Source organism: Triturus cristatus, chromosome 11 (assembly GCF_964204655.1).
Source record: "Triturus cristatus chromosome 11, aTriCri1.1, whole genome shotgun sequence".
NCBI classification, from domain to species: Eukaryota; Metazoa; Chordata; class Amphibia; order Caudata; family Salamandridae; genus Triturus; species Triturus cristatus.
Genome location: NC_140594.1, coordinates 475057633 through 475129721, shown reverse-complemented (window position 1 = coordinate 475129721; position 72089 = coordinate 475057633).

Below are 72089 nucleotides of genomic sequence, written 5' to 3'. Positions count from 1 at the left end.
TAGACAAAAGTCAGTAAGTGGGAGAGGAGGGGTGCAAACACATGGACAATGGAGGGTGGGGGTGAGGTGCTGGGGGCAACAAGATGGACAACGGAGGAGAATTACACCTGGTAAATATATGGAAATCACACACCCTCATGAAGTGCTTAAACAGAAAGAAAAAATCAACACCTAAAAATGGGCAGTGAATGGATACAAGTAATGCATGCTGCAGGACAGGCACAAACACAGGAAGAAGAAGAACGCCTACATCAGCTGATCAATAACAAGCAAGCAAATGAGAGTGACAATTAAGTCAACCAATGGTAGGCAATGGACAGTCTCTAAGCTCACTGTTAGAAAACAAAAGGCCTCATAAGAAACGGCTCATGTGCTGTCTTAAGCGAGACTTAAAAAGAATACAAGGAAGTGTATTCTCTGTCTGTGTCACCATCCTTTGGAGTGCCCAAACTCTGACAATTAGAGCAACCTCTTCTCACTTAGGGTAAGCATCTCAAAGGTGTTTGCTTACTTTAGTGTGACTCATGTAAAAGAAAATCTACTTCCTGGTTTACCGAATCAGGAATTCTGTACCTTTATGATGTTATATTAATAACAAAAGTGAACATTTTTGGCTTTAAAGTTAGGACCTTTCTGTCACTCTACAAGGCCCCTGACATCTTTGGACAAAAATGTGCAGTGTGTGAAAAAGTGAAACATTTGATCTTTCGATTTGATGTTGATGGTTCTCTTAAACCACAAGTGCACTCAATAACGAAAAGCTCTTCTTTAACATCTTGCGGCCCTAACCTCTACCGTCTCTCCTTTCTCTAAGGAAGTGTGCATTGCTCTTTAGTGCTGCTGTTAATGCTTGTCTGGATTACTGTGATGCACTTTATGCTAGACTTTACAGCAATCTATCAAAGGACATAGACTACAGCAGTTCAGATTGTCTCTGGTGTGGGACAGCTTCCAGACAGGTTACACATTGCACTTAAAAACCTGAGTTTGGTTTATAACTCTACATCAGCTGCACCCAGTTATTTGACCTTCAAAATCAATCTCTTAGTGCCTGCTCGAGATCTTCATTCCAAGAAAGTCTGCTGGGCCCCACAAATAGGTTCAGTTCACAAGGAAGCCTTCCATGCTCAGTACAGGATCCACTAATATGGGACTTCCTGTCTGTAAACACCAGGCTTGCATCCACATTCTGGAAGAAACACCAAAGACGTAATTGTTTGGCTGGACTGTTTTTAAGATCACAACCAAGAGACCCTTTGGGTTCCAGTAGCGGCCTGTGTTTGGGACAAGTGGAGGGCCGTGCTGGTAGGTGGGATTGTGAGGGGAAAATAGGGGTCGCGATAGGAGGGGGGATGAAATAAAAAATGTTTTTTTTTTTTAAACTTGCTTTCAGCTGGCCACGTCGCCCCTCTCTGCTTCAGGCACCGGCTCCCAGAATGCCCTGTGGCCAATCCTGAAGCTGCTCTCACATGAGAGCTGCTTCAGGATTGGCCTGAGCACCCTCGATCAGTGCTCCAGGACAGACTGGGAGTCTGTGCCAACCCCAGTAATGCAGCTGGGGTTGGAGAGATGTTCACTGCGCATGATGTTTTGGCCAGCCAGAGTCCACTGGCCAAACCATCATGCGCAGCAAAGGGAGTGCCCTACCACTCCCCTCAGTGCCGTCACCCCAGGCCCCGCCCCCACTGTTGGGTCAGAGACGGTTAATTATTGCTGTCACTCTTTCTCACTCACTTTTAAATCACATTTAGGTCGATTGAAAATTGAAACTTTATGATGAGGGTCTGGAAATGTGGTGGCGTCCTTGTCAAATTAAGAGAACACACAAAAAGGTAATTTCGACATTTTACATAAATATTCCCACGCATGAAGGTGCATGAATCCATGCCTCTTGAAGGCCAGTTTAAATGCTTTCTCTAGGTAGGAGCTGAAAGAACACACCCATAGTTCATGGGGTTGGAGGAACCTCTTTCTAGCAGAAAGGATTTTCCCTGTGGAGAAAAAAATAAGTTAATTATGCAAAGGCACGATTCTCACCCGCAGACCCAAATTGCCACTGAGTACAAATGTTTCTCTTTAGTAGTACTGCTGGAAATTTATGACTGCCCTAGGAGTGCTCCAGAGTTGTTATATTAGTCTCATGAAAGTCTGAAATCTACTTCATATATGGGAGAAAACCAATTTGATAAAGGGAAGTTTACACTGAAATCTGTAGTGTTAAAAAATATTTAAAATAACTTCGGACTGACTCTACTAGTGAATTACAGGATTTTTCTCTATTTGAACAATAATAATTTCAATGTCAAACTCACTAGTCACTATAATGTAGTCTATCAGGTATATCATTAATGCATTGTAAAAAAACGCCATGTACCTTAATGCACGTAGTTCACATTCAAAAACTCAGATTAACTGAATTCTCTACTGAGAAATAGATATATGACAAATTGTAATACAAATCATCATTTCAGGTAGGTTTTTGGCGACATGGAAAGAAAGACTTCTTACCGGGAACTATCAGCTAACCAGTGGCATCTCCTCCGCTAAGGCAGAGGAGCGTCGTCCCACTGCTTTGCAGCAGTGAAATAAAGGAAAATGAAAATGAAAATAACTCAAGGTTATTATCATTTTATTTTTTCCTGCTGCAGCAGCTTTGCCAGCGGGGCTGCTCTAATGACAGAGGAGCAGGGTGAGGAGTGGTGGCACACTGTAAGTGCGCATGACTGTTTGGCCGGCCGTCTGTGGCTATCCAAACAATACACAGTTTGCATGTTCTCCATTCAAGCTGTATTACTGCCTGGCAGGAGAACATGCCCAGACTCCCACTGCCTGTACCAATCACAACACTGCATTGCAGTGTTGTGATTGGCTTAGGGGAGCCTGGGTGCTTCCTATTCTGGCACGACATGGAGGAGAGACTGAGGAGAGACGCAGCGATAAGGTAAGATTTGTTTTCCTTTTTTTCAACCTCTTGCGCCCCACCCTGCCACCCCGATCCATGCCGGTCACCCCTGAAGCTGTCATTAAAAAAGCCTGTAATAATACAAGCAGAAGAGAATACCTTCTCAAAATAAAAAAGAACAAAATTGGGCACTACAACAAAATCTCCATGATTACATCGGCATTGGTACCTAACAAATATTAAATCAACATTGGAAAATACTATTAGCTGAAAAGAGCTTGAAAGATTTGATCACCCCTAATACATAATTAATAATTAAACGTTGCACTATCATTAGGAATATTCTGTGGTCTATCTACCTGCTACTCATATTCCAAGTAAATCCTTTGTTACCATCTGCACCAAAAGGGTTCTACTTTTGTGGCAATTGGAATGTTTGCTAATTTGGCCATAACATATGTCAAGATTTTAAATTCAATAATAAACACAAACCTATCATTCATGACTTCATAAACTGCAACAACAAATCCTATCGGGGATGTCCCTCTCTTGGGGGAATCCAACTTGAGAGAGTTAGTGATTTTGATTATCTAGGCTTAAAGCTGTTGATAACGTGTCATGAAAACCTCATATATCAAAGATGGTTTTGAAACACAAGCAGTTGATTGGGGTCTTTTGGAAAAGAGCATTGCTTATCTCATACCAAGCCACTTGTGCCGGCCTTGCAAGTGTATGATGCTAAAGTGGCGAGTTCTATGATGTATGGGGCAGAACTATGGGGTTTGGAGCAATTGGATGAGCTTGGTAGCTCATACCATAAATTCGTTAGGGGTCTAGGAATGTTGTGCCAGAGTACCCCCTGCATCTCCTCATGTTAGACATGGGTAGACATTCCATCATCTCCAGAGCAAAACTGCGTCCCTCGCCGTTCTGGTTAAGGGTTAAGTCGACCCGTGATCTATTGCCTTATGCCCGAGCTTTGGAGGATGTTAAATGCAGGGATACTGCTAATAAAATCAGCTGGCTAAGAGGCATTAAGAATTTGCTTACCGCTATTGGGTTGGGGGATATCTGGGAAGTCACTGACCCCTCTTTGCTCCCCCGGAAGTGCAAAGTAAAGGAATCCTAATGGGATTGGGTAACCCAGGGAGAACGTAGTAGCAGGGCATGGGGCAAGCTCCCCTTAGACATTATGGACCATAAACTTTATCAATCCCTGGAAGGCTATTTAGATCTCATAGAACATCCAAGGGACAGGAAATTATATATCCAGTTCAGGTTTGGCACCCGACCCTTGCATGACTTCACTGGAAAATGGCACAGAGGCACTGAGCCCACACGTAGTTGCCCTGGTTGTAAAATCCATCAAGAAACTTTAGCCCATGTGATGTTCGCTTGTCCGCTGTACGCGATGCCAAGGAAAAACTGGCTGACCCTAATCTGTTAGCAGTTGGGAACTGATAATTATAGGACTGCGGTGAGAAATCTGAACTCTGATGCCAGGCTACTGTTTGCATGTGCGGTGGCCAAGTTTCTGGGCCAAATGTAGGGTATTAGGAGTAGGGCCTAGAGGGTGAATGACAGTTGATTTTATACAATGTTCTTAACATGTTATTTGACCCTGAGTTTTTGAGGAATGGTGGTTTATACAGTTAAACTCAATGTACTATGCTGTAGCATTTTACTGTTCCACTTTACACTTTATCCATGGCCATCAACATGCAACGTTGCTGGGCGGATTTGAGGAGTGGAGGTTTACATGGATATAATTTCATGTATTTACTGCAAATATTTTACTGTTCAAATGTGCATTTTATACATGGCCCTTTTTTATGTAATACTTTTGGCCACTTTTTATTGGTCTTAATAGGGTCGTGATTAACTTATATATTTTATTGTGTTATATAAGGCTGTTTTTTTCACGTTTGTAGTGGAACTTTTATGACAAGATGTCGAAATAAAGTAAATACAATACAATACAAGTTTTCAGCAAACATTAATAATTGTCAATGTAAATTGACATAGACAGGCAGTCCAATCCGATCTTTAATAGAAAGAATTCAAGAACATATTCCAGCAATCAAACAGCATGATTCGAAATACCATTTAGCTATAGAAAACTCACATTACAAAACATGAAGTAAAATGGATTGATAGATTACGTAAATTGACATGGATATTAACCTGCTTCGGTAATAACACAATTTTGTTCATTGGTTAGGTTTATTTGTTCATCTGCTTTTCCTTTACCTAATTTATATTCCTTAGCCATGGATTTACCCTCATGAAAAGTACAGATTAAAGTGTCAAATGCAATCATCTGTTTTCTCCGCAGTTTTTGTCTATTTAGCTGATTTGTAGTTAGGATTTTGTAGTACACTTTTAAGGATGTGAACACAATCATCCAATTTTCATGTGTTGGCTACATATTCCCTTTTGTGATCTGATATTGATAAATATGTGTGAGTGTGTGGTGTGTGTGTGTCTGTGCCTTAATGCATGTGTGTATCCAACCACAATGCCGCTTTCAGTCGTTCCCCTCCTTGTGACACCGGTGCCTGCGGGGCAGCGAAAGCAGCTATTCATGAATCCAAGTAGCTTTTTGAGTAATTCCAAAATCAGCAAAGCGGCACACCAAAGGACAACACAATTCCTTTATTGTGTATATAAACAACGCGTTTCGGCGAAACCTTTTTCAAGTTGGTGACCTGCGACCAACTCCCCTTAGAAATACAGGTCGCGGTAAACAAACAAAGAAGAAATACTATGTTCTAATGCGATTGAGTGCAAAACAATTCATGGATTCATGAAAATTCATTTGCCCTACATTTCATCTATCACATATGTTTGTATCAACGTCGGACATGTAGATAAATACAATTTACATTTTTAAACATTTCATGTAGAAAAAATCATGGTCATAATGCAATTAAATCATAAGCGGTAATATCGCCACGCTATTGCTCCGTCATATGCTATATACATAAACATTTTCACCAATCAATACTTCGTGTTCAGGGCATCGAAGGCAAATATCTCCACATTAACATATACATAGTATAGATCTGTAATGTACCGTCTATATTACTAGTGATAGCATATGTGATTATGGCAGGTCTTATCGTTTGTAAATAACAAGCACCGTAAAACCATTTAACAATGGAGGCATATTGACCATGAATTGCATATCCTAGTAATGTACCTTAATGTCCAACAGGGATATGCATAATTCAACCATGATGCTATATGTTACCGCAGTTTAATCAATTCAAAAAAAGGGAGGGGGGTTTTGGGGGGCTAACAGTGTTATAGTGACACATGGTGAGGAAAAATAAAAAAGTGCATGAATAATTAATATATATATGTGCGTTAGAAGCAATAGAAGGCTTTTAGATCCATCATCCCCCCGACAGCCGTCATGAGTGAAGTCACATAATCCTATGTGATATCGGAACCTCTACTATCACGGATTCCTGTCAGTAAGTAGAGAATCATACCCGCATTGTAAAACAAAGCTAAGTAGGACTCTACACTGTGTGATCCAAGTCTTCTTGTTTCTAAAAAACTAAAATAGTGTGAGTGATTAAAATAATTTAGCTGATCATCTCATACTTGGGGAAAATACCAAAGGAAAGAAATTACTATCCTATGGTACTTCATTTGTATCGAATATGTGTGGATAACTCCTCCCCACTGTTGAGCCCATTAGGAATTTTAGTGTTAAGCTCAATGATGAACCTGGATTCTGTTATTCGCAACAATTTCTCTCTATCTCCACCACAGGGATGAGGTACAATCCTATCAATCCCATAGAATATTAAAAGATTGGGATTGCTCTGATGTTTCACCTGAAAGTGTCTTGTCACAGGATAATTCAAGTCTGCGTGTGTTATGGCTCTCATATGCTGTAAGATCCTGGTCTTCAGCTGCAATTTTGTGCTGCCTGTATATCTGAGGCCGCATGGGCATTCAAGAATGTTAACAAAATAATCACTGGTACACGTAATGAACTTAGTGTTTCTTCTTTTTTTGTTTACCGCGACCTGCATCTCTAAGGGGAGTTTGGCGCAGGTCACCAACTTGAAAAAGGCTTCGCCGAAACCTGTCATTTATATACACAATAAAGGAATTGTGTTGTCCTTTGGTGTGCCGCTTTGCTGATTTTGGGATTTCTCAAAAAAGCTACTTGGAAACATTGAAATCTGTATACATCGGAACTAAAGGAATTGGACATTGGTCTGGGAATAATAAAATTGCAGTCCTCTATCTGTTTCCAACAATTCCCTCATCCAATGAGGTGGAGTTTTATAGTTTAAAAGTGCAATGTTGGTGATGTTTCAAACGCAATGCGAGCTGGAAGAAGGCTAAATGCCGAAACGCGTCCTCGCTGAATAAAGTTATCAAGATACCCAGAGAGTGCACGGAATTTCCTTTGGGAGATATGAGCGTAATTTATTAACATGGACTCACCACCGTGTACCAGTGCGCCTGCCCTTGAAGGGTGCAGCTGTGGCCTTATGGTGAAACAAGGAGCAGAATGTATAACAGGCTGTTTGCACCGCCATGGCAGATGGAGAGCACTATCGTCGATAAGGATCGCAATTATGCAAATTGCTGGAGCAGTGCCATACGACTGACTCTTACGGTATGTGCTTAGAAACTGCCATGGTTTGGCGAGGGGTGTTGATTTGAGACATTTAAGGAGCAACAGCGCACTTTTTCCATACAAGGGAGAACTGCTTTAAACTTACCCATCTTGGAAACATTGAAATCCGTATACATCGGAACTAAAGGAACTGGACATTGGTCTGGGAATAGTAAAACTGCAGTCCTCTCTCTGTTTCCAACAATTCCCTCATCCAATGAGGTGGAGTTTTATAGTTTAAAAGTGCAATGTTGGTGATGTTTCAAACGCAATGCGAGCTGGAAGAAGGCTAAACGCCGAAATGCGTCCTCGCTGAATAACTTATCAAGATACCCTGAGATTGCACAGAATTTCCTTTGGGAGATATGAGCGTAATATATATATATATATATATATATATTTCCCAGGAAAATAAACATTGAAGAACGCTCTGCTGCATGGATCAGGGCTCGTGAGCGGATGCCGCCATTAAATGTTATTTAATCAGTAACTACCAAACGTATCCGCCGAAGAAATGAGCCACTCCAGGCAGCGTATTACAGCCAATATTTAATTCGGCAGTGAATCAACATAGCACATTTCGACCTCAAACGATCCTGGTCACATGACCTGTAGTGTCATTCAACCATATTAAATTGTGTCATCACATTTAATTAACAGTGAAAAACGACTTGAAAAGGATGCCCGTGTTCAATATATAATCAGCAGCGTTCCGTGCAGGTAAGTGTGGTGGGGCAGGGCGGGGTGGGGGATGTCGACAGGAGATGGAATAGGAATTATTTCTTTATTTAATTGTCCCTATTCATCGTCTGTCGACTTCCCCCCACCTCCCGTCTCACCTGCCGCCCCACCCCCACCCCACTACGCTTACCTGCATGGACCGCCGCTGTACATAATTAACCTCTTCAGTGCCCATGACGAGATAGTCTCGTCATGGAGCACGGTCGCGCTGTGCCCATGACGAGACTATCTCGTCATGAACCCCACTCACTAATAAAACGCCCGGCACAGGAGGGGGAAAGGGCGTGGCACAGAAGGGGTTAAATGGCTTAATTCACATTTCGCATGACATATTAATTGATCACATTATAGATGTATTTGTTTAACCAATAATCATCACCAATGTCCACTTTGTAACCATTGTGTGGACAATACATTTCTTACCCCTTTCAATGGCCTCGCCAACCATTAACCCCTTCGCTGCTGCGGACATTCCGCTGCAGCGCTGGGGGGGGCAGGGGGGCAGCGCGGTGGGCCTGTGCTCATGACGGAGCCGCTCCGTCATGAGCCACAGTTGAGCTGTGCTCATGACGGAACGGTTCCGTCATGACTCCGCCCATTTGCGTTGTCCCCCCGCACAGGCGGGGAAACAGCGCCGCGTAGGCGGAGCGGCCGCCAACGGGCGTGTCATGACGGAACCGTTCCGTCATGAGCACACGGCAACCGTGGCTCATGACGGAACGGTTCCGTCATGAGCGGGGAAGGGGTTAAACAAACAGTGAATACCGACTTACTGCCCATTATATATACTCTTAATTTCATCAAATTGCAAGTGCGCTTGTTATGAGCAATCAATTTGCCATTATAAACATTATAGACTATACCTGAAAGTTTTGCAGACTCTAAGTAGTCTTTATTACATTTGATATTTCTGAACTATTTTATAGCTGAAGTAGGCCAACATGTTAATTGCAACTAAGTATCGCACAATACTTTCCAGACTTTTGCTCAATTTCTTATACTCAGAATACATAAATACCCTTAAACATTGGCCATTGTTTATCCAGAGTTTGTTTATATACTTCTCTTTGTAATTTAATTCATTGCAGTAGGAAGCCCACTCCCTAAATACACTCCAGTGAATCTGTAAAAGAAATACATATAACACACTCACAAATTAAGAGCACTGCTTACCCTCCTTTCGAGTCATCTTTACTACATTCGGTCACATAATTACAATGACACAATTACAAATCATACTACTATATATGAGTACAGGAAGTCTCACAATATTGCACTTCCTCATCAATGTTCATTCCTTCTGGGTACCTGGATTCCAACCTACGGAGGGATGCTACCCTATTCCCTCCTCTGGGGTGTTGGGGGACAATATCAGTACCCAAAAAATGTTAAGTTAATGCTCACCAGTGCTCCAAAATGTTTCTTTTTACTGGGAAAGTGGTTGAAAAAATACACCACTTGTCACACGGACAGACAATGAAGAATACAATGAAATCTGTCTTGCATGTGATATGCTTCGTTGCCCGTAATTTTTTATGTGTGCGTGATAATGTTGTCTCCTGTCTATTAATGCTAAATTTACATGCTTTACACTGACCACAACGTTTGAACCTCTTTCCTAATTTTAACCAATTAGTCTGTTTAGGTGACAGAAAACTGTGCACTAATACGTCTTTCAAAGACGTGTTCCTTTGGAAGGTCATAGAGGAATGTGTACCGATCTTGTTTTTCAAAATAGGACCATGTGTCAAAATATCCCATCCATTCTGCAGTATCTGTTTCAGCTTATGTGATTTCTGTGTGAACTTAGTAATTAAGCAAATGGGTGCACTAACATTAGTGTTTTTTACAGAGGAGGGCCTGAATAAAGCCTCTTCCTTATTCATCTTTTCTGCACATATACTTGGTAGTGTCAACACCTTGTTTGAGTACCCCCTCAGTTTCAATCTTTTGATCATCACATTTTTTGTCCTACAGTACAGTAGCCCACCTCTGAGGTACAATTCCGCTTAGCATGGAGGAACTCCCTGAACGTGATACTCCACATGAAGTTAGGTGGGTAATTACATAATGCATGCAGAATAGAGTTCCCTGCTGTGTCCGCCCTAAAACGTTCTATCACAAGGGTTTCGTTTTTGACAGTTATTTTGGGATCTAAAAATTCAACAGTAACTCTGCTGTAGTTCATGGTGAAACGTAGGTTCAAATTGTTCTGATTTAGAACCCCAATAAACTGTTTAGCTCATTCTCTTGGCTGATTCAAATACAAAGTAAATCAATGATGTATCAAAGACAAATAACTACCTTGTCTGTCCAGTGTTCCAGGTTCATGCCCCAGAGCACCTGCTCCTCCTACCAGCCAACCACCAAATTGGCGTAGCTCGGGGTGAAGCTGGTGCCCATAGCCAAGCCTTGCATTTGTTTAACAAATATATATTTTGAAACATGAAAACATTCTCTGAAAAGGAAGATGTTAATCGTCTTCTGTAGCATGTGTGTGTGTTCCAAAAGACTGCTCCCTCAGTCTTGCAAGAAGCACTTGCATGCTTCGAACCCGTTGTTGTGCCTAATGCTTGTATAGAGACTTTCAACATCAATACAGACCGCGATATATGTCTCCTCCCAATGGAGGTTCTGTATCTTAGATATAAAATCTTTAGCATCCTTTATATGTGATGTTAAGTTAAATACAAAAGTGAAAAGAAAATGGTCAACATAAATTGAGATGTTCTCTAAAAAGACTGTTTTTGACGACACTATAGGTCGGTCATCGAGGGGGGTCAATCCGTCTCTTATCAATTTTGGACAATAAGTCCAACCTTTATCAGAAGGATTTATAATAATAATTATACTGTTGTCTTTTTGTAATGTTAATACAGTCTCCCATTTACTTTTACTCAGATTGTGTGTTTCCAATTCCCTGCTAAACAATTGTAACCTATCAGTGGAGACTAAATCACAAAAAACATCGATGTTGTCTTTTAGTGTCTGGTATATATTTCAAATGTTGCTGGAAATGAGTCTCTATAGATAAGCCTGTAAGTATCCCAAAGTTCTTAGTTAAGTCCATCACTACTGTGGGATCAAAGGGATCACAAACATCACTAATCACATTAGTATCAGTTAGATTACTCAGATCATAGAGAGCATGTAACATTTCAATGTCATCAATCAGTAAATTAGTTGTTCAACATATTTTGTGCCCCTTGTCTGGACCCAAATATTTTTTAATGTGTATACCTTACACAATTTTAATTTGCAGGTAACTTAAACAAATAAACCAGCATTTGGGCAGACGTATTGTAAAAATCAGGGCAAAAGGAAAGTCCCAATTTCAAAACCTCCCACTCAAGTATCAGTTAGTTCTCGAGATGAGAGGTTTATTACCATCAGTTGATTCGCTGTTTCTGTGTCTTCCATCAATGTTTCTTGCATCTTCATCCACTTGTTCACATGGGGGTTCCGTTGTCATTTCCTCTGTTATCGTCGTTTTTTGTTTTTATTCTTCTGCCTCTGCCCTTTTGTTGTCCATTTCTGTAGGACTGTCTGTTGTTTTGTTTGAGGAGCCAATAATCCTCTTACTCATCAGTTGTGAAGTCACCTACTAACCTATCCATCAATTGCAGGGTATTTTCTTTAGCCTACTGATTCCTGGCTTTATTGAATTTTCTTGCAAAAGTTAGGATACGTTCTGATTCATAATTATTTTCATTGTGTTGAAATTTGCTTTGTTTTCATTCAATGATCTCGCTCTCTCATAGGTTTGTATCCATTCATCGACTAATTTCATTATAATCCACACCCACACCCACTCCTGGTCTGGTTCCGATTTGATCTCAGCTATCAATTTGTTTATTTGGTCTACTAGTTTTTTATGCTCCTCCCATGCATGTTTAATAAGTATCTTAGGCATTCCTTGGGAACATGTGTTTGAGTTGCCTGCCCACTCATTAAGTAATTGTGGATTGGTCTTGGATAGAGTGGGTGTAATAAAAATGCCCAGACCACGAGGGATGCATCCGATCTCTGAGTGTATTTGCAGCGAATTCGCCTCCCACCAGCAGCTTCTCTTACATTTTCAGTTTATTATTCCTTTAAATCTATTTTGACAGCTGGTCCACATATGTACTTTACATGTTGTTGGCTCTGGAGTACTTAGCCAGTCACCTAGCACATACCTTTGATCTCATTATTGCATTTATTACACCAGATCAACAAATGTTATTAGTAAGACTCCCTGATTTCCGTTAGTACTGATTTTTTTTTACAGAGAAATTTAGACAGAAAACCATCTATTTTCTTGTCTGTATTTATTTTCTAAATGTGTATTAAAATGGAAATTAGGTTGTTTTTTGAGTGATTCTAAATACTCTCTGCCATAACTGCCGGGCCAATAGCTGTGTGGATCGAGAGGTAAGGGTGTTGAAAATGAAAGGTACTTTAGTAAAGAGGCTTAAACAACAGTAGATATGCTCAAGTTTGATACTGAAATGTTTATGTTTTCATATAAGTGCATTGATTCATCTTCTGCAGGTGTTCATAACATTGAAACCTGGTAAGCTTTCAAGCATGAGTCAATATCTATCACTTAAATAAATGTGGAAATATATGCTTGTTTTTATCAAATGGGGGTGCGCAGCTCATAAAGTCTAATAGACAGATATTGATTTAAAATTAACTTCTTTATTCCAAATTTGTAAAAGTCATCAGACATAGACACTCAAGCCAACGCGTTTCATTCCCATACTGGGAACTTCATCAGGGCAATGAAAAGTAACGGCAAGATAGTGCCTTCACACTATGGTAAATGTTCGCGTTCCGTGGATCCAAGAAGATCGAACTCCTCACAAGATGAGTGTGTAATCATATGTATGCCTCTTGGACCGTAATATGTTTGTGGGAATTCTGTAGACATCGGTTTCTCGTGTTGCAATACAGCTTGCCTTAGGCACACCTTCAATGTGCGAGCGGGCATGCGCAGCTGACGCGCCGCTGGCACATTGAAGGTGCGCCTAAGGCAAGCTCGTCTGCGCCCGTCGGCGCCCGACCGGGTCCAGGGGCCAGGAATCCTGGTCTGTCTTTGACTTGCGCCATGGAAGCTCTCTATGATTTAAAAGTTCACCCCACACAATGGCTCTCTCTGATTCTTTAATTGAGAAACTCTTGTCGGATAATCTGCAGGTGGTTAATAGGGAACCACAGACGGGTGGCACGCAGGTCCGAAGGATCAAAGATGTGGGATTTAATGAGCCCCCCCAGCCTAAGGGTCACTCTGCTAAACAACTGGTCCTTCCAAAAACATGATTTAGAAATCTTCACGTTGCTCCAAGAGGAGAAACCTGATATCCTCGTATTAACGGAAACATGGCTAGATGATGCTTCAGGCCCTGATATAGTGTCTGCCCTCCCCTAGGAGTACGATGTTCTGACTTATAATCGGCAGGGGAATAAGAGAGGAGGTGGGGTCGCAGTATTCTGCGGAAGGGCTCTGACCACTGAGAAGGTAGTGGAGGAGAGCCTTGATAGGGTGGAGGTCCTAGGGATTAAGTTTAGGCTTAATTCATCCTGCCTGATAGTGGTGGTGATATACCGTCCTCCGTGGCCTACCCCACTGTTTAATGATCTGTTTCATGAAGTAGTTAGTGACCTGTGTACGAAATACCAACAGATTCTTGTATTAGGGGACTTCAATTATCACTGAGATTCGATACCAAGAGATCACGTGGCTAGTGGGTTTGGGCATGATATGACCATGATGGGGCTGAAACAAATTGTGGGGACCCCCTCTCACGAGAAGGGCCATACCTTAGACCTTATTTGGACTACTTCCTCAGCTAAGCTATTAACAGACCTTGCAGACCTTGTAGTTGGTCAGATCACTATCTGATCAGCCTTGAAATTCCGGCATGCAGCCGACCAGATTAACCTCCTCCAGTGTGGCGGTTGGAACGGAACTGGTGTAAGATAGAGGACGGTAGTCTGAGGGTAGCACTAAATGTGACAGCTTACTGAGAGACACTGGTGTATGAGAAACGTACTCATTGGCTGAGGACAGCCATTGATGTTGTGGCCCCTGCACTAAGGGAAAGGATAATGGATAGAACAAAGGGTGCCCCATGGTACACTGAAGAACTGAGAAGTGAAAAAAGGCCCTTCGTCAATGCGAAAGGCACTGTCGGAAATCATGTGCGCCATTGTCTCTGGAAAACTATAAAGTAAAATTAGCTCTTTACACACAAAATCTTCGTACTATGATTTGAAGATCAGGGAAGCCACTGACACTCAGAAGGAGACATTTAATGTACTCAGGGAGCTGAGCCAAAAGAAGGGCCAGAGGACAGTTGTCAACCAGGAGGACTGTGATAAGATACAGGACTTCTTTTTAGTTAAGGTTATAGATATCATTAGAGAAATAGGCACTACTCGCATAAGTCCATGTCCCTTCCCTGTGTTTGACCCACCAGACTTTCAGGGAGGCATACTCTCTATCTTCCCTGCACTTGATTTAAACGATCTAGTTCATATCATGGCCAAAGTAAAGGCTGGGTCACCGGAAGACCCCTGCCCTCCTAGGGTGTTTAAAATGGGTCTTCCAGTGGTATGTCCAGAGATACTGTCCCTACTGAACCTGTCCCTGGCAACAGGGAAGGTCCCACACAAATTTAAGGAAGCCTTGGTAATCCCACTGCTAAAGAAAGCAGGGGCGGACCCTAAGAACCTGAAGAACTTTCCACCTATCTCCAGACTTCTATACCTGGCTAAAGTGCTTGAGCAACATGTGCTTAGAGTGTTCTCATCTTTCTGGAAGACTATCAGCTGCTACATGTTCGGCAAGTGGGATTTAGAGCTCACAATAGCACTGAGTTGTTGATGCTCTCAGTACTGGGTAAGCTAAGGCTAACAGCTGATAAGAAGTTCCCCTCAGTGTTGATCTTATTGGACCTCTCAGCCGCGTTTCACACGGTGAACCATGCACAGTTGGTGGCCTGTGTCCGCCGGCTTGGAGTTACTGGGACGGTCCTCCAATGGATTGTCTCCTTTTTGGAGGATCGGTCTCAAAAGGTCCAAATAGGGGAATGTACATCTAGGCATGGCGCTTTGCCATGTGGGGTTCCGCAGGGCTCTGCGCTGTCCCCTTTGCTTTTTAATATTTATCATCAGCCTCTGATATAAAGCACTGGCCAAACTGGAATGTCAGGTGTTTAATTATGCCGACGACACTCAAATAATTGTTCGCATTGATAATTACTCTCAGGCACAGCTCAAAGTACAGAACATCCTCTGGTTCACTATGAACTGGATGACTATGAATTCACTTAAAGTAAATCTGGACAAGACAGAGGTTCTTGCTATCACTACAGGGGCTAACCCCTGGTCCAGTCTCTTCTGGCCACAAGAACTTGGCACTACTTCGATTCCGGTGCCAGCTGTGAAGAGCTTGGGTATTAAGTTAGATTCAAAGTTAACGATGGATATTCAGGTAGCTGCTGTAGTAAGGAGCTCTGTGGTACTGATGAGGCAACTTGTACCCCTGTTGGCATTTGCTGCCATGCGTACCGCGGTGTCGGCTTTAATCTTGTCACTCCTGGATTATAGCAACGCAGTATACATAGGGCTCCCCAATAAACTTCTAGGGAAACTTCAGGTGGTTTTAAATGATGCAGCAAGACTGATCCTTAAACTGCCGAGAAGAACACACGCCACACCCCTGCTACAGCAGTTACACTGGCTCCCTATTAAGCAAAGGGTCAGGTTTCAGGGCCTGTGCATTGCACACAAAGCTAAGTATGGAGCAGCGCCCAGCTACTTCAAAGACCGTCTGAAGCTTTATGTGCCTGGTCGTTGCCTTCGTTCATCAGAGACACACCTGTTGGCTTGTCTGCACTTTTTATAGAATCACCTTGGGGTGGCGTGCCTTCTCGGTTGTGATTCCCCAGCTTTGGAACAAGCTACCAGAGAGTTTACGCGGGGAAGCTACTCTACTCCGATTTAGTAGGAAACTTAAGACCATCCTGTTCACTGAGGCGTTTGGATACGTTTACCCCAATTCTGCCCGACCTGCAAGTTATATGGCATCCCTGGGTTCATGGTCTGCAGCGCTTAGAGACCGTTGGTTGTTTGCCGCTTTACAAATATAAATGAACATAACATAACATATTGAATGAACCTTGACAAAGTAAACAGACTGCATATGGTGGACTCGTGAATCAATGTACTGGATTGAATAAAGAGCTTAGACCAGTGTTTCCCAAACTTTTTAGAACCAGGACCCAATTTTTATAACAACACATTTTTGAGAACCACCAGGCTTTAATGGACGTGAGGTGGACGATTTTTAATGTAACTAAAACATTGTGTGGTAGTACACTTTTATTTACAAACAGCACATTTTGCATTGAAATGGGCACTAAATTTGCACAGACATACAACTTTGCTGAAAAAACTATACTACACATAAATGATTATATGTGGAAATGGTGTTTCAGTGAATATATTTCATTTGTGCATCACAAGGAAAAGGTATCTTGGTTTGTTTCAATTCTATTTAAATCTTTGTTTCCATCCCACTTCAGAATTACAAAAAAAGTGCTTCATTTTGCTTTCGCAACTGAACAATGTGTTCAGTTCATTTACAGGTATTTACATTTTGCTGTGTATGGCAAAAAAAGTACATTACAAAAAATGACATTACAAAAAATTACATCCTTCAGCTTTTCTTTCACACTCTTTGTAGTTCATCAAGTTTGTCACATATTTTACTTTTCTTTTTGTGAGTGCGAAGTAAGAGGAGTTTGGAAGCACCAATCCCCATGTTAAAAAAATGACCGGTGATTTATCATAAGACATAACCTGGCATTTGACATCTGTCTTTGAAGTGCAGCAAAGGTGACAAGATACATACAGAATCTAAAGGCATCTTTAATATATTGCTTGGACTTTCGCAGCCCATCGAAAATAGGATTGCAACCCTCCAGTGGGTCAGGACCCGCAGTTTTGAAAACACTGGCTTAGGCCATTTTATTTAGTTATGAAGATACTTTGAGTGTACTCTCTTCTTACCGTAAATTGATAACCGTTACCTTGAAATAAATGTAAAACATTTATATATAGAATTCTATCTCATATTCATCTTAAATTACAAGAGTATTATACCACCTGTTTAGGGAATTTGGGTCTCTGCTACCTTGTCTTGCACCAATGTCCAGGGCAGTGAGCACCAGAGCCCCAACATACAGTGAGTGTGCTTGTAAAAATGTCTTCATCCTACACTATGTTTTAGTCATATATGTTGATTCCTTGCAATTCTAACCTTTCTATTTTTTTCTCGGTATCAAACCATTCTAGGGGGTATATTCACAAGGACTTATTTCCGATTTATCTCCACCTGAACGCATCAAAAGTGGAGATAGACCTAAGACCCCATTCACAAGCCGGTGCAAACTGCAGACAACACCAGTATTCCGGCGATAACTGCCCCAAAACTTATCTCCACGGTGGACACCACCAACTAATCCTAATGAGATGCAGAGTAGGCAATCCCGTGCAAAACACACAAAAAAACCACAACACCGCTTTCACAACGAACTGCCAGATCTGCAAAGCGAACCAAAAACAGGCGATAAGCCTCCGGCAGGTGTAAAGCCGGACGACTACCTGCAGTAGGCAATGGAGCCCCGCACACAGCCACACCCGAAGAACAAATAACGCCATGGAGCTACTCATCATGTAGCTCGGAGCCCCAAAAGGGCCACAACACCCACCGCCACCACCCCCAGGACTGCCACCACCCCCAGGACCCGGACCCGCCCCCCACCGAAGGCAGCGCAGAGTAAGACAGCGGACCCACCGAAAACACACCAGTCTCACAGACCTAACGCCCGAGGAAGTCATTGCCCACTACAGGCTCAAAAGAACAACCATCATCCGCATCATCCGCATCATGACCCACATCGCCCACAGGTTGATGGTCCCAACACAGCGGAGAACCAACATCCCTCTGTAGACAAAGCTGCTGGCTGTGCTGCACCTCTTGGACTCTGGTACCTTCCAAACAACAACTGCCAGAGTCGGAGGGGGTCTCACAGCCAGCCTTATCAAAGTGCATCACACCTGTCCTGGATGCCATCCTCAGCTTCATACCCCACTTCCTTCACTTCCCCCACACTGCGCAGGAACAGCAGGAGTCCAAGCAAGGCTTCTACGCCATAGCTGGATTCCCGGCTGTGTTGGAGGCAATAGACTGCACACATGTCCCACTTGTGCCCCCTGCAGATACTGCACACCACTACCACAACAGAGAGCACACGCATTCAATCAATGTGCAGGCAATAGTGGACAACCGGGGAATGTTCACCAATGTCGTCTCAAACTACCTGGGCAGTGTGCATGATTCCTACATCTTCCGACAGTCCATCATCAACCAGTGCTTCTAGGATGGCACATATGGAACTGGACTGCTCGTTGGTAAGTGCCAAGTCAACACACCACACACCTCAAAGCCACCATCACACAACGCACAACTGTGGGAATGCACACGGGACCAAACCACATACAGCATGTCAATCAACATACCCACCTTCCAGACACGACAACACTACTCCATGGTGATCCTAGGCTACCCCTGCACACAATACAGCCATATCATGGCACCACAGCCACACAACAGCTGAACGTGTGTAGATGCGGAATGCAGCTATGTGCGAAGGATGCAAGTGACCCATGAATGGGAATGTACACAACAACAAGTGAGGCGTGGATGTGCAGGACAGACATGGGTATGCAAACCACAGATATGTCATTGCAGACCACAACTGCTGGTGACTGGAGAGTAGTGAACAGTGGACGCAACCATGTCACCCCAGGCCGTGGATCAGATAGCAGAAATGTTGCATGCTGCATCCCCCCGTGTGCGTGAGAGTAGTGGGTTGGCCCTGAGTACGCCAGGGCTGCGCAGGGGTGTGGACAAAAACCCTGTGGAGCAGAGCGTGGTTCTCTCCCGGAAAGGCCAACGTCACTGACAGGGCGGCACCTCGCAGTTCGCCACGAGGCCGATGCCGTGAGCAGCGGGGCCTGCGACCCTGTGTGCCTGCTGCACACCAGGATGCTGATACCCAGCTGATACCCAGACCAGGCCTGCCCACCCCAGTGCCCCAAGGCCGCACTGCTCACCTGCCGACACCGTTGTGTGTCAAAGAGGGCTCACCACGTGCTGGGGCAAGCTCCAAGCCCCAGTCCCGCGACCAATGCACCCTCCGCAGACCATCGCTGGCACCCACAAGCGCTGGCCCACATCACTCCTTTCTCATTTACATACTCCACCGGCGTCCTCTTCGTTCCAGTAGGTCCCACATGTGGAACTGTGTCCTGAGTCCTGAATGGCAGTGACCCCAAGTCCATGACAGCGGCCACAGCACCAGACTCCCTTCGATCAGTGAGGCATAATTCCATATCGCAGGCCTGCGACACGTGGTGCCACTAACTCTGTTCAACACAAGCCTGCGGCACGTGGCGCCACTAACCCTAATCAACACAAGCCTGCGACACGTGGTGCCACTAACCCTGTTCAACGCAAGCCTGCGACATGTGGTGCCACTAACCCTGTGCGCCGTGAGTGACCGTCAGCCTCCAGCAGAACATCATTGGCATCTGAGCCTGTGGCCTGGGGGTTGTCATCAGCAACGGGCAGGTACGGACTTGGTGTCTGGCATGAGTCTGTGGCATTCATATCTGCCATATTGCCGGACACAGCTGACATGTGCCCTCTGCATCATGCCCGGGGGGTTGACCTCCCATTCTCCCCCGAGACACTCCGCAGAAGGTACCTATGACACATATGAGACCCTGCTCTGCCCTCATGACCCTACCCCAGTCTCCCGCAGGTCAGCGTCCCATGGCGGTGGGCCCGTGTCGGCCATTGTGCATCCACGGCCACTAACCTTGTGCGACTCAAGTCATCCTCCCTTGTTCTGACATTGCATTTCTGTGTGCCTAATGACTGTTGGAGTTGTCGCAAGCACCAGCTACTCCCTGAGGGCTGGCTTACACTCACCCCACATACAGCCAGCACGGGCGTCACTGGATTAGTGGGCCTGCCATCACATCCCGCCGAACCAAGTATTGAATCTTTTCTCCCTGCACTGTCACAGGTGATCAAGGATGTGCACTCTGCCCTTGGATGATGACACCCCTCTGAAACCTGGACACACCCGCCCAGAGGCAGTACAATGCGGCCCACATACGCACCAGGGGCATCGTTGAATGCACATTTGCCGTGTTGAAGTCACGTTTCAGGTGCCTGGACGGCACAGGTGGAAAGCTCCTGTACAGCCCGGACATCGTGTGCAAGATGATCGTTGCATGTTGTGTGTTGCACAACATCTGTGTATGCACCAATCCCAGTTCCAGAAGTATCGGACGATGATGGGGACAATGGGGTAGGTGGCCCACATCCCACTGCAGCTGCGGCAGGAATGGCCCGTAGGAACACCTTCATTGACAATTACTTCTCATGAGCACGTTACAATGTGGCCGTCCTTGGCAATCATGGGACAGTACAAAATGTCCAGAAGCACAGCATGTGTGAATAAGACATATTTGCATGTTACAGGTTGTACTTGTACATTGTCAGTCACAGTTTCCTGCTGTGCCAGATATGATTTGCCATGTTGTGCTCTTTTGCGGCACCAGTTGTGTCCTGTGTTCTGTTGTGGAGGTGTTGCTGTTTGTACTGGGATGTTGTCAATGTCGAGGTGCACTTATACTTATGTGTGTATTCTGCACAGTGGCGATCATCGGGTTTTCCTGGCGACTGTACCCTGTCTTCCTCTTCTCATTGGCCTTTCACGGGCCCTGTATTCCTGGGTGTTCCTCCGTGGGGATTGTGGGGTTCATGTTGTCCTCTGCAGTCGGTCAGGGTGTATCCGTTGTAGTCCGCAGTTGATGTAGTTTTTTAGTGGCATTCTCCGTATGCTGTTCTTGTGCTTTTTCCCGCATTACGCATGGGTATTGCTGGCCTCTCGCTGGTTGTCACTGTTTTCTTATCGCATTTGGGCACATTGCGTCTTATTACGCGTTGGAGTTTGTGTTTTTATCTCCATCGCGGTGGTTGTATCGCGGACATTGGCCGCGTTTTTGGCGGACTATTGGTGCACTTATACTTATGTGTGTATTCTGCACAGTGGGTGATTCGCTCCTGCGGCTCTGATTTGTCTGCCACTGGTCCCTTTCATGCGGTGTGCCTGTCAGTTCTGTGCTTCCACGGTGCTTAGGTGTTGCAGACTTGGGTAACTTGTGCTCTTTGTCGAGTAGTGACTCTTGGGCATGGTTTGTCCACAGATGCGTTGTTGACGTCAGGGGTTGTTTGTGCAGGTGGTTGTGTCCGAGTGTGACCTGCTCCTTTCCGGTTGTGGTCCGCACTCAGCCAACTCAGTATCATACCGTGTACATTGTCATGGTCATTGGACTGCAGCCATGCTACTCGTCATGTGGTGTCTCTTGCATTGTCAGTGTGGCTGACGTATACACATGTTTGCTGTGTTTCGCATGTGTGCATGTGTTGGTTGTGTGTTTGTTGATGTGTTGTGTGGGTGCTCCTTTGGGCACATGGTGTATGTGGGACTACTTGGTGTTTGTGTGTGTGCTGAAGTGTTCCCGTGGGATCAGTGACATGATCCTGAGTCATTGTGGGTGTGCAGTGTGCTCTGCTGAACTGTGCATGTGTGCCATTGGGCCCATCTCCCCCCGTCCACCCACTCCCTGGTCGGTGCGCACCCTGTTGATGTGGTGTCGGGTCATGTTGGACAGTGTCTGGATCCCCGACTCCTGTCACCGTCTCCTGACCGGTGACTGTGGCCATCATCTTCTCCATGTCATTCAGCTTCTGGAGTTCTGCTGGCCCCCCTCCTCCGGGGTGCGTTGCTGCTTTCGTGTTGGCAGCGAGTTTCTGCTTGGTTTTGCTATTCACATCAGTCCAGGGCCTCTTGTGCTCTTCCATTGTCCTCCTCTGTCATTCGACAGCATTCACATGGTACAAGGTGGTGTGCCATCTTTGCCTCTTTGTTGCCAATGACACACTGGAGGTGACGTACAGTTGGTGGTGCTGTTCCAGCTCATCCGTGGCGATCATCGGGTTTTCCTGGCGACTGTACCCCGTCTTTCTCTTCTCATTGGCCTTTCACGGGCCCTGTATTCCTGGGTGTTCCTCCGTGGGGATTGTGGGGTTCATGTTGTCCTCTGCAGTCGGTCAGGGTGTATCCGTTGTAGTCCGCAGTTGATGTAGTTTTTTAGTGGCATTCTCCGTATGCTGTTCTTGTGCTTTTTCCCGCATTACGCATGGGTATTGCTGGCCTCTCGCTGGTTGTCACTGTTTTCTTATCGCATTTGGGCACATCGCGTCTTATTACGCGTTGGAGTTTTTGTTTTTATCTCCATCGCGGTGGTTGTATCGCGGACATTGGCCGCGTTTTCGGCGGACTATTGGTGCACTTATACTTATGTGTGTATTCTGCACAGTGGGTGATTCGCTCCTGCGGCTCTGATTTGTCTGCCACTGGTCCCTTTCATGCGGTGTGCCTGTCAGTTCTGTGCTTCCACGGTGCTTAGGTGTTGCAGATTTGGGTAACTTGTGCTCTTTGTCGAGTAGTGACTCTTGGGCATGGTTTGTCCACAGATGCGTTGTTGACGTCAGGGGTTGTTTGTGCAGGTGGTTGTGTCCGAGTGTGACCTGCTCCTTTCCGGTTGTGGTCCGCACTCAGCCAACTCAGTATCATACCGTGTACATTGTCATGGTGATTGGACTGCAGCCATGCTACTCGTCATGTGGTGTCTCTTGCATTGTCAGTGTGGCTGACGTATACACATGTTTGCTGTGTTTCGCATGTGTGCATGTGTTGGTTGTGTGTTTGTTGATGTGTTGTGTGGGTGCTCCTTTGGGCACATGGTGTATGTGGGACTACTTGATGTTTGTGTGTGTGCTGAAGTGTTCCCGTGGGATCAGTGACATGATCCTGAGTCATTGTGGGTGTGCAGTGTGCTCTGCTGAATTGTGCATGTGTGCCATTGGGCCCATCTCCCCCCGTCCACCCACTCCCTGGTCGGTGCGCACCCTGTTGATGTGGTGACGGGTCATGTTGGACAGTGTCCGGATCCCCGACTCCTGTCACCGTCTCCTGACCGGTGACTGTGGCCATCATCTTCTCCATGTCATTCAGCTTTTGGAGTTCTGCTGGCCCCCCTCCTCCGGGGTGCGTTGCTGCTTTCGTGTTGGCAGCGAGTTTCTGCTTGGTTTTGCCATTCACATCAGTCCAGGGCCTCTTGTGCTCTTCCATTGTCCTCCTCTGTCATTCGACAGCATTCACATGGTACAAGGTGGTGTGCCATCTTTGCCTCTTTGTTGCCAATGACACACTGGAGGTGACGTACAGTTGGTGGTGGTGTTCCAGCTCATCCGTGGCGATCATCGGGTTTTCCTGGCGACTGTACCCCGTCTTCCTCTTCTCATTGGCCTTTCACGGGCCCTGTATTCCTGGGTGTTCCTCCGTGGGGATTGTGGGGTTCATGTTGTCCTCTGCAGTCGGTCAGGGTGTATCCGTTGTAGTCCGCAGTTGATGTAGTTTTTTAGTGGCATTCTCCGTATGCTGTTCTTGTGCTTTTTCCCGCATTACGCATGGGTATTGCTGGCCTCTCGCTGGTTGTCACTGTTTTCTTATCGCATTTGGGCACATCGCGTCTTATTACGCGTTGGAGTTTGTGTTTTTATCTCCATCGCGGTGGTTGTATCGCGGACATTGGCCGCGTTTTCGGCGGACTATTGCATGGTACCGCCGTGTTGTGAATTCCACGTTGACACGGGGTATTTTCCCGCGATAGGCTGCGATGTGTAAAGTCGCGTTAACATTTTTTGGAGATGTTTAGCACACGTTCTTGTGAATATACTCCTAGGTCTCTTGGCCCTGGGTAGTTTCTATTATATGTCTTCTTTGTCCTGATTTAATGCTATTATGGCCGCATTTACAGATACATTCTCTTCTAATTCTATTTTTAGATTTCTTGCAGGGCCAATGGAATTATGTGATTTTGTGATTCTGTGTCATTAGCATTTTCCACATAATTATGAATTTGCTATATTTGCTGACTAATCCACCATCCTCTACATAACTTGCAGATTGTAACAAAAAAAGCCTCTAGCTGAATCGGATCAAACAATTCTAAAAAAGCTGCCATAATTGTTGCGGCGTAGTATGGGGCCCTTTGCCACATATTGGCAGGTTGCCTTTCAGTTACTGATTGCTGTATTTAGGTGTTACCCTTATTCTAATGAGTTGAAACTTTTGCCCATACAGTGTGAACAAGTGTAAAAATGACAAAATAGTAAAGTGATACAGCCACAAAAAGTGCGGCATAATTTGCATTTGCATGTTGCATAGGTTAGTCAATCCTTCTACATAATTTATTCTTCCCTTGCCACGTAATTCCAGTTCCTGTCTTTCTAGCTTATTTTTCTTGGTAAGTTTTCAATCTAATTGACGGCATGACGGAGTACCATGCCTCCGTGTAGCCGCACGCGACCACGCCCCCCCCCCCCCGACAGCAATGGCGATAGTGATGCAGCCTTGGCGTCCGCGGTAACGGCTGAAACAGTCTGAAAGAGCCGAACCAATCCGACGTAGTGTTTCCTGCGTTCCACGGCCAGCTGCGGTGTGCATTTGTAGCAGATTTGAAACAAGATTTCTGCTCCTTCTTTCCGGCCGGCGGTGGTGCGAGAGGAGGAGGAGGCTAAGACCAACAAACAATATTGTGCTTAAACCTGGTGGGAGAAAGAAGAGGATGATGGATAGCGGCAAAAGAGAGGCGAGGTGAGGTGAGGGGGGCCGGAAGGCGAGGTGAGGAGCTGTAAGTTAATTTGAAGGAGCAAGCAGTGGTGACAGTTTATCCCAGTTCCCAGTGATCGTCACCCCCCTCCCCCTCTAATGGAGAATGCAGACTGACTGAGATGCGGGTAGTTAGACGTTCCGCTGATGCACCAGCGAAAGAAGGAACACTAAAACACTAAAAGAAGGAAAACTGACTGTCCTTTCTCGTTCTGTTCTGGCATGGTGGCAATTTGGTGACTGGATCGAAATTAGCAAGGCTTTCGCCGGACGAGCACCGCACCGCACACAGCGCTTCACGGCGGCTGCAGCGATTTTGGCTGTGGTTGATCCTGGTTGCTTTCAGCAGTTTTCAGGGCACTCTGCTGGTTCTTGAGGCTGCCCGGCAAAGAGAATTACCCTGCTAATGAAGCGGGTTGTGGCCACTGGCTGGATCGAAGGTTTAAAGGCTCAAAAGGTTCGAGTAATCTCACTATCTATTCTCGAAGGGTAGCCCCTTCGATATTCCCCCTTCACATACTTCACAGCATTTATCACGGGCGCTCCTGGGTTCAAAATTCGACACCGGTGCAGACGTCTCAGCGAAAAAGAGTGTGGCGGGATAGAGAAGTCCAGTCAGATAGGATAGCCCTGCTCCTGAAGGCGGACTTTAGGCCATTATAAAGTCTGTGGGTCTGAGCTTTTAGAGAGGGGGAAGTTACTGAATACCCGCCTGGCGAAAGCGAAGACCAATCGACTTCTTGCTAGGGAAGCAAGAGAGGCTAAAAAGGCAGCCCGCTTAATCGGTGTGGAAGGTGCCTCGCCCTCTCTGCCTTCTCATTTTACAGACTCTACGGCTGAGACCTCGGAGGGGGAAATAGAGGAAGAAAGCTCAGCAGTTGATAGGCAACAGCTAGCCTCGTCAGATCAGAGTGCTGTTAAAAATTCAGATATTACAAATACTGTAGCCTCTTTGATAAATCTGCAAACAGAAGGCGAAGGCAGTCCACAGAAAAAATCCAGAGATAACAGTGACAATAGGGCGACCAAGCAATTTCCACTCTTTCAGAAAAAGCTCATCAAAGATATAGACAGTCCTCAACCCCCTCAATTGCTTTATGAGCCCACGATTTCTCTAGATCCTGCTTTCGCTATACTATCAACCGAGTTAATTAACTCTTCTCTCCATCTAGTGTTCTATATGGGGTCCGGACTTTACAGCTATTTCTCAAGATCTTAATGGTGATCCCCAGGAGTTAAGGAAGGGATTAAGCTTGGAGCAGAGATTCAATAAGCAGGCTAGCTCTACCAAGAAAGCGGGTTTAGCTATACCAACTGTGGCCCAAGTACATCAGGAGGAAGAAGTTCAGGAAGGGGGTTCAAGATCTTCCCCACCTTCCCCAGGGGCCACAACTGTAATGTTATCCACTCCCAACGTTAATACTGTTCTGGACCCTAATCGATCCATAGATTTGACTGGTGATTTTCAGATCAGTGTCAAGGACATGGTAAATTTGATTCTAGAAGAAATCCGAGATATGAAAAAAAATCAGAAGGCGGAACTGGACTCCTTGAATCAACGTCTGGAGAAAATGGAAAATATTATGGGCAGTCTCCCTGTTAAGCTCCAGGAGGCAGAGGAGAGAATCTCCGTATTGGAGGACCAGTTATATAAAATGACAAAAGAGGTTAAAGTCGGAGCTAAAAGCAAACAGGCGCTGGAATCCAAATTGGAGGAGTTAGAAAACCATTCACGTAAATCTAACCTTCGCCTAGTAGGCGTACCTGAAGGAATAGAAAGGTCGCAAACTTTAAGCTGGGTTAACATCTTCATTAAACAAAAAGTTATTCCAGACTTCCAGGGAGACCTTACAATTATGAGAGCCCATCGCGTCCCAGCTCATCCTTTCCCTAACTCAACCCTTCCATGCACGATCCTGATCAACTTTGCAGATTTTTCGAATAAAGGAAGCAGTTCTTGCAAAGGCTATTCAGCAGAGACAGTTCCCAATCAACGAGACTACTAAATGTAGAATCTTTTCGGACATGTCTGCCACTGCTGCCCGCCGCAGGAAGGAATTTGTAAAAATGTTGCAGTTATTTAAGGCAAAGTGGGCACAAGCTTCAATTGCACAACAATGCAAATTGCGAGTATTAGTGAAGGGAACGTTTTTTTTGTTTACGGATGTTCATGAGGCACAGGGTTTTCTGGAGAAGATTACGAGGGATTAGAATAGTGTTAGGTTGATATCGTCAATGTTCTATATTCGTCCCTTTTTGCAGGATACATGGAAATAGGAGTAAATTCGATATAAAGCTCGCTATGTTAGGAGAAAATTTAAAATTTCTTTTCCCCCTCTTTTCTCTCTCTTTTCCCTTTCTTCTTTCTTTACTTTTTTGGTTTAGGGAGATTAACTTAGAGGGCTTTATCACAATTGCAAGGTTCGTCAGAAAAATTGAATTCTGGAGGGCAAAAAAGCAACACGTATCACAGTGCTGAGGGGTGGGTAAGGGGTAGATTCACCGGGTGTAATAACATGACACCCAAATTGAGTGGGGGCTGGGGAAAGTGGAAGGAGTGGTGGAGGGGGGATAGTCTACTTTTCTGGGGGTGGGATGGGGGACTAAAAAATAGGGAAACTGCAACCGGTAGTTTCAATGATTGGTTGGTTATTTTGTATGTTACATTTGCCTTTTTTTTCTTGGAATGTTACATTGATTGGTTCTTTAGATTTTTCTTTTCTTTGTTTCCTGTTTAAATGGCTAATAGGCTAAAAATTATTTCATTTACTGTTAACGGCCTGAATAATCGGAAAAAAATGCGGGCTATTGAAGCATGGCTAAAAACAGAAAATCCTGAAATTATTTTGTTACAAGAAACTCATATCTCAACTATAAACATTTCTGAATTTTTAATGTTTAAAACCTGGGCCAGCTACAGGGGTTTCTCATCTGCCTCTGCATCCCATAGAGGGACTGCTATATTTATTAAAAAAGGCTTACAAGTAGAGTGTATTAATTCGGGTAAGGATCCATTTGGGAGGTGGTGTTGGGTGACATGCTCTTTTAGATCCAAACCATGCCCTCTGACTTTTGTAAGCTACTATGCACCCGTTGAAGATGACGCCAAAGCATACAACGATCTTTTTCACTCTTTAAATCAGGTTGTAGGAGATTTGATTGTGGGCGGGGATTTTAATATCTTGATGAATCCACATCTGGATTCCACAGTCCAAGGGAAAAAGCAGACAAAGCCTAGATCTCTTAAAACACTGAAAGATCATTCGGATATGCTAAATCTACAAGATCCTTGGCGAACAGCATTTCCGACTTTAAAGAAATTTACATGTGGATCGGACGGTTTGGCTCTTCCTCACGCATTGATTTTTTTTTGATCTCTCATAATTTAGATTTTTGTCAACAAAATTTCTTTTTCAATGGATTTTCGGATCATGCAATGCTATCTCTGGAAATTCACGTGGGCCCTGGTTTAAAAACACCTAAACGCTGGGTATTTAATAAGTTCCATCTGAATGATGCCGAGTGGGTAACATTTATGGATACTGAGATCAGACAATTTTTAATCCGGAACATTGATTCCGCAGAACCCAATATAGTTTGGGACACACTTAAAGCCTTTATTCGGGGATTCGTAGTAAGCAAAGAGGCAGTTACTGCCAAAAATGCTAAGGTGAAGAAATTAAAAATTGAAGATAAGATCCATATTTGTAATGAAGCTTTTTTAAAGAATCCCTCTTCCACCACCAAAGTTCAACTTGAACAAGCCAAGCGTGAGCTTTGCGCTGTATATAGCACTCAAAGCGAGATCTTTTTCCAACAGTTTCAGCAGAAAATCTATGAGGAGAGCAACTTTACTGGTAGGCTGTTGGCATGGCAGGCCAAGGAACAAGCAGCTACGAATCAAATCAAAGCTTTGAATTGCCCATACTTAGCAGGCTTTACGGAGGATCCAGGTGAGATTAATAGCATTATGCTTGCACATTATCAGACCATTTATGGCCAACTTCAGTCAGTCGATGATCTGTTGTTGAAAAAGTTTCTCCTTGAAAATCCACCGCCCATGTTGATGGATATAGATAAAAATCTTATGGCCCGCTCGTTTTCATTAATAGAGTTGGAAGAGGTGATAGAGAGCTTACCTAATGCCAAAGCATGTGGCCCAGATGGCTTACCCGCTGAATTTTATAAATTTTTCTTTAAGGTGTTCGGTGAATTCTTTCTCTCCTTGATAAATTCTATGCTAGATGGGGGGGGGTATTCCAGAATCTTTTAAACTGGGAAATATTGTTAGCTTTCCGAAGAAGGGCAAAAACAAAAGGGATCCCAACTCTTATCGCCCAATTACATTGCTGAACTCGGATTACAAAATTGTCACAAAACTTCTATCTCTCCGGTTCAATGAATATGCGGCAAAATTGATACACGTCGACCAAAATGGATTTTTGCCGGGCAGACAGTTAGCTACCAACACCCATTTTCTCGCAGAAGCTTTGGATTATTTTGAAATTCAGAACATCCCCGCGCTAGTTCTATTGCTCGACACGGAAAAAGCTTTTGATTTGGTGGTTTGGAAGACGTTGTTTTGTATTTTGAATTCTTTTAATATTCCAACGTCTTTTATACTCTTACAGGCACATGCATCAAGCAAAATACCGGTCGCAAACGGGCAGATTCTCAGAATCTGACCCTTTGCTCCCGGTATTTTTGCATTTGGGATGCATCATCCCAAATGCAAAAATCGCTATTTAAGGAATCTCAAAATTGGGATTCCTTAAATAGCGATTGCATTTAAGGAATCCCTAATTGAGATTCCTTAAATGCAATGCATTACAGTTTAAAAAATAGCGATTTCGCTATTAGCGTGAGCAAATTACCATGAGGCTGGACCTCATGGTAATTTGCGAAAACTTAGAAAAATGCACTTATTTGCATTTTTCTAAGTTTCATGTTGCCCACACACATGCCCTTAGAGCATGTGTGTATGCAACATTTGTGCAGAGTGAACATACATGGGTGCAATAGGGTGTCATTTTGACACCCTTGCACCATCGAAATTGCGGGAGCAATTTGCGAATACCTACTGGTACTCGCAAATTGCTCCCGCAATCTCTAATTCATTCCTATGGGCCTGGAGGCCCATAGGAATGAATGGGAAGACATTCCTTAATTGCGACTCGCAATTTGCTAGTCGCAATTAAGGAATTTGTGGGAATCGCTATTTCTGTCCATTTGTTTCTAGGTGTCTTTCATTGCTTGCCATGTTTCTGTGTCAATTTCTAGCTCCGCAGTCTGATATTTCTTCTCCAGTTCTGTTTTTGGGTTCTTTGCCGTTGTATCCTTATGTTTCTAGGTGCTGTAGCATTCTGAACCTTCTGGTTGTGTCTGGTTTGCACTTTATGGTTCTTTTCTCCACCTCAGCCTTTAGTTTCGGTGTCACCGGCCTTTAAAGCCGGACATTCTGGTATATTTCTGCTCATGTCCTGTTTCTGGATTTGTAGCCATTTTAGGCCTTACATTTCTGGTTACATCACCATTCTAACATTCCTATGTGACATACCTCATTAAATAACCTTCTACCCTTTTTTTACTTTACAATTCTTACCCATCCGTTTCTAGGCATCTACCCAACTCGAACCTTCTGTTTCTATAAAACTTGCTATTGTAGCACCATGTTCTGGTACTGTTTTGAGTTCATTTTTTGTGTATAAGTTGCAGCAACATTTTTACCAGAAATGTTATGTATGGAATCAATGACAGTACAAAGGTAAACTCTACTGGGGTTTTAACTTAGTTCGTAATGGTGAGATTTTGAACTCCTGGAGTGAGTTGTCAGCATGAATGTCAGGATTCTGGAGTTCTAGAAGTTTCAGGACTTGAAGGGGACACAGAGGTTGTTGTGGTGTCAGGTTAGGAATCCTCCATTTTAGTATTCATATTTCCGGATTCTCTGCCAGTCCTCTGTTTATAAGTGTTTTCCACTGTGTGCCACTGTGGTTTGCAATGCCAGTGCAGCTTCCATCTATAGGTCACTCACCAAAATGGCCCCGCTATTTGTCTGGAGGCAGGGAGCTGGTTCTTTCAGTTCTATGGGCTGTATAGCCCGGTCCCTTTTTTAATTCCTTTGAGTGCAGACATTATAGATAGTATCTTTATGGGTTCTACGTCATTGCTACTCAATCTAGTGCAAATGGACATTGTTAATGTAGTCCTACTTTTCTTTCAGTGAGTTTTGTCAGGGAGGGCAGAAACCCGGAAGTGTAAATGACAAAGAGTGAGTTTGGGTTAAAAGGTTAGAACAACAGACTCTATCCTCTCTCTTTCAGCTAGGTGGCCCTAGGCTAATGATACTACTTAAGGCAAATCCACGGGTTTCTTTTACTTTAAATTAATGCATTCAGGGAACATTTGCCTTCATTCTTCTACTGATAATCTGATAATCTCCATTTGGACAGAAGGGCAAAAAGTGCCCTGTACTCTCCGAATCTCCCAAATTTTGCAGGCCAGTGGCGTGTCTGTCATTGGTGCTTTCATTGTGGGATGGGTTGGACACTTATGGAGAATGAATAATGACACGTTTTGTTCCCTAAGGGATGGAGTCTCCACTTATTTTTGTTTGCTCGCCTCACATTTTCAGGTTATTTGGCAAACGAAGCTCAGTGGGTTCAGGCACCAGCTTCAGAGGTGTCTGCATCTTGCCGGACACCAGTTGAAAATCCAGCCGGGCAAAATGATCATCAACCTGTTGGTTAGTGTCAGTGGTTCTTTATTGGGACTTTTATGAAGTGTCTAGAAGCATGGCTGCTGAGCGCTGTATACGCACTGCTATTTTTAACAGAGATGATGAGTCTACGTGGTACCTTCCATAAATGCTCGTTTCCTTGCCACCTGACCGCCAACATGCATTAGTACACAAAGGAACCCCTAGAGAGTGCGCATTTAAATGTTTGTTGTTATATAGCGCTCATGTCCCAGGAGAGTAGCTTCCGTTGGTGCAGCAGGCGCAGTGGCGCCGGGGCCCACTGAACCCTGATTATTACTGTATGTTATCATTCAAACATCACAATAGGTAGCGTCTCCTACATAGGCGACGTCCCCCTGAGGACACATCATTCAAGCATCAGCCAGGAGGTCCATTTCCTTCCTTGCACGAGGGTCCCCGTCACACTGCATACGGTACTTCGAGAGCCAAGGCCCGGATAAAAACCTTTTGCCCAGGAACACTCAACTTTGGTCGAGTGGGGTAGCTGGGATTCGAATGTGAGGGCGTCTGCTTCCGGTAGTCGACATGCTTACAGCTGTAGTCCACCCTGAGCACGTGCGCCGAGTTCACGTATTGTCGCGTTCACAGGATCGCCATAGGAAAAATAAACAAAAATGCAATCGTTTTGCAGGTCCTGATCGTGTCAGATTTCTGTATAAACTGGAGCCTTTTGGGGGTTTGCTACGATTTTTTTTCTTCAGGGGGCGTGGGGAAGGTCTTTCTCTCTCTCCTTTGTGCTCTCTGTACATAGATCTGCCCCTGAAATCCATAACCCCCGGTCGAAAACAGATTTCGGCACAATGCATGCAAATCTGCTCCCAGGGACCATCTGCCACGAGGGGTGTCAGCTGCCCCCCTACTTAAAGGGGCAGGGAACCCTTGCTATTGATAGCCTCCTCAACCTGTTCTCCGGAGAAGAAAAAAAAAGAAATTAAAAACAGGCATATTTTCCGCGTTCTTGAGCCCCTCTCCAAGATTCGAAAGTGCTCATTTAATTGGCAAAACAAAAAGAGTCAACCAATGTGTTTTTGTAAACAGTCTAAGAAGACACCGAGTTCTGGAACATTCAGAACTTTCTAATTGCTTTTAAGAAACGTATTTTGCATCGAGACTCTTATCTGAAGAAAACATGTTATTACTATATGTCTTAATATGTTTAATATAGCGCTCCCGCGAAACCAGGCAGGGTCGTCTGCGAACTAGTGGCAACACACATTCTTACATGCACGCACACTTAAGAACGTATATATCTGAAGCTAATTCTTATAAAATCGCAGTTTCAGCAACCAAGTGTTCTCAAGATATGTGGTGCTTTCCGCAGTGGCATGCGCCACCACGAGGCCACCTCGTAGCGCTATAAAAGCAAAATGAATAGAAAAATAAACGATCCTGCCATCATTGCCGTGACTAAGCGTATAACTGGTTTTACTTGCATGTGAATTAACACTCTTACTTCACCCCTTAAAAATATGTGAATTAAACGTAAAATCGGAAGAGAACCTGAGCGATAATGAGCAGAAGCAAACGCAGGACTAACTTTGTTCCTTCCAACCGCTCTAACCGAGGCTTATTGCCATTTGAACAAATACCCAGATGATTCCGATCTGTATTTTTGCCATATAGTGCCAACGTGCCGCAGCTGAGTAGCATCTGTGAGCTAGGAGTATTACGTTCACGTTTTTAGTTACGGGCTCAAGTAGTGCAGTTTCTCACGCGACAGGTTTGTTTTCAGCACAGCGCCTGCCACGTAAATGACACTAGGGCCGGTACGCGACACCTTCGCTCTTATTGCTAGGTGGCTGTGTTGATTATGGGGGTGGCGCGGGCTTAAACACAACCACGCGGTGTTTGTTTCTGTGACAGAGCTCCGGGGGCGCCTCGGTTAAGTGCCCCCCGTTTATTAACAAGTGGAGAGCTTTTCAAATGATTGCAGATCGCTGCAACCTGCTCGAGTGGCCGGGGAGGGCCGGGCGGCCGTCCCATAATGCATTCAGACCAGATTATTCAATAAATTCAATAGTTTGGAAATGCTGGGGCATCACGGAGGCTTTGCACGCTGGGGCGCGCGAGGCAGTGAGGCGCACACACACGAACACACACACAAACTGGGTAATGTGCCCGCCCCCAGGACAATGGGAGATCGTGTGCCAGAATAACCCCTGGGGAGGCAGGCTTTAGGGATCGGGAGAGGGGGGTCAGAGGGCAGAGCCCGGGGCCGGGCCACCTTCACCTCACAACAGCTGCCACTGGAATTGAGCACGGCGGAAACAAGCGGGCGAATTCCCACTGTTATGCTTGGAAATGAAAGAGAAGGAAAGAAAGGCAAGGGATTGCAGACAGACTTGTGCAGGACATGGGTGCAACCCAGAGCCCAGCTGGCACTGGGCAACCTGCCATGACTCACCATATCAACCCTGTAGCAGCTACCTCTCACCACATCATTTCAACGACACATTTCATAGATATGGCCAGGGTTGTCCCGCCGACTAGCGAGAGAAACTCAGCCCAAACGCACCTCACTGACTGAGTATATTTTCATCCACGCATTTTAGAAAATGTTTCCCTTAAAGTGCGCACTTAAGTCGCGTCATTCCTTGAAAGCGTCTGGCGGGTTAGCGGAGAGGATTTCCTGGGTCAGATTTAAGCACCGGGTCTTCGTGTTTATTTGACCTTTCAGCAGGTTTCGTGTCTCCTTCCTTAACTGCTTCAGACTGGTGAGGTGAATAATTGGAGTTTCTGTGATTAATGAATCTCGCCGCCTGCCCACCTGCGCCCGGATTCCTGTGTGTGCGAGGGATGCGCAGCGTCCCTGCCCACTGTGGCTTAATGCCTGGACTGGCAACGAAGCCTGATCGAGAGCTTATTCTGAGATCTACCCGGCATACATTGACGAATTTTATCCAGCGCTGTCTATGAGAGCTGAAGTTTCCAAGCGCTGTAAATAACAACGCTCCGCGCTGTTCAGAAAGACTGCCGCTTGAAACCGGCTATGCATGGAGCAACGGCGAGGCACGTTCGGGGGGCAGGCATCGCGCCTAGACACTATAGCTCCTTCCACTCCAGGGGGGATGCTTGCAGTCCCCAGGAGAGATGTCTCCGCCCCGACCGCAGTTTAATGCTGTTTGCAAACTCCTCACGCTTGCAGTTGCAGCCCAGGGCGCACCGATATATGCCATACTCATGCCACCGTGCAGATAAATATAAGAGGGGGTAAAGGTTGAAATGCGGAGTTCGCATTTAGCTATTTTTCTTGCAGTGAAGAGAGCGGAAAAGTTTTATCAAGTTGAGAAAATCTATCTGTTCGCCTTTAAAGAGAAACAGTCACTGAAGCGTAGTTGCCACGCTGACTTGGTCGACGGCACTGCTCTCTCCACCTAAAGAAACACTACGGGGCAGAGTTAGGCTGTGAGTCCCTCTTATTGTGGGGCAGACATCCCCGGTCTCCCGGTCACAGAACCGGAAGCGCCCGGTGTTCGCACCCAGCCGCCCCCCGACCGTGGCCCGCGTGCTCTAGCGGCCCCCGCGCCCCCCATCCCGCACCCCGCAAACAAAGGCCGCCTCACAGACCCCTCACAGACCCGGCGTGCGCTGCTCGGGGCTCAGCGCGTAACAGATGGTGCATTTGTGAAGCCCCTTCCCGGGAGCCCCGCGCCATTAATAAATATTTATAACCCCGGCCCCTCGCCCCCCTCCCTCCCTGCACTGAAGACACAGTCACTCAAGCCCGAGAGAGGGGAGAACGGGGGGGGGGGGGGGGGGCGGCGAAAGACCTGCAACCAACAAATGCATCCAGGCATATGATGTTCTTTATTGCCGCTCGTTTAGCTTTACCAACATTTCATGCCCTGGCCAGGCTGTGTCCGGGGTTGTTTTTCACATTATTATCGCTAACTTTATACCCGCAGTAGGTCCTATCACTGTCAGGGGCGCTTCTTTATCAGTACAAAACGCGCTTTTTTTTCTTATTAGAAGTACTAGTGTTGTTACCCACAGCAGGCGATGTACCATACCATTTACACAGGGCACCGTATTATTGTAATAATTAATTCGACCAGCGGCAGTGATCCAATTTAAGCACTATTCGAGTGTTACAATCATCAATGCCACTGCGAGTGACGTTGCAAGTTATTGGGTAGAACTTGAAGCATATTACCATTTCTTTTACTAGCAGTATGATATTTATTTTAGTGTCACAATTACTAGTCGTTTATTAAGGGTTGAATTGCTACTTGGATTAGCCGTTATTATTAGCTGTACTAATCATGTTTGTATCAGCAGTTATTATTAATTATTGTGGGCCACAATTAGCTGAGGTGGGATACCAACAACAACAGTAATAATAATAACAACAACAAAATAACAATAAAAATAATCATGTTTTAAAGTAATGACAAGAAGACTTAGAAAAATAACCATAGATATTGTTATTAATATAATATATATATATAATATAATTAATCGTGGAGGGAACATCAACAGTAGCCGCATTTTTAACATTGTTTTGCATGTTTTGTGGCTTTTCATACTTGTAGTAAGAGCAGTGTGAGCAGATGGAGCATTCGTATGTTTCCTAGCATTACTCCTGATATTATCAGTAGTCTTATTGATCATCGTATTGTAACTTTTTTTTAATAGCATTTTAGAGATTATTAGTATTGGCAGCAGTCTTCAACGACAGCCTTAGCTGACCCTGCTGTTATTATTTTTATTAATAACTTTATTAAGAATAATTATCATTGGTATTCGAATTATTAGTAATATTATCGACTTCTAATATTTCGCTTTAGCATTAATATTAGCAGCAGCGCCGGTGTCACTCTCGTTGTGTTTGCTGCCGCACCTCGTCTTGTCTGCTGGTGTGATTGTTTCGTGGTGGGCGATCATTATTCTTGTCGTTATTGATATCTCGCGCCCTGCGCTGTACTATACTTGTCCTCCTGAGTTTCGCGGCTCGCGACGCCCCCGTGGCTGGAGGAGGGTCTCGCGCCGCCCCCGGCCACGCAGCTGCTTGAAAGGCACACTAATAGCAGCAAACAGAGGCACGCGATCAGCTTCCGACCGCCACTTTGAGTGTGAGTACACGGCGAATGGCGAGGGTGCGCGAGAAACGCTCCAGGGCGCTCCGCGCGTGAAGATCTCTTACATAATACACTTTATTAACACACCGGCACTTCCTTAAATAATTACACCGGCACTTCATTCCTTGTTCCGAAGGCTCCAGTTCTGCACAACTCTTGTGAGAGAGGCTCATATGGCCGAGTTCCGGATAATAATCAGACCAGCAGCGCCCACCTGGTGCCAGTTCACAAGGACACTATTGGTCTTCTCGCGACGACAAGACGAACGCACGCGCAGGCACCCTTCTTCACGATGAGCCGACTCTTAGCTTTGGCCTTCTTTCTTTATACGTGTAATTGTCACTAATGCTATAAAAGTGTCCGTATATTTACGATGCAAGTATGCAAACATCCTATAATTGAATCATAGGTGTGCAGATTCATTAGTGTTTTATAGATACACAAAAATAGCCACTATTACTATATAGGTCTACTTACTCTTTTGCTACTGGGGTTTGTGTTCGAATGAATGTGTACCTGCTCACCATTGATAAACAGTATACTACTGGTCAATGAGTGAACGCCCTTTGCCACGGCAATGTAGCCCACTGCAGAGGGCTATACCAGTTGTCAGTGGCCCTGTGGGAAAGGGTCTTTAGCGGCCGTTACAGCCCGAGGAAGAAGAACTCTAAAGTTATTACAACATTCCACCCATCGAGGATAGAATGTTCTAAATGAAAAAGGGCGAAATCGAAAGATATACATTTGAATGTTGGGGCTGAATGCCCACACCTGCCATAATTGGCCCTAAGCCACTTCATTGGCTTTAATGGAGCATTCAACATTCGATTGTTCTAACGTTAATTATATACCTGTTTACGCATTTGGTACTTAATTCTCTGTGAAAGTATATGTTCACTCATAGTAGCTATATAAGAGTAAATAAGTATTATTTTCTTATGAGTATGCAAATATACTATTGGTATAAGCATGCATGCTAATTCTTCACGGACGTAAAGTAGATTAGAGACTGAGAACTCAACACAATAGCAATAAATCATTGTCGAGCCAAAGCTTTCTCTTAAAAAGAAAATTACTTTACTCTACACTGATTAAGGCGACAGAAAAAATATCAATGTACATGTAGAAACAACAGGAAATGCAAGAAGGTAAACAATTTTTTGCAATTAACAGTTCTAGCCTAGTTGCTGTAATTAGGGATTTAAGAACATAACAAATCCCCTGCTTATGGGCTGTGTGAAAAGGGTTGCACTTACACTGCAGTCAGTGGCGGCTCCTCCGCTAAGGCGGAGGAGCGTCGCCCGCAGAGCAGTGTACAAAAATAAAATTATAATAACAGAAGTTATTTCGGTTATTATCATTTTATTATTTTTTCGGACAGATTGGGCAGGGCTGGGCTCCTGTGATGTCCGGGAGGAGGAGTGGTTGTTGTACACTCCTAAGTGCTCATGACTGCTTGGACGGCCCCATGGGCCGGCCAAGCAGTCATGCGCACTTTGCGTCTTCCTCACCAGGCTGGATTACACAGCCTGGTGAGAAACATGCAAACCCTCCCAGGTCCTGTCTGAGCACCCAGCTAGGGCGCTCAGACCAATCACAACGCTGTGATTGGTCAGGGGAGGCGGCTGCAGATTTGGCAAAAATGTAAGTACACTTTCAAACATTTTGTAACCCCCCACCCCCCGCGACTAACCCTGGGCAAAGCACTACGCTACGCTCGCGTAGTTTGCAAAGTTTGCGTTACTTCGCACTACACAAATTGCACATAGCACAGTGCAAACATGCGTAGCGTAGTGCAGCGGTCATTTTTTGCTTGCTCGCGGTCCTCAACGTCAAGTTGGCGACCGCGAGCAAGCAAAATGACATCCCGGTGAGACTTTTTCCTTGTTCGCGATCAGCAACATCAAGTTGCCGATCGTGGAAAATAAACCCCCCGGCGAGATTCTCAACGCGGGGAGGTCAGGTTTCTCATTGCGAGTGGTCGTGTATGCTCGCGACCGCTCGCGATGAGAAACAACCAGTCCGCGTTGAGAAAGCTGCCGCTTGTGTAAAAATCTACTTGAGCGGCATAAAACTACAGCTCGCACTGTGCAAGATGCCGTTTTCAATGATTGCACAGTGCCGGATGCTTGTCCGCACTGGGCAATTATTGAAAACTGCATCTTGCACAGTGCGAACAGGGTACTACGCAGTTCGCGAAGTACTACGCGTAGCTCGCGTAGTGTGAAGTGCACTTTGCGTAGCTACGTGTAGCGCTACTTCGCGAACTACGCCCAGGGTTACCCGCGACCCCCTCCACCTGCCCATCCACTTTTGTTCCCTGCCAGCTGCTACTGTAAGGGATCTCCCCCAAATATTCTGTATAGCCTGTGGCCCCACTGAGAGTCAGCCATCCTGCTGGCGGTTGTGCTGGACATCATGGACTCAGTGGCATAAGCTCCTTCGTCGTGGGGGACCCCCAACCCTTCAGCCTCAACCCCTCAGGGGCCCCCTATTCATCATTAAGTCAATTAATATCAGTGAGATATTGGACGCTCAGGGGCCCCTCTTCACATTCTGCAGTGTGGCCCCATCATTTTTAGTTAGGCCACTGCAGAGACTCCTTCCAAAGTCAAAGCAATGGGGAAGGAGGTGCATTCTCTTCACAGACTGCTCCGGAGCCAAATCCTGCCCCCTCCTGACACAAGTGATGCTTCCATACACCAGCATCCCTCAGCAAAACCAACATGAAGAGTCATCTTGACAAAAGCTGGTTGACCTTCCCAGGGGGGTAGACTCCAGACCAGGACTCCTGGATGGCGGACTAGATATGAATGGTGGTGCCTCCACACCAGGATCTCTGGGTGATGGTGGGTGAGAAATAGTAACTACAGACAATATGTCCAGTGGCTTAGCTTTGGAGGGGGGGTGGTGTTTGGGCTGTGACACCCCCTCTCAAATAAAGGCATTCTTGGCTCAATAGTTGGGTCTAGGCATCTGCGTTGGTTTTTCCTACTTGTTTAGTTGTCCCCTGAATCTCACAGACTAAGCTGTGCCCCTGGATCAGGGGTGGCTCCTCCCCAATGGCGGAGGAGTGTCTCTCCACTGGCTCAGAGTCTGCAGGTGAAAAATAAAATGATATACTATCATCGTTTTATTTTTCACCAGCTGGCTCTCAGCCAGCATGTGCAGGGAGAGGAGGAGGGCTGGTTGTGCACTTCTAAGTGTGCATATGTGTTTGTCACACCGTCTTAGGCCGGCCATGCACATGTGTGCACTCAGGTTTCTCCAGCCAGGCTGTATTGAACAGCCGGGTTCGAGAAACAGCACAGACTAATGTGCCTGAGCGGAGTGTCAAACGAGCCCGCTCAGGCCAATCCTTGCACTTTTCTCATAGCATGAGAGCAGCGCGGGGATTGGACAGGGATTCTGTGATGCTGTCCTGGTGTTTGCTGGGACAAGGAAGGAGGAAGAACACTGAGGCGCGACACGGCCTCCCCCTCCAAAGCTACACCACTGGACATATTGTCTGCATTTACTATTTATCACCCACCATCACCCAGAGATCCTGGTGTGGAGGCACCACCATTCATAGTTAGTCCGCCATCGAGGAGTCCTGGTCTGGAGTCGACCGCCTTGGGAAGGTAAACCAGCTTTTGTCAGGATGACGCGGGAGAAGGCTGGCAGCCTCAGGTACATTTCACTTTTTAAAAATTATTCTTAAACTCCCCCCCCTCTCCTTCCTGCGCTCCACCCTTGTGCCCCCTCCACCTGCCGCACAGCTCTTTGTTTGTGGCGGCCGCCACTGCTCTGGATATGTCTTGAGACCACTGAACACGGGGGAGGGGATCTAAGGTCATCCAATGAAAAAGTCTTATCGACTTTATCTCAAAGCAGCACAAACGTTCTCAGGTGTTTCCGTGGTTAAGCTACCCATCGAGCCACGGGGGGCATGGCAGGACCCAAAAGGCTCTACAAAGAAGGGGCTCAAATAGGCATAACACCTCAAGTGCTGAATAGCTTTGTACGTGGTTTGTGGGGGTTAGGCACTTAGGCCCCTCTGGTAACATAATGAAACACTCCCAAGAGAAGAAGAATGGCCTATCAGCCCCAGTGTTTTATAGGGGGACACCGGGGGCACACACTGGAAGATTCAGGGAGGGAGGGGCCCGCCACAGATCTTTGTAGGGCTGATCCTCTCATGGAACTTTGTAGTATTGCAAAGTCACTTACTATTACTATGCAGCTGTGTAAATGTACTTGCAAGTGCTAAACATATGCAAACGCCCATCCTTGCTATAGAAGAGTACATATTAATTCACTACTGCTATGCAAGTCCACATCTTCACTTGCTGTTGCTAACTGTATACATACATTCAGCATTACTGTATAAGTTTACATGCGTATTCACTATTGATACTTAACAGTACATTCTCTCTGCGACCAAATATGCACACCTACTATAGCTTTGAAAGTGTGCACATTCTCTTTGTCTTTCAGCATACGTGTGCATATTCACTCACATTTTCTATTTAGGGCACATACATACTCACCTTTACTACATAAGTGTACTTATTCAATGTTGCTATAAAACTGCGCACACTGACCAGAGCTGTAGTACTGCATTTTATTTTAGGTTTAGTACTGCGCAAGGCAGACTCCGTAGGTTAAAAAAGTGCATTAAATGGTGCTTGGGATCAGAAAATGTATAAAAGCATGTAAAAAAAGGTACATATACAGGTATACAGCTGGTATAAACTAGAACTAATGAGTTGATAGTGCTTGATCATGGCTATCAATTGATGTGAGTCATCATCATCAATTAATTTTTATTCGGGTATAGAAATATCCATAAAAGAGCATGACATAAAAAAACAATAACACATTACATGTTATAATCAATATACACATTATTAAAAACAATAAAATTTTCGCGGCTGCTATAAATAAGCAAATGGCATCACTGAACCATCTTAGGCTTGAAAGTTAGGTAGGACCACTTAAGAAGAATGGGGCTCAACAGCATATTGATGTGAGTCAACAGTGTTCAAGTATAGTTCTGATTGAGTAATAGGAGACTGGTGGAAGAGAATGTTCCATGGGAAACACGAATATCAGGGCTATTCATATAGCCAATGTTCCTTGCAAGTGGAGCTAGAAGTGTTAGATTATGAGTTCCCTGTTAAAAGAGCTGCAAGGAGGGAAGAGCTTCGGCACGGGCCAAGATGACCACTCTCTGATTGAGTATTGTGACCCTGCCAAGAAGGCCTGAGGACGTGCATTATTGGAAGGCTAAGACCACACAATTGCCCACCGGCGCTGGAAGGCTTGGTGGGTTTCTTGACCCGCGCAGAGGCAGAGTAAGCCGGCCAGTACACATTTGGTGGCACCGTTAACACCGCGGGCCCCAGCCACCAAAGCAGATCAGCAGAGATGGCAAAATCACAGCAGATGAATCTTCCAGGCCAGGGTGGGTGTGGGGCCTTTTGGAGTTTTAGGGCCCAGGGGCAGGGGGGGTGCAAGGAGGACTGCTGCCCTATTGGATAAGGCTCTAATGAGACTCCACGCGAAGCATGCCCCGGTGAAGGCCCGTGCTTAAAATGTAACAATAGAAGTGCAGGTACTCTGTACCAGAGTACCTGCTTGTTTCTGAGAAGTGCAGGTACTCTCCAATTAAAAGTATTACATTTCCGTTGAGAAGTGCAGGTACTCTCCCTATCAAATTAAAAAGAATGCCAATACTCAGTACTGGACAGTACCGCCCAATTAAAGCACTGGTGAAGGCCCGGTATACCATGGTGCCAGGGGACACTGTGGACTGGCCACACCACCGGTGCAATGATGATGTGGCGCCCCCAACTATAGACCCCGATGGCTCACAGACAAAATGCTGTACCACAGCAAAGAACTCTAAGGCATGCTTATAGCCACTACTTCTGAGCAATGGGGGCTGAACGGACCTTCTCAGTAATAGCGCCTGGATCTCTTGGGGTGTGGGCCCCGGGGAAGCATTTTGGGTGCACATTTGTTCAGGGACAGCATGCACAACCCATCAATCAAGCGGTCCAGTGGAGTTTGCTGCTCCCGCCCACCTCCTTGCGATGCAGTTTCACTAGCGACTCTGTGACCTGCTCCTACAAGGCACAACACAAGGGCCTGATCTTTACGGATTGAGCTCGCACCAAGTACAGGCCATATTTCTCAGGTCTTCTATTGAGGTCTCTGCTCAAGCTCCAATTGAGATTGCCAGTAGCGGTTTGGAGCTGTTGAACAACATAACGGACGCAGAGACGCCAATTGTAAGGATATGGTATTAAAATACATCGCCATCTGACCTTCCGGGCGGATACTGGCAAGAAAGAGACGGTCCTGTATTTATGAGCAGGCAATACTAAGGAAAGATCAAGTAATTGCTCTAAAGTGAAGAGGATACATCCACTTCAAATATACAGGTGTTTCATATTGGGAGAAACTTCTACCACAACGTTTATGATAATTGGAAAGCGGTGCTTTAAGAAAATAGTGGCAATTAAAAATGCAGTGTTTGGAGTTGTGACACACCACAACGAGAGTGATAAATAAACTTTGCTTACTATTTGGAGGAGGAAAAAATCCCTGATTTTCTGTGTCCTGAAGAAGGTGGTTTTTAAATTCATTTACATACCATCGAAACGTGTTGACGCCAGTCCACTTGAATTCAACTACAAGGAACCCTGGGAAGGAATAAATAGTTATCCTACCAGTGCTTTTAATCCAGTGTTAGATGTTGGATCAGCCTATGCAACAGCTCATATGTAACTGTGCTAAAAGGGTCCCCTAGTATATTTCATTCCATTGTTTGTTGATTTGATTTATTGCAGTTTTCTTCACCGGTTTTTAACATTAGTGTGTATTGTATTAGGTGTTATATTGCATACTATGTATGAACTTTATTGATTTTTGTATATGTTTTGAAGTTTTATTAACACTCTGGAGCACAGAGTTTTTTATCAAAAAATAAAATAATGTTAAACGCTAAATCTCGATTTGGGGTAGACATCTGAGATTTAGTTCTCTACAAATTGATTGAATACAAGAGTGTATGTATTATGAGTATGGTGTGCTAGTGAGTGGAAGTGTTGGTGTTATCTCTTTCATCCAGGGGAAGTCTTATTTCTCTACTGGGTTACAGTGCCCTGTTCCCTTGGACAGTGGGGCCACCTCTTTAGTTGAATTGCGAGCACCAGATTACCCAGGCTGCAATTGCAGGCCTGTAGTCACAATTTGAGTGGTCATCCATGGGTGACATAATACATGCTTCAGCCCACGGGGGACCCCTGGTGTACCTATGCCCTGGGAACCTTAGTACTATATACTAAGGACTTACACGTGTACATCAGTAGCCAATCTGGGGTGTACCTAAGAACTCACCATTTCCAATTTAGGGAAGAAGCACAGATACTGGGGTCCTGATTTGCAGGATTCTAGTCAGGCTAGTCAGAAAAGCAGAATGGCACCAGCAAAAAGTGGGGGTGACCATGAACGCAAATCCTACTTTCCTGCACAACCCCCCCCCCCCCCAACGTAAGGAGATGAGACTAACCTTGCCCAGTTGAGTCTTAATTTTTTTTTAAGTGGAAATATCTGGAGAGTCCATCTGAGTTGGCATGGTACTCCCAGGCCTATGTTCCACTGAAGGAAATGGACCACCTCAAAAGTTTGGGATTTAACCCTTCATTTGTTTACGCCATAAGAGGGGCTTATGGTCTGTCTGAACAAGGAAGTGAGTACCTAACAGGTATGGCCTCAACTTCTTCAAGGCCCAGATCACAGCAAAGCCTTCCCTCTCTATAGCTGACCAACGTTTCCCTTTGGGGTTCAACCTTCCGCTTATAAAAGCTACTGGTTAGTCCTGGCCCTGTGCATTTAGTTGTGACAAAAAAACTCCCACCCCTATGACAGAGGCATCTGTCTGGACAATAAAAGTTTTGGAGTAAGGAGGACTTTGCAGAATGGGAGCAGTGCACATGCCCTGCTTCAGGTCATCAAATGCCTTTTGACAGCAACTGTCCACTGAACTTTCTTAGGCCTTCTCTTGGAGATGAGGTCATTAAGGGAAGTCACAATGGACCCATATCCCTCAACAAACTTCCTGTAGTATCCAGTCAGGACCAAGAAAGCTCTGACCTGAGTCTGGGTAGTGGGAGCAACCCAGTCCATGATGGTCTGGATTTTGCTCTCTAATTGGTGAACTTGGCCCACACCTACCAGGTGACCCAAGTATACAATCTTGCTCTGCCGTATCTGGCAAATGGTGGCCTTGATAGTGAGGCTTGCCTTTTGCAGGGCCTCCAGAACATTTCTGAGGTGGACCAGGTGGTCTTCCCAGGTGGAGCTAAGGACAGCAGTATAATCTAGATATGCTGCACTATAGGCTTCCAGACCTGTTAAGACTTTGATCACCAGCCTCTGAAATGTAGCAGGTGCATTTGATAATTTTGAAGTCTCCACAGTACATTTTGGGCCATTTCCTGTTGTGGACACTAGGCCTATTCACACAAGTTAGTTACCATTTTTATCAAGAGACCTGTGGAAATGCTGAGTGGTAGGGAATTTGTGGCGACCCGGTGATCCCACAACTTTCCTACACAGAAATGTGAGGAAAATGTGATTTTTTTTAGCTACATTTGAGATTTGCAAGGAAGTCTGGGTAGAAAAATGTTGGGTTATCCACACAAGCCAAACCTCCCTGGGCTCCCCTGGGTGTCTAGTTTTCTAACATGTCTGGGTTTGGTAGTTTTCCCTAGATGGCCGCTGAGCCCGGGACCCAAAATGCAGGTGACTCCCTCGCGAAACCAGATTGTTTTGTGATCGATAATTTTGAAGTCTCCACAGTACCTTTTGGGCCATTTCCTGTTGCAGGCACTAGGCCTACCCACTGGCCTACCATTTTTATCTGGACACCTGGGGGAACACTGAGTAGTAGGAAATTCGTGGCAGCCTGGTGATCCCACAACTTTCCCACACAGAAAAGTGAGGGAAACATAATTTGTTTTAGCTACATTTGAGGTTTGCAGGGGATTCTGGTTAGGAAAATGTTGGGAAATCCACACACACCACACCTCCCTGGACTCCCCTTGTCGTCTAGTTTTCATAAATATCTGGGTTTGGTACATTTCCCTAGATGCCCGCCAATCCCAGGACCAAAAACGCAGGTGTCTCCCTCCCAAAACCAAGTATTTTTGTGATGGATATATTTGAAGTTTCCACAGTATGTTTTGGGGGTGTTTCCTGCCGCTGGTACAAGGCCTACCCACACAAATGAGGTACCATTTTTATCAAGAGACTTCAGGGAATGCTGGGTGGGTTGAAGTTTGTGGCTCCTGGCAGATTCCTGAACTTTCCATCACAGGAATGTGAGGAAAATGTGTTTTGTTTTTACAAAGTTTGAGGTTTGCAAGGGATTTTGGGTAACAGAACCTGATAATGTATAGGTTTGCTAGGTTTCGCTAGGGCCGAGCTAGGGTCCAGGATCCACAGCTAGGCACATTGCAAAAAAAGGGTCAGTTTTCACTGGAAAAATGTGATGTGCCCACATTGTGTTTTGGGCCGTTTCCTGTTACGGGCACTAGGCCTACCCACACAAGTGAGGCACCATTTTTTACGGGAGATTTGGTAGAGTGCTGGATGCATAGAAGTTTGTAGCTTGCCACAAATTCCAGAACTTTACATCACAGAAAAGTGAGGAAAATGTGTTTTTATTTTACAAAGGGGCCAATTAGGATGTAGGGTGGTGGCGATCCGCCCTACATTTCCCTCCGCCCACCACCCATTTCCCCCGCCATATTAGTATGGCGGGGGACCCCGGCGGATGGAAAGACCGCCCGCCGGTTTTCCGCCGTCACACAGTTGACTGGGCGGAAAATGGGTGGCAGTGTCTGCAAGACACCGCCATCCATATTACAATACATGCTGTGAAATGCCTTTCCATGGCAGCGTTGCCACCATGGAAAGGCACGCAGTAACAGCAAGCGGGGGACCATTGCGGGCCCCCAGGGTATTGGGGGGTGGGGGGTGCACATGTGGGGTACCTATGGTACCCCCCTGTATTTGCATGCACAACATGGCAGGCACCGCACAGTGCCTGCCACGCTGTGCATGCAAATGCACAACATGCCTTTTTGACATTGCGGCGGGTGCTGCTGAAAGCCCCGCCCGCCGCAATGTCAGAAATGCAGGATGCACCCGGCAGTGTGGCGGGCGCAGCCTAATCTTCCCCACGGGACTGCCGCACATTTGGCGGGCGGTCCCATATCCGTTAGGGTGGCGGGCAGACAAGAGTCCGCCCGCCATCCTCATCAGACCCAAAGTTTGTGGTTTGCAAGTTATTCTGGGTAACACAACCTGGTGAGAGCCACACAAGTCACCCCATCCCGGATTTCCCTGGGTATCTTATTTTAATAAATGTACAGGTTTGCTAGGTTTTGCTAGGTGTCGGCTGAGCGAGGGTCCAAAATCCACAGTTTGGCACATTCCAAAAATAGGGTCCATTTTCACTGGAAAAATGTGATGTGACCACATTGAGTTTTGGGCCGTTTCCTGTTGGGGGCACTAGGACTACTCACACAAGTGAGGTACCATTTTAATTGGGAGACTTGGGGGAAGCTGGGTGGGTGGAAGTTTGTGGCGCCCCGCAGATTCCAAAACTTTCCATCACAGAAAATTGAGGAAAGTGTGTTTTTTGGGACAAAAGTTGAGGTTTGCAAGAGATTCTGGGTAACAGAAGCTGGTGAGAGCCACACAAGTCACCTCATCCTAGATTTCCCTAGGTATCTAGTTTTAAAAAATGTACAGGCTTGCTAGGTTTCCATACCCAAGTTGCGTTTTGGGCCGTTTCCTGTCGCGGCACTAGGCGTACCCACACAAGTGAGGTTCCATTTTTATTGGGATACTTGGGGAAATGCTGGGTGTGTGGAAGTTTGTGGCTCCCTGCAGATTCTAGAACTTTCCACCACAGAAATATGAGGAAAATGTGTTCTCTTTTTACAAAGTTTGAGGTTTGCAAGGGATTCTGGGTTACAGAAACTGGTGAGAGCCACCCACGTCACCCCATCCTGGAATCCTCTGGGTGTCTAGTTTTCAAAAAAGTGCAGGTTTAATAGGTTTCCCTAGGTGCCGGCTGGGCTAGTGCCCCAAATCCACAGCTAGGCACATTGCGAAAAAGGGTCGTTTTTTCAATGAAAAAATGTGATGTGCCCATCTTGATTTTGGGCCATTTCCTGTCACAGGCACTAGGCCTACCCACACAAGTGAGGTACCATTTTTATTGAAAGACTGGGGAAATGCTAGGTGGATGGAAGTTTATGGCTCCCCGCGGATTCCAGAACTCTCCATCATAGAAATTTGAGGAAAATGTGTTTTTTGACAAAGTTTGAGGTTTGCAAGGGATTTTGGATAACAGAACTTGGTGAGAGCCACACAACTCACCCCTTCCTGGATTCCACTGGGTATCTAGTAAAAGTACAGGTTTGCTAGGTTTCACTAGGCGCCAGTTGAGCTAGGGTCCAAAATCAACAGCTAGGCACATTGCAAAAAAATGGGTCAGTTTTCACTGTAAAAATATTACGGGTCCAGATTGCATTTTAGCCCGTTTCATGTCACGGGCGCTATGCATACCCACACAAATGAGGTACCATTTGTATTGTGAGGCTTGGGGGAACACAGAATAGTATAACAAGTGTTATTACCAATTGAAGTTCTATGCATTTCTGCCTTTGAATTGTAAGACTATGTGTAAAAAAAGAAGCGCATTTGAAAAATGTCCTCTAATTCACATGGTAGTACAGGTTCTCACAATTTCGGAGATGTGCAAATAACCACTGCTTCTAAACTGTATATTTTATTCCCATTTAGTAAATACATGGGTTTCCTTGATACCTATTTTTCACTCTTTATATTTTACCAAATGAATTGCTATATACCCGGTACACAATGAAAAACCAATGCAAGGCGCAGCTCAGTTATTGGCTTCTGGTAACTCGGATTCTTATTGAATCTAAAAGTCCCATATATCCCTGCAACCAAAAGGGTCCAGCAGACGTAATAGTATATTGCCTTCAAAAATCTGTCATACATGCAAGAATTTACAGGTGAAAACGTTGGTACAATTGGCTGTTTTTTCAACTCAATTTCAATATTATTTTATTTTAACTGTTAGTTTCTGTAGGGAAAGATCAAAGGATCTACACAGATAACACCTTGCTGAATTCAGACATTTGTCTACTTCTCAGAAATTAATAGCGTTCCATAATTGCTTTCACACCCATTTCTACCACTAACTGGAAGGAGGGTGAAAGCACTAAATATGAAAATTAGGCTATGTCCCCGTAAAATTGCAAAACTGTGTAGAAAATTTAGATTTTCTGATAAAAGTTTGCCTGTTACTGAAAGCTAGGAAGATGGTTATTTTATCAATAGAAACCCTTTGTTGATCCCATTTGCAGGGAAAAAACAGATGCCTTTTTCTGCAACAATTTGTCCCCATTTTATGAAAAAAAAAAATGTAGCTGTAGTTTGGCTAAATTCTGGGTCCCCTCAAGGGGAATCCACAATACCTGGGTATCGCTAGAATGCGCAAGATGCTTAAAGAAAAGGATGCACATTTGGTGTGAATGCCTTATGTGGACAAAAAAGTATGGGGCCGAAGCGTGAACTCCCTCAATAACCAAAAAAAGGCTTAGCACTGGGGGGGGGGAGGGGGGGGGGGGGCTAGCAGCAAAGGGGTTAAGCACTGCTCAGGCCTATTAATCATCAGGCCCCAGGAAGCACAATAGGAACACCATGTTTGTGCACAATAGCTTCCTTTTCCATGCCATTGAGTGTAAGAAAGATACAGAGGGCAGATACCTTAATGTCAAGGGCACGGTGGAAGGCTCGGCTCTCACAGTGGTGGTGCTGTATTCCCCTCAAACTGGCCAAGAAGCTTTTCTGTGCAAAACCATTGACCTAGTGACTTAGTTGGCTGGAGATGACATCATTCCAAGGGGAGACTTCAACTAGACCTGGGATCCCCAAGAGGATAGGACAGGATCGAGCACTTTGCACTCCGGGGGGTTTCTGCCAGACAGAAAGAAAAGCTGCAGGACTTAGGGCTCCATGATACTTTGCAAGAACGACATCCTATGGACAAAGATGAAACTTTCTTCTCCCATGTACACAAGACGCACTCGAGAATTGACCATATATTTGTTAGCTCCCCACTAGTTGCCCTAATTGGGACCTCCAAGATTGGCACAATCTGCATATCTGACCATGCGATTGTGTCCTGGGATCTCCAAAACTGAATGAATTTGTCACATATGCTTGTCTATGGCTGGCAAAGGTGACAATTGCAGCAGACTGGAGGAAAGTATTAGCCCTGGACATTCTACAGTGGCACTCGCATCTCTGGAACATTATGACCAGCATTAGGGTCAGTTCAGATGCCTTGGTAACATACTGGGGCCACGATTTACATTATTGCCTGGATGGGCAGCCCCAAGAGTTCTTCCGCCATGCCTGAGATCTTTGAACTTTTGAATTTTCTTTTAATCTTTTGTCAACATTTGCAGTGATACTAGTGATGATGCTACCTTAATATAAAGTTGATTCAATTATAAACTGCATCCTCTTGTAGAAACTCTTAGCCAACACCAGCCAGGTAGCAGCTGGTTGGTCTACGGATGCTTTGTGAGACATGGTCATACTGCATGGGGATGTTCCTGGTCTTTTTCCTTTATAGGTTTGTATTTCAGCGTGGTTGGGCCCTGGCTGAGTGCCTAATATGCGGTGTAACATGTACGACTCCATGTAGATGGATTCACCTGTATTTCCCTTTAAAAACCAATAAAAAAATGTTTGCACAAAAAAAGAGCTGTAAGAGGGGATTGCCCTGATAGAAAGGAGAATTGCATTCCAAATTCTGTGGTCACTCCATGAGAACACTTAATTTACGTTTTTAGACCGTTTGAACAAGTGTAATTTACACACATAAAGAAATAATACTAGGGAGGGATACTGTTGAGATAACCACTTTGTAAGCTAGACATTTTGCTGATGGTTCATGTAAGGATTTGTGTGCTACACAGGTTAGTTTGAAAATTACTCTTGCCTCAATGGGCAGCCAACTAAGGGAGATCAGGACTAGATTTATATGGTCTTATATTCTACCTCTTGAAATTAGTCTAACCACAGAATGCTCTGCTTTTAAAGGAGTTATGTAGACATTTAGGATGCCAGACAAAAGTGAGTTTTTTGTTGACAAGACTTGAGAGGACCAGGGCCTGCACAATTGTATTAAGATCATCTGCTGGGACGAGGGGCTTAATACCACTGTGCAGTCTGATACGGTGTTGTGCTTCTTTAGCTACAGAATTAATGTGGACCTGTAGAATCAAGCTTGAGAATGATGCCTAGTGACTGTACAATTTCTGCAATGGTAAGTGTACATTCAAGGAGGTTTGCCTCACCCAGCATAGTTTCTATTGGCATGGTATAGTTCGTAGCAGGTATTGAGATAACTTGTAATCCAGAAAGAAATTACAGTTCTTAACACCTCGACTGGCAAGAGTTGATGTTCTCGCAAGAGTTCCTACTCTCTCAAGGTGTAGCAGCCATTTTGGCCTTGGAAGCAATCTATAGAAGCCTCAGTGTGAAATTGTAGATGCTTCTCCACGGAACCAGCAATGAAGGAACAGTATGTGCAAAGCCTTCAAAATCACATCAGGTCATCTGGGATCTCACATAATAAATAAGAATGCTTCATAGTGATGCTGGAGACTTATGGTTGAATTAGATGATTGTGTTACACAGTATCGAGAAAATCAAAATCAACATTCATACATATGCCCAAAAAATATAAAAACTTACATTTTGTGACCCTATACTTAAACAGCAGACACACAGATATCTTTCTAAATATTTTAAAGAGAATTTAAAATACCAACCTGAATAAAAAAAAATCAAAATGCAACAATTTAGTGGGATAAATAAAATTTACTATTATAAGTATTTAAAAATATATAAATATACAAGTCAAAACAACCAACATTATTCTAATTAAACAAACATTTTCTACTACCAATAAAAATATGCTAACACCATAACAAATCATATAGCCAATTAACAAAGAAACAATATCAGAAAAATTAACATTGCGCACCCAATAGAACAAATAAAATAAGATAAAACTTATGATTTCATGGCTGATAAATATCACCATAAAAAGATCAAAATAATGAAAAATAAAACAGAGAAAAATAGAACATCCAATATGTTTCCAATAAATCAAGGAAATCCAAAAGTCGAAAAAACTGGAAAAAAGAAATAAATACTACAGGGAAATCAAGAAAATCAAGGAAAAAATAATTCTAGTTAAAAATAACCACATCTTTTTCTTTGAAAAAAAACACCAGAAGTTTGATGTCCGAAAATGAAAGCATGTCAAGGAAAAAAACATATAAACCCACGCAAAAAATACTTACAAACAAAAGAACAGTTAAAAAGCATAACATTCTAAACACATAAAGCACATATATAAAATATAATTAAACAATACATTTCACAAAAAGGTCTACTGCAATACCATAAACTACCACATATTATACTGAAAAATATACCGAAACAACAATCTAATTACAAAGACTATCCTAAATAAGGGCCTGAGTTATATTTTGGCAGACATGTTACTCCATCACAACAGTGATGGATATCCCGTTTGCTGAAATACAAACCCCATAACATCCCATTGGATTTCTATTTCGGTGAATGGGATATCAGTCACCGTTGTGATGGAGTAATCTGAACTCCAAAATCTAAATCAGGCCCAATGTCTTAACACTTCCCCATAAACATTAAACCCTTAGAAAATAAGCTTAAAATAGTATTACCTGAACCAGAAGCCAGTAATGGGAAGCCATGAGCTCAAGCTGTAGGAACAACCTAAAAAAATGAAAAGGGCTTCAAAATAAAAATAAAATAAAAATGAGGACCAAAAAATGAAATTAAGAAAAAGACTTCATCCCATATTATTCAATGTTAAAAATGTATATCATTTATCAATGTTTATAAAATGCTAAAGAACATGTAAAATGGTAAAAAAAAGTTTCTATATTTAAATAAGTGCACACAAAATATATATATGTTCTATGACATTCATACCTGCCAGCTAAGACAGAGGGGGTGGGGCCTTGGAGGGGCGCGACCGTATGCCGCTGAAGCACCTGAGAAGCACTTTTGTCCCCACCCTGCCCTCCCTGCCCTGCCCTCAATCACCCTCCTCCAAAACCAGAGAAAAATCTTGATGAGGCTGGTGCTGATGTCCTGGAGTGTTCTCACAGCCCTTAATGGATGTCGGTAGTTCAAAGCCTCAGAAAACGAACTGGAAATCCACTACTTACAGTGGTTTTGAGCTTGTTTTCCCTGGCACAGTGTGATATCGGCTCCTCATTGGGAGACCGTGTGAAGGGAGCTGATGTCATGTGTCACACTGTGGCACAGTGTGAATTGTCAGGTATGGACATTATTCATAACATCAGTGCAACATTCAAAATTACATCATTGATAACTACACTGTGCATGGCGGGGGCTCAAGTTATAGTTACTTTAGCTACTTTGTGGCACTAGTTATGTTTATGAGAGATGACTATAATGGGTGAATTTCAGTAGTTTTGTTAGTTTAAAAAGGTATGATTTAACTGACATTTCTCCTAACTATAACGTCTTTCTAATCTTTTTTTAGTGAATATATATATTCACTGAAAAAACCATAGGTTTCAGGGGCGTTATATTTAGTTGGACATTTCACTCATACAAAACTATTGAAATTCCCCCGTTATAGTTAGTTCAGCTAACTATAACTCACGCGCCCACAATGCACTGCTGATGATGTCACATACTACATCACTCATGACATGGTCAGTGACATCACTCATGACATCACTGATGACATCTCAAATGACATCACTGATGATATCACTGATGACATCATCCAGTGAATGTGTGTTTTTCTGAAAATTAAATATGTTTTATATATGTATATCTCAATTCGATGGAAGAATAAATGGGTCTATAAGTGTCTAAATGGATGATTTATTTTGTTGAAAAATGAATCGTATAACTGACTGATTAAGTGTATCTTAGTGAATACATGGGTAAGTGAGTAATGTTTAAATATATAAATATCTGTATCAGTCTCTCACTTTGTGTATAAGTGGCTGCATGGGTTGGTGAGAAGCTACATGAGTGTCTACATAGGTTATTAGTTGGTTTTTTGAGTATCAGTATGAGTGTCTGTATAGTTCGGTGGGGGTATTACGTAGTGCATAGATGCAGGAATGAGTGACTCACTGCTTGTATGTGTTGAAGACAGCATGTGTGCAGGACTGTATGGGTGGATGAGTGTGTGTATGGGTGTGTTAGTGAATGAATGACTGTCTCAATAGTGTCTTTATGAGTAACTACATATTTTTTAAACTAGTATATGTGAGTATTGGTGTATATAAGTGAGTATATGTGAGAGTGAGAGATTGGAAAAGTTCCTGTATAAATTAGTATGAGTTTCTATAAGTGATTGCTTAAGAGATTAAGTATGTGTAAGTTTCTGTAGAAGTAAGTGTGGTAGTGTGTATAACTGTATATGCAATTTAATGGATGTTTTATACTTTGTTTGCATGTGTGACTATGTGTGTGAGTAACTCTATGGATGAGTGTCATTGTGTAACAGGATGTATAGGTGTATGAGTACATATGATGAGTGAGTACATGTATGAGTGACTGTATAGGACTGTTGGTGAATGTGTGTGTAGATCTTGGAATTACTAAATAGGTGTGTTGTAAGTGTTATTGGTATGTCCATTGTTTTGAAAATGTTAGTTTCTAATTTTGAGTGTGTGTGTCAAACGTTATATTAGGGTGAGAGGAGGTCTGCCACTCTATCACAAGGATGATGTCATCAGTGATGTCATCAGTGATGTCATTTGAGATGTCATTGGTGATGTCATGAGTGATGTCACTGACCATGTCATGAGTGATGTAATATGTGACATCATCAGCAGTGCATTACGGGCGCGCGAGTTATAGTTAGCTAAACTAACTATAACGGGGGAATTTCAATGGTTTTGTGCGAGTGAAATGTCCAACTAACTATAACGCCCCTGAAACCTATGGTTTTTTCAGTGAATTCTAAGGTTTTTTAAATGCTAATTCCTAACTATAACATGCCTGAAACCTGTGGTTTTTTCAGTGAATTTCAAAGGTTTTTTAAATGCTAATTTGTAACTATAACATGCCTGAAACCTATGTTTTTTTCAGTTAATTTCTAAGGTTTTCTAAATGCTAGTTTCTAACTATGCCTACAGAGGTAGGACATGTGAAGAAAGAAGAAAAAACACACAGAAAGAAGAAAAAGAAATGCAGAAAGATGCAACAGAAGTCCTCAAAGACGAAGAAAAGTGCAGGAAGAAGGAAGACGTGCAGAAAGAACAAACAGAGGAGCAGAAAGAGGCCTTGTTGCAAAATCATCCTGTACCCTCAACTTTTTCAGATGGGTACTGGTGGTAACTGACTCTGACTAACCAGTCCTAGAGCCAGTGCTATGCTAAAAGACACTTAGAATACAGTTAAAACACCTACAAACACTAGGGAACACTATGCGTTGGGGTACCACTGTGATTACCATGGCCTCCTCTGTAAGACCCTAGTACATAATACAGCGGGGGGATTAAAACTACCTCTCAAAACGCGCCACAGTGCGCGTTTGCACACTAGTGAAGGGGGTGGCTGAGCTGACGTGTGCAAACATGCCCTGTGGCCGTTTTAATTTGGTGGATAAAGTCCCCTTGAATCCTGAGTGTCCCTTGGGTCCAACTAGCCCAACAGGTACCTCCAGTAAGCGCCGTTGCAGAGAGCTGTAAAAAGGGGCATGTCCTAGACCACCTCTCTGCAGCACAGCGCAGTGGCGCTTACTGGAAGCACCTGGTGGGCTAGTTGGCCCCCAGGGGCCCTTAGGATTGAAGGGGATTTATTTCCCCAACTTAAAATGCACCACAGGCCGTGTTTGCACACGTCACCTCAGGCCCCGCCCCCTCCCTTCACCACTGTGTAAATGCGCCCTGTGGCCATTTTAAGTTGGGAGATTAAGTCCCCTTGAATCCTGAGGGTCCCTAGGCTCCAACTAGCCCACTAGGTACCTCCAGTAAGATCCACAGAGCTGCATTGCAGAGAGGTGTTAAAAGGGGCATGGCCTCTGAACACCTCTGCAGCGCAGTTCCCTGGCGCATACTGAAGGTACCTGGTGGGCTAGATGGCCCTCAGGGACCCTCAGGATTCAAGGGGAGTTAATCCCCCAACTTACAACTCACCAGGAGGCGCGTTTGCACAATGGTGAAGGAAGGGGGCGGGGCCTGAGATGACATGTCTGCAAACACGGCCTGTGGCGCATTTTAAGTTGGGAAATCCTGAGGGTCCTTGGGGGCCAACTAGCCCACCAGGTACCTCCAGTATGCACCAGAGAGCTGCGTTGCAGAGAGGTGTTCAGAGGCCACGCCCCTTTTTACAAGACTCTGCAACGCAGCTCCGTGGCGCTTACTGGAGGTACATGGTGGACTAGTTGGCCCCCAGGGCCCCTCAGGATTGAAGAGGAATTAACTCCCCAGCTTAAAACGCGCCACAGGGCGTGTTTGCACATATGCCACCTCAGGCCCCGCCCCCTCCCTTCACCACTGTGCAAACGTGCCTTGTGGCGCGTTTTAAGTTGGGGGATTAACTCCCCTTGAATCCTGAGGGTCCCTGGGGTGCAACTAGCCCACCATGTACCTCCATGAACCGCCACAGAGCTGTGTGGCAGAGAGGTGTAAAAAGGGGCGTGGTCTCAGAACACCTCTCTGCAACACAGCTCCCTGGCGCATACTGGAGGTTCCTAGTGGGCTAGTTGGCCCCCAGGGGCCCCCAGTATTCAAGGGGAATTAGTTCCCCATCTGCAAACGTGCCAGTGGGTGCGGTTGCAGACTGCTGCAGGGAGGGGGCAGGGCCTCAGGCACGATGTCGGTCTTTTTAAAGTTTTTTCTTTTTTAAGAACGGGGCTGTGTGTCCCCCCTTCTTTTCCTAAAATGTTGGCCCAGGGGACCCCATCCCCAAGGGCCTGACCCCTTTTTATTTATTCTTACATAAATTTGTATGGGGGCCACATGGCCCCCCTCCTGAGGCCATAATTGGCCCTGGGGACCCCATCCCACGGGACCTGGCCATTTTTTTAAAATTAAATTTTAGAAGGGGGCTGCGTAGCCCCCCTCCTTAGGCCATTTATGGCCCTGGGGACCCCATCCCCGGGGCCGGCCTTTCCTTTTTTTTTATAATTGGGGAGGGGGGCCACGTGGCCCCTGTTCCAGGCCACTTATGGCCCTGGGGACCCCATCCCCCGGGGCTGGCCCTCTCCGTTGGGGACCGTACGGGGGACCCCAATCCCCCCATGGACCTGCCGGCTCCTCAAGTCCTGCGGGAGCCGGCATTGCTTTTCCACATGGGGAGCTGCTAAGATGCAGCTCCCTGTGTGGAAAAGCTATCTGCTTTGGGATTTGGAAGAGAGAGCAGGCTCTCTCTTCCAAATACCAAAGCAGAGTTTGCTATGGCAGGTCAGGAGCTGCGAGGCTCCCGCCCTGCCATAGCAAACTGCAGTGGCGTGCTGGCCCTGTGGGGTGGTGATCCCCTGGGCCATGACAGGGATCCAGGAGGGGGGCCGTATGGCCCCCCTCCCAACATTACGAAAGCCCCCGGGAGGTGGTGGTCCCCGGGGCTGAGGGGTCTGTCACGGAACCCACAATTTTTATATTTAGAGCCCGGGAGGTGGTGGTCCCCGGTGCGTGTGGGGGGCACAAGCCCCCCCACAGGTTATTTATTTATTTATTTTTTAAAAGCCACAAGCCCCGGGGGTGGTGGTTCCCGGGGCTGCGGGGGGCCGTGAGCACCCCCGCAAATAGTTTCTTAAGGTCCTGGGGTGGCGGTCCCCGGGGCTTGGGGGGCCTTTGAGCCCCCCACCCATGTAGTTTCTAAGCCCGGGGGGTGACGGTCCCCAGGGCTGGGGGAGATGTGAGCCCCCGCACATATTTTTTAAAAGCCCCGGGGGTGGCAGTCCCCGGGGCTGGGGGGCCCCTCTGGGACCCCATTACAATTAAAATATTGCCCTCGGGACTTGGCCCACCCGAGGGGCTAATTAGTAACGAAGCGCAGGAGCCCGCGCTTCATTTTTTTTTTTCACGTCCAGGTCCGCGGATCCGTCGCACATTTTAGCATTTGTTTGACTTATTTCTTGTGCCTCGGTTCTACCGAGGCACAAGATGGCTGCCAACACTTCCTGCTTTGGAGTGTTGACAGCCGATTAGCATTCAGCTCGTGATCGGGAGGGTGCGCGGATCCTGCTTGGCCATAGATATCGAAACTTTTTAATTTTCATTTTCTCAGCAACTACTGAACGGATTTACACCATTTAACAAAAAGGTTTCTTTCTGAACCAAGGACTACCTTTTTGCCAAATTTGGTGTCATTCCGTTCAGCAGTTCGGGCTGTAGCCGTGTCTAAAGTTTCCTCTGGGAAATTGCATGGGGAAAACATGTTTTGGGACCCCCCTTTTTTCTCGGCCCCCATTTGACAAATCACCCCGAAAGTTTCTAGATAGTAGTGGACCGGAGCGGGCCAAAAGTTTTGAAAATTTCGCAAAGATTCTTCAATCGGCGCCAAAATTATTGGGAATAGAATGTTGCGATTTTCCTATAGATAAAAGGCCCTAACTATAACTATCTACTGGCGACCGCCAGTAGATAATGAGTGTCTGTGTATGTGTGTGTGTGTGTGTGTGTACATATATATATAACAAGACCAAGATCTCGTTGGGGATCGAAACGTGTCTGTTGTTGCCAAGAATAAACCCGTAAGACTTTCACCTTTGAAACCGGAGTGGCTCGCTTTTTCCTACTAGGATTTCAGGGATCTTCGTTTGTATGTATGTATATATATATGTAGTCACTTAAAAAAACATAGGTTTCAGGCACGTTATAGTTAGGAATTAGCATTTAAAAAACCTTAGAAATTCACAGAAAAAATCATAGGTTTCAGGCACGTTATAGTTAGTTGGACATTTCCCTCGTACAAAACCTGTGAAATTCCCCCGTTATAGTTGGTTCAGCTAACTATAACTCGCGCGCCCGCAATGCACTGCTGCTGACATCACATATTACATCACTCATGACATGGTCAGTGACATCACTCATGATGTCACTGATGATATCTCAAATGACATCATCCAGTGAGTGTGTTTTTCAGAAAATTAAATAAGTTTTATATATGTATATCTTAAGCTCGATGGAAGAATAAATGGGTAAATAAGTGTGTAAATGGATGATTTTTTCTGTAAAATTGATTGAATAACGGACTGATTAAATGTATCTTAGTGAATACATGGGTTAGCGAGTAATGTTTAAATATGTAAATATCTGTATCAGTCTCTCACTTTGTGTATAATTGGCTGCATGGGTTGGTGAGTAGCTACATGAGTGTCTATATGGGTTATTAGTTGGTTTTTTGAGTATTAGTATGAGTGTCTGAGTCTATGGTTCCGTGGGGGGTATTACTTATTTAAGTGAATTTCAAAGCTTTTTTAAATGCTATTTTCCAACTATGCCTACAGAGGTAGGACACGTGAAGAAAGAAGGCAAAACACACAGAAAGAAGAAAAAGAAATGAAGAAAGAAGCAACAGAAGTCCTCAAAGATGAAGAAAAGTGCAGGAAGAATGAAGATGTGCAGAAAGAACAAACAGAGGAGCAGAAAGAGTCTTTGTTGCAAAATCATCCTGTACCCTCAACTTTTTCAGATGGGTACTGGTGGTAACAGATTCTGACTAACCAGTCCTAGAGCCAGTGCTATGCTAAAAGACACTTAGAATACAGTTAAAACACCTACATACACTTGGGAACACTATGAGTTGGGGTACCCCTGTGATTAGCATGACCTTCTCTGTAAGCCCCTAGTATATAATAGGGCAGGGGGATTAAAACTAACTCTTAAAACGCACCACAGGGCGCGTTTGCACACTGGTGAAGGGAGGGGGTGCTGAGCTGACATGTGAAAACATGCCCTGTGGTCGTTTTCATTTGGGGGATAAAGTCCCCTTGAATCCTGAATGTCCCTTGGGTACAACTAGCCCATCAGGTATCTCTAGTTAGCACCACAGAGCTGCGTTGCAGAGAAAATGGGCACGGTCTGGACCACCTCTCTGCGACGCAGCACAGTGGCGCTTACTGGAAGCACCTGGTGGACTAGTTGGCCCCCATGGGCCCTCAGGATTGAAGGGGAACTATTTCCCCAACTTAAAACGCGCCGTAGGGCGTGTTTGCACATGTCACCTCAAGCCCCGTCCCCTCCCTTCCCCACTGTGTAAACGCGCCCTGTGGCCGTTCTAAGTTGAGAGATTAAGTCCCCTTGAATCCTAAGGGTCCCTAGGGTCAAACTAGCCCACTAGGTACCTCCAGTAAGCGCCACAGAGCTGCGTTCCAGAGAGGTATAGAAAAGGGGCGTGGCCTCTGAACACCTCTCTGCAACGCAGCTCCCTGGCGCATACTGGAGATACCTGTTGGGCTAGGTGGCCCTCAGGGACCCTCAGTATTAAGAGAGAGTTAATCCCCCAACTTAAAACGCGCCCCGTGGCAGCGTGGGACCCCCTAAGCAGGCCTAGGGGGTCAGGGTGATTCTACCCTGCCCCCTTTTCATTTTTTTCACAATGTTTTCTCTGTTTTCTTGGTTCTACCGAGGCACAAGATGGCTGCCAACACTTCCTGGTTTGGAGTGTTGACAGCCAATTAGCATACAGCTTGTGGTCGGCAGGGTGCACGGATCCAGCGCGGCCATAGATATATATGTGATTTTACTTTTGATTTTCTCAGGAACTACTGAACAGATTTACACCATTTAAGCAAAAGGCACGACTCTGAACCAAGGTCTACCTTTCTGCCAAATTTGGTGTAATTCCATTCAGCAGTTCGGGCTGTTGCTGCGACTAACAGCCCCTATGGAAAATTACATGGGGAAAACACGTTTTGGGACCCCCCTTTTTTATCGGCCCCCGAGACTTTCAGGATAAGAGCGGACCGGAGCTAGCCACAAGTTTAGAAAATTTTGCGAAGATTCGTTAAGCGGCGCCAAAGTTATTCCAAATAGAATGTTGCGGATTTCCTATGGATAATAGGTCCTAACTATAACTACCTACTGGCGACTGCCAGTAGGCAATATATATATATATATACAAAATAGAGTTTGGGTAACAGGTAAATTGCCCGGCGCTCAAATACTCTCAGACACTGGTCCTCACCAGTGTAGTTCAAAATATAAAACACAATCACATCTGAGAATAATAATAGTCAATACATTCAAAAATCCACAGATGATTAGTCTTCTTATTTAATGATGTTTTTATTCTTGTTTCTTTTAGAAGTCAAAAAGATTCACACAGGAATATCACAAAAAGTGCCAACACGTGTTTCACGCTAGCTGCGCTTCTTCAGGGCTGTCATATAAACAAAAAATGGTACACTTAGTATTTTCTAATACACTCATATTCTTATATACATGCACATACAACTTTAATTATACCATATAAAAGTTTTTAATTATAAACTTTAGTATTGTTTCCTCAGCCGTTATATAAAGAAATAGAAAAATACAAAATTAATGTGAATGGAACAATATAAAAGGAAAAGAAAAAGAAAATTAGGAAATAGAGCCTGACATTTTATCAAACTGTCTTAATTCTTGAATTGTACATCTGTAATCCAAACTTCAATAATAATGAGATTCAATAGTGAAATTAAATACAGGAGCAGAGTTTACCTCATCTTCCATTATTCGTATCTTTTTATAAAGTTAAAAGATAGTCTTCCCAGTTGATAAGGTCTCCCTATATTTGAACACAGTTCCTAAAGATAAAGTTGGATCATTATTAATTGGTAATCAAATTGGAATCCTAATAACTTCATTCTATGGTTTGTATTAATGCCAACCAAAAAATTTATATATTTTTTTTCCTTTTTTCTTTTTTCGTTCAAGAACAAAGTCTCACCTTATTCGCGATTCTGTCTCGCAAAGTACTTGTAATTGAGGTTTTATCTGTTTAATCATTCGGTTAGCGTTCCATGATAAGATCTACAAAAATATATAGAACACTCTATTTAGTCCCACTATGGTCATACACCATTATTTCAATATGCAGATTACTTTAGAAAGTACAAAGTTTATAGTGTTTTCTCAAAGCTAAACGACAGACGGTAACGTTAGTATAAGAAGCTCTATTAAGTCGTGCTCTATACTCAGTTGAGTCCAATCAAACTCATTTCTCCCATTTAATACTTTTGAGATTATATATAGTAGACTAATATTATTAAAATTCATTAAGATCTAAATAGTCAAAAGAGAGTTCTAAGCCAACTAATACCTATGAGAGAAAGAAAACTTCGACCCGTACCAAGCTTGAGTAAGCCAGTATCCTTCTTACCGCTAAAAAGAAGAGTGTCCCAGGTTCAGAACATCCGTCGGTTTACACAGGTAAAGAGCCATAGACGCTCTAGCCGTTATATATACTCTCCTCTCTCAATTAGTATTTTCAAAAAACGGCAGGAAAAAGTAAACGTTCGCCAATAACCTTAAATTTCTATTTTTATTATTAAGTTATTCTCATTGCATAAACTAAAATAAATAGTTGTAAATACCACATTCGTTATATCTTCTATAGATAAGTTCTGGGCTTTCTTTCATTCCTAAAAAATAACTTGTTATAAATCAAAAATGTTTAGAAAAGTTTTAATTGATTTGACCAGTATGGTCGGACTCAAACCCCTATCGCAATCTACATGAAGACGCACGGTTGTAGCATGTGAGCTAATCAGCACAATGCTGATGTTTTGAGTTTGTTACCTTGTTAGCTTTGAACATATCCAACATTATTGATTAAAAAATGTCACCATATCAAGAAGAAAATACAAAGATACTCTTAACGTTTTAGTTAGTTCAAATGCAAAAAGATAAATATATATGGTGTGTAAAATAAATAAATTTGATACTAATATGGTCAATACCATCGGTCCAGTGTTAGAATCAAACCCCTAAACTCTCTGCTCGAAGTTATCGGTTATTAGCTGGATACGCTATCTAGTTGGTCTTAATGGAATTGATCAATGACCAAGTGAGCTATCTAGTTTGTCCCTTAAAAGTTGTAATATTATCAAAGTGTCTCACAAAAAAATATAAGTTGTTAAATTATTCAATAAAATACTTTCCAAATATTAGAGTTCATTGGAACATTAATATTGCTGAATCTAGAAGTCACCTTTCTCTAGGTAATAGTATTGATCCAATATATAAAGTAATAATCATTACTCCACTTTCAAAGAAGGTGGGAGATCTGTGAACAGTTTTCTATCAATATTATCTCATTTTATATCTAGCATCTTACAAAAGAAGTTATAGATCAAGGGATATTGAGAGCTAAATATTAACTCAGCAAAGTATAGATCTCTCGATCTGCATTCAATCCAAATTGAACCGCTTTTAATTTATTAATCCAGAACGTTTCTCTGCATCTTAATTTTGCTTCCAAGTCACCCCCTCTTCTATCCATGGTGACTTGTTCGATACCCATAAATTGGATATCACCTAGTTCATTACGTCTGTGTTGTTCTTTAAAATGAACTGCCATTGGATATTTGGGGTCACAATTTTTAATAGCTCTAAGATGTTCCATCCATCTTATTTTGAGCTTTCTTATTGACGAGCCAACATATATCTTTTTGCATACACATGTTATTATGTAAATACAATGACTTGTATTACAATTTATAAAAGATTTGATTTTAAAGTGGTTTCTATTTGTATGATCGCAAAAAGTCATTGTTTTATCAATAACATGTTTGCAACAGATACATTGACTGCATCTATATGATCCTGGTGTCAATCGATTCTCGATCCGTTTTGGTTTATCACATTCATGTATTGGGTATGATATTGTATCACTTGGGCTTAAGATATTCCTCAATGTAGGAGCTTTTTTACATACCATATTGGGTTTATCACCCAAAAAATCAGAGATGTCTTTATCGATAGTTAACACATCCCAGTATTTACAGAGAGATCTGAAGACCCTATTATTTCCTTCACTATAGGTAGTGATATATCTGATTACTTCTTTTTGATCTTTTGCTAATCTAGGTCTGTCCTGAAGTAATTTTTCCCTATTAACTTTTTGTGCTTTAATTCTGGCTTTATCAATAATCTTTCTTTCATATCCTCTTCTGAGGAATCTTTCAGTTATATCTTGACTGATACTTCGGTATTCATTATCATCACTACAGTTTCTCTTGGCTCGCAAAAATTCCCCATATGGAATATTGTCGATCTGTCTTTTGAGATGTCCTGACCTAGCATGCAAAATAGAGTTAGTTGAGGTAGGTTTCCGATGTAGTTTTGACTCTAAACGTCCCTGACTAACATACATTTCAACATCTAGAAAAATAATTCTTTCCATACTATACTCAAGAGTAACTGTTATATTGTGGTTATTATGATTCAGATGATTGTGGAACAGTTTTACTTCATCTACACTTCCATGCCAAATCATAAAAATATCATCTATGAACCTGCCCCAATAAATGATATTATTTTCAAAGTTAGTGTCAGATTTCAAGCATGTTCTCTTTCAAAATGGCCCATAAAGAGATTCGCATACGAGGGTGCAAATTTTGCACCCATCGCGGTACCAGTTCTCTGATGAAACAAGTCATCTCTATAATAAAAAAATTATTAGAGAGGACTAGGTTGAGAAGATCCAGTATCATATTTGAATGTTGTAAGTAACTAGCTGATTTAGTATATAGAAAATATTTCACAGCTTCAATTCCTTTTTCATGTTTAAACTTGTGTATAAACTATTGACATCCATAGTCACTAGAGTCATTCCTATTTCCCAGTTAATATTTCCTATTTGACGTAAACAATCCTTTGTATCTTTAATATATGATGCAAGTGTTTTAACAAAAGGCATCAAAAATATATCAATATACTCAGATATATATTCCGTCATGCTGTCAATACCCGATATTATGGGACGTCCTGGTGGTGTTTGGCCCCCTTTATGTATTTTTGGGAGAAAGTAGATGATAGGGATCTTGGCATTATCTACCAGCAAGTAATTATATTCATCCCTATCTAACAGTTTTTTGTCTAGATAAGTTTTCAAAGTTTTCTGAATAGTTTCCTTAGCATTGGTAATTTGTGCTAGCTTAGCTTTACCATAACTTAAACAATCTCTCAGTTGTTTCAAAGCCTCTTTGTGATAATCACTGTGGTCCAAAATCACCACATTTCCCCCTTTATCTGCTTGTCGGATAATAATACTTTTGTCTTTACACAGATTTTGAAGTGCTTGAAATTCATCTTTATTTAGATTGTATTTACTTTTACTGTATATTTCTTTATCAAAATCCTTCATGACAAGATTAGTAAATACATCAATAACATTCTCTCCTTTCATAGGAGGTACAAACTTGGATTTGGATTTCAAATTACTAGGTATACTGTAGTCTGTTGTTATGTTCAAATCTACTGCAATATCTTCAATATCACAATCAGTCTCACCGTCCAAATTTACAAGACAACCAATGTCACTCAATTCTTTAATTGACATTTCACTGATAGTGTTCTCAATACATATAGTTCGTTTCACATCAGATTTGCTCTGAAAATATTTTTTCAATTTCACAATTCTAGCAAGTCTATTTACATCAACTTTTGCTTGTAAATCATCCCATTTGTGCGAAGGTGCAAAACTTAGACCTTTGTTAAGAACACTTATTTCATTTTCCGTGAGAGTTTTATGTGATAGATTCACAATAAGATTTTCTACTTTCTCATTGTTGTTTCTCTCTGTAGTTGAGATCTGGTTCTCACTCCACCTCTGTTTCTGTCTTCTACGGTAGGTCCTAGTCCTCCCTCCTTTCCTACCTCTGTTTCTCTCATATCCTGTTCTCGATCTCTCCCTCCTGTCTGAAAGTGGACTCTCCGAATTCTTTTGAGTTCCTTTAAAAAAGATGAAGATCTGGCTCCAGCTCCTGTATCTTCTCTATTTGATTTATCCAAATCTGATTTGCTACTACTAAGACCTGTGCTAGATGTATCCCCAAGAGTTGTTATCCTCGAAGTATCTTTGGTGAGAACCCTATTACTACGCTCATCATTACGAAAAGACCCATCAAACTTTCTGGCATAAGCATATATCCTACCATATTTATAGTCTCTCTCATCTCTAGAGAATTTAATTCTCTTTTTTTCTTTTAATTCAATTTGATAGGAATCCATAATCTTATCTAAAATCTCATAATTCTTAGCAGTATTCTCTGAGCAGTTAAGATTCTCAATTTCTTTTTTCGTAGATTCAATCTCAATTAGCAATTTATTTCTCTCATCTTCTGCAAACTCGATTAACATAATCATAAGATCCTTAGATGTTGCTTTTAGTCTTTCTTCCCATTTCTCAGCCTTTTGTTCATCAAGATCTTCTACAGCAGGAAAAATATTGATCCTAAGCCCTCTAGGTGTCCTATCAGAATCTAAATATTTTCTAAGGGTCATAGCATCCCACCATTTAGCAGACTCTTTTTTTGAAGTCTTTCTAATTTAATAAACAGATCTTTTAGACTTTTCTTACTTCCTACTTTGGCAGACCCATTTCCTATCCCAAGCGTTCCTGAAAATAAATCCTTAGCTAAACACTCTCGTTTATCAAAGTGTTTAGCCATATTGAAAATACAATTTACAAAAAGATACAAATTCTAGCTAGCACCTTGCACCTGTTTATAACAATACAAAATAGAGTTTGGGTAACAGGTAAATTGCCCGGCGCTCAAATACTCTCAGACACTGGTCCCCACCAGTGTAGTTCAAAATATAAAACACAAGCACATCTGAGAATAATAATGTCAATACATTCAAAAATCCACAGAGGATTAGTCTTCTTATTCAATGATGTTTTTATTCTTGTTTCTTTTAGAAGTCAAAAAGATTCACACAGGAATATCACAAAAAGTGCCAACACGTGTTTCGCGCTAGCTGCGCTTCTTCAGGGCTGTCAAATAAACAAAAAATGGTACACTTAGTATTTTCTAATACACTCATATTCTTATATACATGCGCATACAACTTTAATTATACCATATAAAAGTTTTTAATTATAAACTTTAGTATTGTTTCCTCAGCCGTTATATAAAGAAATAGAAAAATACAAAATTAATGTGAATAGAACAATATAAAAGGAAAAGAAAAAGAAAATTAGGAAATAGAGCCTGACATTTTATCAAACTGTCTTAAATCTTGAATTGTACATCTGTAATCCAAACTTCAATAATAATGAGATTCAATAGTGAAATTAAATACAGGAGCAGAGTTTACCTCATCTTCCATTATTCGTATCTTTTTATAAAGTTAAAAGATAGTCTTCCTAGTTGATAAGGTCTCCCTATATTTGAACACAGTTCCTAAAGATAAAGTTGGATCATTATTAATTGGTAATCAAATTGGAATCCTAATAACTTCATTCTATGGTTTGTATTAATGGCAACCCAAAAATATGTATACTTTTTTTCCTTCTTTCTTACAGAGGAACGGTATGACCTTGTTGGTGGGGCCAACATAAGCGGGGACCCAGCCCCAGCTGGACCAGTGACCTACTATAGGTTTTAAGCCACTTGGGGGTACAGCAGCAAACCACTACGGATTGAAAATACAAAGACCAGAATTCAACTGTGAGACACGCCCACTGAGGCTGGACTTACTTCAAATCGCTGCAAGTGCGGCGGAAAGACCTTTGCTGCTCTCTCTCCCTGTGGTAAATATTTCGTTACCGGTACTATTTTTTATGCGGTAAAGTCTATTAAGAATAACTCAGTAAAATGAGAGGCAGAATCCGTGGTATTAGAGGGTTTAAAAAGGCTTTATTCCTATACAAAGGAATACAATTCGAATTGTGGGCCTTCTATTCCATCACCACGAAAGTTCAGGAAGGAAGGGACATATATTATTGACAGATAGGCAGTTTTATAGAAAATACATTACAGTGAAACAGATGCAAGAGGCGTGACAGCTGATAATACAGAAAAACTGTGTATACGTAACTAATAGAGGCGTAAACATGGGTGTAACTGAAATACGTCATTAAGCATGATGTCACAAGTGGGTGGATCCATAAAAGAATCCTGCAATGTCAGCAGAAATAGTTGGCAGAGATGCGCGCGCAGCCGCATGACGTGTGATTGACGTGCAACTAGAGGGTGAAGGGGACTTGACATTTAGCTCTATATGTGGAGACAGAAGTCTGGGGTTATGTCAACCTAATCCCAAATCATATCTAAATATCCTATGTTTAAAGAACAGTGTTATCCAAAAAAAGAGAGGTCTCTTAGGATAGAATCTTATTCTATACTGACTATACTGACTGTTAGTGCGTGTACAAGCGTCTAAGTGTCTACACTAGATGCGAGGGGGTAGGAATATTCCATGGTAACGGGGCTATGAATTACTTGCATGAGGGCAGCGAGGCCTGGCCCTGTGCACGGTAGCTGGAGGAATGTTTACCTAAACTACTAGACAGGAATGCATCGGATGAGGAACGAGGGAGATAATCTTGAAGGTGAAATACAGTTTTTTGGCAGGCGACGGGCTGGATCAGGCACCGTTAGCCGCGCAGGGAGTAAGACAAAGTTCATGGTCACAGATGCAGGTTCAGACTGGAGCTTTCAGAGGCAGAAGGCAGAAAAGGCTTGATGACAGAATTCGGGCCTACTCGCCTGAATCTGTAAAATGTGGAAAGTGAACCACATAAAGTCGGTGGCCTTTCATACTTAGGAATGGAATATCTGACCCATTCATGGCGGATCTGAAAGAGGACATGTTGACGGTGGACGCACATATATTTGCGTCTTCAGAACTGGAGCAGGAGGGAACATACATGTACTTATAGCATGTACATGGAGCCGTTGGGGTCTACGATAGGGGACATAACTGATCACAAAATTCATATTTCCTCATTCCCTCCTTGTCCCCTTCGGACCCTTAGGAGATATCGATCTTCATCAATCCATCGATCTGTTCATATAGCATCATTTGTTCTTCTTTCTTCTTCCGGGATCTTGAGCGAAAACTTGGATGTGGGATACACGAGGTGGCACACAGACCACAAATCGCTGGCCCACATTGTAGACATAAGCAGCAACTGAATAGTATGAGAAAGCCAATACCTAGGAAGGAGAGCATTCTCCATCCCCAGGCTGAAAACACGCCCCAGAACCAACCGGACCAAGTCCAGGTGCCTGGACTCTGGTGTATCTGGCTTACAATCTTATGAAGGCGGGTTATGGCTTTATATACTGACGGTGAATTTTCTGGTATGAAAATGCAACAACTTGATCCGATGACCCTACAAGCTCCGCCCCTATCGGCCAGGATGACGTCAAGGACAAGACGATTTTGAAGCACAACAATCCGCATAGCAGACTGCTCTTCTGTTAAATTGCCTAAGGCGGAAATAGTTTCGTTCACTACTGCTTCAAGGGTTCTGGTTAATCTACGTATCAGTTTACTATTAGTGACTGTACCTATATAGGGAAAGAATCCTTTATTGAAATCTGTGTATTTTTCCCATGCTGTTTCAGTGTAATCAACAATTGGGAGATCTCTCTGCTGTCTATTGTGTACTAAATGGGTATTTCTATGATAATCAGGATGGGCTAGGAAAACAGGTGGCAGAAGGAATGCTATGTAACAGGTACCATCCCAATCTAAAGGTAGACGTATATATGCGGTCTGGCCACATATAAAGTAGGAATGACGAGAAGCTCTAAATGTAGACTTGCCTTGATCACTGAATTTTATTACAGTGGTGCATTTACTATGGCCCATGTGTATGGAGCCATTCTTTCTTATACATAATTCCCCCTTTACTGGGAATACTGACATGGCGGGCAAGATTGGAGTAGCTTCAGATTCAACGTTCAGGATCATAAGGTTAAGTGTAAAATTACCTAATCCATATACTTCATTTTCTAGATCAGTTCCTGTTCTTTTGGGAAGTCCCTCCTTGTTAGGGTAGCAGACTTTAAGCAAAACTAAATTCAGGTTTCCCCATACCCAGTTGGCTTGATAAACTGCGGAATTCGAATCTAGGGAATTAATCAAACTAAACCATGCTCCACAGGAGCCATTGTGTGTGAACGGATAGGGAAAGAGGGGCAAAACTCCCTTATAGTTCTGATAGGGAGGGAGTCGGCCACATATCCAACAATTTGTGGCATTGCTGGTTTGATGGGAATGATGTAACATACTAATGAATGTGTTGTTGCGCAGCGCAAATCTATAAGACAATTCATGTGGAGGTAATTCACTAAAAGAATGTTCTGCAGTTATATTATAAGCACGCTTAGGAATGGGATAATACATGTGCAATAGGATGCTGACAATGATGATCAGAAGACTTAGAAAAAACAAAATTAATAATGTTACTGTACAATGACTACGAAATGATTTACAATACGCATGCTTCTTGAGCAGCATTTGATTATTTCTTTCTCTATTCCGGTCTAGAGGATACATGTCAGAGACAAATTCAACCGATTCACCTTGGAGAGGACTTAAACAATCAAATTGTCTGACTTACTAGACCTCAATTTTAGTTTATATAGTTCTGAGTTCGATCGCTCAACCAAGGGGAGCTTTGAGTCTGTCTGTGAGGGAATACAGGGTTGAGTCTCTACATTGGATGGTAGACCATAAAATTTCTTGATATGACTCGAGTGCAACCACCCTTTTCTTCCCTCGATTTTCACAGCTGTCCTTGTGGTAAGTAGAACCAACTTCGGTGACTTCCACCTAGGATCCAGTTGGGTCTTCCGGTCAAAATTCCTGACCAAAACCAGGTCACCAGGAACCACGTCATGGGGCTTCACCTCAGTATTGTCGGGAAAAGCTGCGGATACCTGTGAACGACAAGATTGTAGTGCAGACATCAAGGAAGCCAGGTAATCTGTCAGCATATTACAGTCAACATCAGTGATTTTACGAGGTATAGGCGTCCCCCACATATTTGGTGGTCTACCGAAGATCACCTCATACGGGGATAGCCCTGTTCGAGAATGTGCTACCATTCTCATGTAAAAGAGCGCAACTGGTAAGGCTACTATCCAATCAACTCCTTTTTCTCTACATATTTTAGATAATCTAATTTTCAGAGTTTGATTATGACGTTCCACGAGACCTGCTGCCTCGGGATGTCGGACACAATGGAATTTCCATTGGTATCCTAATAGAAGGGAAACGTGTTTCATTAGTTCGGACGAGAACGGCTGGCCGTTATCTGAGTAGACAACACGTGGTAAACCGTACCGTGGGAAGAATTCTCGAACTAACTGTTTGGCAGTAGTCGGGGCAGTGTAATCTGAAACCGGGTATGCTTCTGTCCAACGGGAAAGAGCACAGACAACTACGAGAACATATTTGAATCCTCGACATCGTTCCATCTGGATATAATCCATCTGGAGGACTTCAAAAGCATGATCGGGAGTTTGGAATCCACCCTGCTCTACGGGGATGCTTTTACCTGGATTAAACTGACAACATATCATACAGGTACGAACTTTTTGTTTCGCTGCGGCTCGCAAGTGTTTGTTGAACCAAATGTGTTGAATGCTGTCTAGCATAGCTTTTTCTCCTAGGTGCGCTGGGCTATGTATTGTGTTAATGATGACTTGGACCATTGAGTCGGGAAGAAACCATATAGATTTTTCCTTCGTCATCCATCCTTGATCTGTTTGGATCCCTCCTAATTCAGTCCATTTCTTTATTTCTTCTGGTGTAGCATGTGTCTGTATGTCAATTACATCAAGGGCGGGATCCTTAACTGTCATGCAATGTGTTGGTGTCGGGACTATTGTCTTTGTCATGTCAGTTGTGTGAGTCTGATTCTGAGCAGTCTGTTTAGCTGTTCTGTCAGCTAGGTCAATACCCTGGGAAATGATATCGGT